The sequence below is a fragment of the Nyctereutes procyonoides genome, unplaced genomic scaffold (assembly GCF_905146905.1).
Source record: "Nyctereutes procyonoides isolate TBG_1078 unplaced genomic scaffold, NYPRO_anot_genome, whole genome shotgun sequence".
NCBI lineage: Eukaryota > Metazoa > Chordata > Mammalia > Carnivora > Canidae > Nyctereutes > Nyctereutes procyonoides.
The window spans coordinates 14426536-14497439 of NW_026575120.1; the positions used below are offsets into that span (position 1 = coordinate 14426536).

Genomic DNA, 70904 nt, shown 5'->3' on the forward strand with positions numbered 1-70904 from the left:
GAGGTTCCTGCCCCCTACACAGAGGTCCTTTCCCGTCTTCCCAAAAAAGCATCAGAGTGGTAGGAGGTTTGTCCTGGAGGTCTGGTGTCAGGACCTAAGGGGAAGAGGTTAGGAGGGCACTGCAGGGAGCCAGGGCACCCTCTGGACAGAAACAGCTCCAGGGGACCACCAGGCTTTTTCCTTCTCAGCTGACATTCTCTCCCTTGTCACACAGCCCATATAAAAATGAAGCAGCAGCAATTTTTATTGAGGGACCTAAACTGAAAATAGGTTTAGAACATAATTTAAAAAAATAAAACAGCAAAAGTAGCAAAAAATATATGACCTTTTTAAAAACATTTTCCTTTTTTTTTTTCTTTTTTCTTTGTTTTTAATATATAGCAACTGATGCCTCCCAGCCACCAGGAGCATCTTACCCAAGGGGTAAATCTCTGGTAACGACCCTTTTAAAAAGACATGTAAATATATACTCAGATTTATACACTTTGTGTTTTCTTCATAGCTATGTACAATGCCCCCCATTTGGGGCTGGGCCCCAGGGCCACGACACTGCTCCCTGCCTCTGCCTCCCCACCCTCTGGTACCAGGTATTTGGTCAGCAAAGCAAATTAGTATCGGAATTAATAAGCCACTGGCACCATCTATCTGGAGCAGAGGTTGCCTTCAGCTGAGGCCCGTCAGCCGAGGCCCGGAAGCACTGGCCTCCCCTCACTACTGCTTTGGCCCTGAGGACGAGGCCCCTTGCCATCAGAACTCAGGCTTACAGGTTACTGGAAGCAGACAAAACCAATGCAGGAAAGCTCAGTCAGCTCTCGCTTGCGTGCCTGCTTGGCTTGGCTCCCACTCCCTAGCCCTCTGGGCAGAGCCAGGTGGCGGGAGGGGTCTTGGTCCAACACGTGGGAGGGAACGAAGTGGCCATGAGCAAGTACCTGCCTCTCTGCTCTTCTCTCTCACAAGCAGGTTGAGAGGAGGAGGACGGAGAGGTGAACTCCATGGGGTGAAGGCCTCAGGTAGGTAGCTGGCTCCTGCCAGCAGGAAAGGGGCAGAGGGGAAGGCAGTGAGTCCCACAGGGAGGGGTGGGGGGTGAGGGTGACAGCTGATGAGGGGGTCTGGGCAGGAGGGACGGGGGTGCTAGTCAGCGTCGTTTGAGTCCGCCATTGGCAAGCTGGGCTGGGTGTCGGGGCAGACACGGCTCCTCAGGCAACGGCTCATGAGAGAAGACGGAATCCTCCCCCGAGGAGCAGGTGGAGCTTCGGGTGTCAGGGAAGCTCGGAGAGTATTGGTCCAGGGGCACTGACAGGTCCAGGTACTCCTGTGCAAGGAGAGACACAAGATCCGGCACCCTGCCCCCTGAGGCAGTGCTCACTCACAAGGCTGCACCTAACTGAAGGCCTAGGATAGGACAGCCTCACCTGGTTGGAGGTCAAGGCCACGATGCGATCCAGGTCTTCCACCAGCTGCTTGAAGGTAGGTCTTTGAGAGGGCACTGCATGCCAGCAATCCCGCATCATCATGTACCTGGGACAGGAGGACAGACACGGGCTCGTGCTGAGGAACGACTAGGAAGGGCTGCTTTCTCTAGCTAAGCCCCCTTCTGCCTCCACTCCTCCCCCAGGGCCTGACTTGGGACCTCAGGGGTCTGCCCATGCTTACAGCTCATTGGTGCAGTTACTGGGCTTGTCCATTCGATGACCCTCCTTCAGCAGCTTGAAAAGCTCCTCCACAGGCACACCAGGATACGGGGAGCCTCCCAGAGTGAAGATTTCCCAAAGGAGCACCCCAAAAGACCAGCTGTGGATGAGCAGCACAGAGCCACTGGGTCTTATGGGCACAGAACTAGGCCAGCCTCAAATCCTTCCCATCTCTCCCTGAGCACACCCTCCCGACCCTCCCCTCCCCCAGAGCCAGTGCTGGAGAACACACTGCCCTTTCAGCCTCCACTGAGCCAACAAAACACATGGACACGTAACAATGTTCTGTTCTCACGATGGAAGGAGACCCCCATATCAAGCCAGAGGGGAATGCAGGACTCTACTGTGCTGGAATTCTCTTTACCAAGGATCTCTGGTCATTGCTGCTGCTGCTTCTTTTTTTTTTTTTTTTTTTTTTAAAGATTTTATTTATTTATTCATGAGAGACACAGAGAGAGAGAGAGGCAGAGACACAGGCAGAGGGAGAAACAGGCTCCCTATTGGGAGCCCGATGCAGGACTCAATCCCAGGACCCCGGGATCATGACCTGAGCCAAAGGCAGAGGCTCAACTACTGAGCTACCCAGGCACCCCTCATTGCTTCTTTCAAACTCACACGTCACTCTGGTGGGTGTAGATCCGGTCAAACAAGGCCTCAGGTGCCATCCACTTCACAGGCAGCCGGCCCTGCAAGTGGCATGGGGGAGGTGAGGGGTAGCTTGGGACTGTGCAATGTGGTACCAAGCAGGGGCACACATGGGACAGGACGTGGGGAGGAGGACGCGTGCTCAGTTCATCCCATCAAGCAAGGCACCTGAGCTGGGTCTCAGCCTGGGGATTGAAAGGGGAGAGTGCCTAATGGACAGAGTCCCAGGAGAAGGACCCGGGCCCAGGTCTGGCCTCAGCACTTACGTTGGTTGTCTTTTTATAGTAGTCGATGTGGTGAATGTCCCGTGCAAGGCCAAAGTCTGCGATTTTCATCACGTTGTCCTCTGTCACCAGCACATTCCTGGCAGCCAGGTCTCGGTGTATGCACTGTGGAGAGAGGAGGCTGTCCCTCTGTGCCAGTGCCCAGACTCTATCAGCCTCTGCCCCAGCACTGATTGCTGCCACCCACCGTCGGGCCTTCCCCCTGCCCACACCACGATCCCTCGACCTAGGTCGAGGCTAGGAGGTCCCTCGCTTCCACTTCAAAGCCAGCCATGCCAACACTTCCAGCTCCAGGCACCTCAATCACATTAGCAAACCCTCAGCCTGGGTCTCCTGTGCCGCTCCTCCCAACTCTAAGCTCTGGATCTGCACCCAGGGAGGCTGAACCCAGATGCTTCTGTCCAGTCTGTGCAATGTGTGCTCTTATACCCCGGTTCCCCAGCTGCAATACATCCACAGTGGGCTGGGGCTCAGGCAAAGCGTCTGTTTACTGAGCACCAAAACCATACTCGATGCCGTCACACATGATGTCATTGCACCCCATAACCAACCCACAACACAGGAATTGTCATTCTTTCTTCCTCTTAAAGATTTTATTTATTTATTTATTTATTTATTTATTTATTTATTTATTTATTTGAGAAAGAGAGAGAGAGAGAACTCAAGCATAAGCAGTGGGGAGGAGCAGAGGGAGAAAGACAAGCAGGTTCCCCACTGAGCTCTGAGCCCAAAGAGGGGCTCGATCCCAGGACCCTGGGATCATGCCCCTGGGCTGAAGGCAGATGGTTAACTGAGCCACCCAGGAGCCCCTATTCTTTAGTTTAGAGATGTGTAAGTAGCTGCCTAGGCACAGACAGAAAGTGGCAATGCACAGATTAGAACCTTATCCAGTGTAAAAAAAAACAAAACAAACAAAAAAAAAACCTTAACCAGTTGGATCCGAAGGCCACAAGGCTACCTACACCAGCTATCCTGACTGATGTCCCTGAAAACCTAAGACAGCACAAGCAGGTGGTGCTACAGACGTCTACACCCCAGATTCAAAGTCATACCTTAGAGGACAAGGAAGGTTCAATTCCTACCCCAGCTTCACCCAAGGGAACCTTCAGGTACCATACCTTCTTTGAGGCAAGATATTCCATGCCTCGGGCCACCTGATAGGCGCAGGATACCAGGTCCTTGGAGGAGAGCTGCTCCTCTGGGTTGTGGCTGGGATTGTAACAGTACTCCAGCCCAGGAGGCCTCCGGGCCTGCAGGTACTCCCGTAAGTTGCCTTTGGAAGCATACTCCACGATGACGTACAAGGGACCTGGAAGCGTGAGGAAAGAAGGGCCATCAGGGCGGGTGGGCAGGTGCCCTGGGCCAGCCTTACAATGAGGAAGCCCCACCCCCAACCATACACCACGTGTTTGTTCCCCAATCCTAACCACCTTTAGGGAGCCTGGGTAGTTCATCCCCAGAAAGCCAAGGAAATGATTCTTCCCAGAATACTCCAGGAAGTTCCCCAGAAAAGCTCGGGGGGGGGGGGGCAGGAGGAAGAACCCTAATTTAGATCACACGTGGTTCTCCCCGCTCCACACCGTATGAATCTAGGTACTTGTATTCTCCGATGGGCGCCAATGGGCATCAGCTCAGACGCCAACTACTGCTAAACTGGCCTCTCCTCTTACCCTCCTTCTTCCTTCCCTAAGCATAGCCAAGATGCCTGGTCACTGATTATCACACCGCCCCAGCAGGCACTGCTATCTGAGTGGGAGGCCCAGGTTCTCAGCTGAGACCGTAGGCCAGCCGGGGTGGGAGAGCAGGCCTTGCTTGGTGCCTACCATCCTGCGTGCATGCCCCCAGCAGGTTGATGATGTTCTTGTGCTTTCCGATCATCTTCATCATCTCCATTTCTGAGATCAGGTCTGACAGGTCTTTCTCTGTAGCATCCGCTTTACACACAAACCAGGACACGAGACTCATTTACTTGGAAGGGAGGCCAAGGAGGGAAGCAAAGGAAGAGGGGATGGCATGTATGCTGGAGGAGGCCCTGTTCTCCCGGACTTGCTTCTCTCCTCCCCATTTCACACCCAAATCGACAGTCCCTTCCCCCTTATGTGAGCTACTGGCAATAGGTGCTCATGTGCAGGGTGGAAGACAGGATGAGAAAAAGCAGCTAACGATGGGGTCTGGAATAAACACCTGACTGCACCACAGCCCAGACTGATGCCAAGGGACAAAGTGAGATGGGTAAGAATGCCCTTCCCAGGCAAGGCTAAGCCAGCCATGTAGCGGGTGTGGACAGTGCCAGGGCACCGGAGAGAATGTTCTACATGGCCTAAGGCCCAGAGTTTGCTTGGGAAAGGAAGGGATCATTTTTGCAAGGAGAGAAACATCACTTACACTTCAACATCTTCACGGCCACTTTGGTCACACGGTTGGGTTTGTCCTTGTCCAGCCCAATGGCCTCTGCCAATACCACCTGCCCAAAGCAGCCCTCTCCCAGGGGTTTGCCTAAAACCAGCCTTTTGGGGAAATAAATGGTGGTGTGAGTTGGGGCTGGTACAGTTTCAACCTTAAGAGGACATCCCATCTCCACCCCTCCATATTCTATCCAATTGAGAGCAGAAAGCATCAATTGTTATTTCTGAATGCATCTGGTAACACCTTCGGGGGTGGGGGGACGGACTTCCTCAGAGGCTGACAAAGTATCACCTGTCTCGAGGCAGTTCCCAGCGAGGGTCTTCGGGAAGCTCATATTCAGAGACTCCAGCCAGCATGGGTGTTCCACTTGAGGAGAGACGTGAGGGCCGAACCAGCAGAACCCCAGAGTTCATGGATGCACTAGAATCAGCTGACACCTGCAGGGAAGTGTGGGGTCACCCTTCTAACGAGGATGGGGTTGGGGGTTGAGCAGCAGCAGAGTCCTGCCATTCCTAGTCAGGGCTTTCCACCAATGGCAGAGGTATGCATCTGTTATCTGATGTTCTCTCTCCAGTACAGAGTGGCAGGAAGACCACAAGAAATCTGAAGACCTAAGTTCTAAAGCTGACTTATTTTTGCCACCAGCTAGCCTTTTCACTTACCTTTAACACAAGCAGACCAAATCTTGCTCTTCCAGACCTACATATAACCTATCATCACAATCACAACTCTATCCTTGTCTCCATTCTTTGTGAAAATTCTGCCTCAGATTATGGATCCCCCCCTCCCTTTTATTTAAGATTGTATTTATTTGGGAGAGCGAGCAAATGAGAGCACCAGCAGGGGGGAGAGGGAGAAGCAGTACTCCTCGCTGAGCAGGGAGCCTGACACGGGGCTTGATCCCAGGACTCTGGGATCATGACCTGAAGTGAAGGCAGAGGTTTAACCTGAGCCACCCAGGCGCCCTGGATTATGGATTCCTAACTCCCAAAGCACCCTCCAGAATTAGCACAGCTCTGAATGAATGTCCCCTCCTTTCACACGCCTTCACCCTCTGTTCCATTTCCTTGGATGAGAGGAGGGTGGCATCCTGAAGAGGGAGAGGCCTCCTGGCACCTGACTCAGGTCCTCTTCTCCATCTTTGTACCTCTAACTGGCCCTCGGGGACTGTTCAAAAGTACAGGATGAGTTGCACATCAGGCCTGTCTAGGGCCTTCTCCTGATCCATGTGCCAGGTGAATAGGGGGCCTGCAGTTGGGGTACGATGGGCAGACTGAATTCATGGGCAAGCATAGCTTGGAACCCACCTTGGGAGCACCTAGGACATTCCACTGCCCCTGGCCCAGAAGCTAGAAAGCCAAGCTGGTTGGGCACAGAGGAGAGGACAGGGCATTCAATGGTCCCGGAGGAGCCCTGGGGGCCCAGGGAGAGAAGGTGGTGCAGTGTACAGACCCCCTATCTACTTTCTGTTACCTGTCTGCGCAGAGGGATGCTCTTGGCCAGCTTGTGCACAGCCATTTGGCTGTGGAAGTCGCTCTTTTTGGTGCCACTCTTCATCTTGTAGATGATGACAGAGCCCACCATGCAGGAGATGAGGAAGGCCCCTGTGCAGTAGATGATGATCTCCAGGTATAGGGGCGAGGTCATCGCTGCTGGCCTCTCTTCCAGGGCTGAGTCAGTGTGGACAGGATGTTAGCAGGCTCTGGGGGCCCAGCTTCATAGGAAAAACCACCCCCCTATCTCCTGTCCTCTGAGGATTTTCAGGGCAGACAGGAACCAAGTTAGGTCCCAGCTGGGACCGAGCTCTGGCACCGAACCTTTGAGTCTTCCTAATCCTGACTCAAATCCACCAAGAGGAATGGACTAGAACTATACCACTACCTGGGGTCCATGCTCACTCATTCAGGAGCCCACCTTGCTCAGGCGGAGGGCTCCTTACTCAGGAGCCCTCCCAGCTGGCCTACTGGGATCCATGGGTATCAGGTACCCATCAGGGCTTGCTCAGTCTCCTCATGGAAACCTGGGCCTTCTCCACAGAGTCCCAGCACCGAGTGTATTCACCTATCACATGGGACAGATGACCCACTTATGAGTCCTTGGTCCTTGACAGCCCGTGAGCATCCCTGAGGGCCAGACTGGCACCGTGCTCATTTCCACATGCTGCAGCGCCTCGCATATTGTGACACATAATTAAGACAAGGAGGAGAGGGAGGGAACCCAGTCTGCGTCCTGATGATATTTCACTTCCTGCCTATGCCATGTGGGTCGGGTCAGACATGTAAATATTTGCATCTAGCTACGTCACAGGCAAAACTAACTTCATTTCCAATCACGTCTGGACTGCTTGAGATGAGAACATAAGCTCCGCTGCACTTGAGAATTCTACTCAGGCCCTTACTCCTAAAACTGATTAAGGAAATTGGGGGAGGAGGCATCGTCTTATCCTTGTCCTCCACCTTCCATTTGGAATCTAGCCTGGTTCCACAGAAGCCCATCGAACTCAAACTACCCATCCCTTGCTCATGAGAAGCTGGGAGGCTTCCCAAAGGCTCCATCCCCACCAGTGTGAATGCCCCTCTTCCTTGCATGGCTTTCTCCCAAAGACACCAGCCAGCCAGCCAGCCAGGGGACAACCCCCACCCCCCCTACCCCCCGCCGACAGAGGTGCAAGGTGTGGCCCAAGATGGAACCCAACGCACTCCCCAGCCTGACAAGGAGACAGCAGAGCTAATAACAAGAGGAAGTGTTTCTGTTTTTTTCTCTCTCTGGTGGAGACACATGAAGACAACCACGTGGGAGCACACACAGGACAAAGACAGTGACAGGGTAAAAACAGAACGCTTCTCTGCCTCAAGCAGGGTTGTTCTCAGATCCCATGGGGCAGGCAGGGCAGAGGAAGAGAGAGGAAGAGGTCAGTATAATCAGCAGCAACAGGAGGAGCACAGCACCCAGACCCATTGCAGGACGCTCACAAGCAATGATGAACAACCCACCACCTCAGCAGGCTGCAGGCTCCTTCCTTCCTAACCCAACTCACAGACCTTCACTCTTAGGAGCCAGAGATGATAAATGGGCACCACTGAGTCCCATGTGGCCTCCCAAGTCAGGCCTTACTTGAATAAGACTCCAGCTCACTCTTCTGGGTGAAATCTCTCTTCTGAGATCAGAGGATGGCAGGGTGGGCTAGCACTGTTCCTTACAAGGAAAAAGCGCCCTCTCTACAGAACATGTCCAGCCTCTCAAGATCTCTGGGACCCACAAAAAAGGATCAGACAAGTCAGAGAAGGCTGCTGGACCCAAGGAGGGAAGGAGCCTGCCCTGCAGGAGAGCCCAGCTGCAGGTTAACCCCAGATTCCATGCATGCATCGCATGGGCCAAGGGGGAGATCCAGATGCAGGTACATAGGGGATAGGCCTCCGTGCTCCTGCAGAATGAGGACAGCTCCCACGAGAGCTGAGAGGACTTGACACTCAAGCTCAGACAAATTGCCAGGGCCACCCACGGGCCCCTGGAGCCCATTGCTCTACCTGTCCTGGCTCTGTGTTTCCCCCGGCCCCACGATGCATGCTCCCCCCGTGCCCATGGCGAGGGCAGGACATCGAGAGGAGAAGTGCAGTGTATACCTTCCAAAACGGTCAACCATGCAGAGTGATGGGAGAGTCCGATAGAGTTACCCGCCAAGCACGTATACTCCCCCGCGTCCTCAAAGGAGACATTCCTTAAGTGAAGCACTTCCATCTCTTTGTCGGTGGTATTAACTCCGGCAGTCTAGAAGAGACAACGGAAGCAAAATGGACAAGCACGGGACGTGAGACCTCTAAAAGACATGGAGGGACGGAGGGAGGAAGAGAAGGGGGAGAAACCGGAGGAAGAAATGCTCCCCAGCGTCTCCTTTGCAACAAGGAACACACAAAAACCACCAGGCAGTGAGACCTGTTAGAGGAAAGACAGTGAGACCCTGGGGGGGGGGGGCTCTGCAGACCTGAGACGCTGCTGGCTGGTTACGACCCTTCACCAGATGCTGGCAGCCCCGGGCCCGTCCAAGCATGCGGGCGGGTGGCGGGCAGCATGGAGAAATGGGGCCCGGCGGCGGGGGGCTGTTTGGTTTCAGGTTGACGAAATCAGAGGGCACACACAGAAGGGGTGGAAGGGTGCTGTGGACACGCGTACACGCACAAACATGCACACACATGTGCACACGGCCTGCTGGGTTTGCCAGGGGACTCTTGGCCCCTTCTCCTCTCCTGCCATTCAAACCTCGGCCTGCAGTGTCACAGTGTCATTCCGCACGCAGCCAGATGGTCCCCACGAGTACACACACAGCCAAGGGGCACACACAAGGGAGGCACAGAGGGAGCAGACACCAACAAGGTACCAAACCAAAGCAGCCTCCCAGGCCGGGTATTTTTCCATGGCTCTGGGCTCTAGAAAATACAGCAGAGTAACAGGGAGAGGTGGGTGCTGGCTTCCCCATCTGCCCCAGCAGCGTGGGGCTTGAATCGAACTCCCAGCACAGGGCCCCGTCCAGCTCCCCATTACCTTTTGCCACAGGTCTGGTGACAGTGAGCCACGCAGACTGGTTAGCTTCACCAATATAATTGGAAACCTTACACACATACTCCCCGCTCTGGGCCTCTGTCACATTGAATAAGGTCAGCACCTCCGCATCCGAGCTATTAATCCCCGAATGCTAGAATAAACCAACGACAAGCCAGTCAGGGGGGCAAATGCTCACACGTGGCCATGCTTTGCTCCCACGCGATGTGAAGGCAGGCCCAGGGCGCTAAGGCGAGGGAAACACCTGTGAGATCTGTCATCTTTCCCTTTTTACTAGGATCAAACAAGTGGCCTTCAAAGGCCCAAAGTGATCTGATTGAAAAATGAATTTAACAGGAAAATCGCGGCTCCCAGATGAACGTTGTGTCAGACCCTCTCCTCTGGGTCCAGGGCCAGGATTTCGAAGGGAGCCGGTGGCAAGGGCCCAGGCCATGGCCTCATTTTCTACACAGCAGTTTCAGCACCACAGTGAAGAGAAGGGATGGCCAGTAAAACTCCGGGACAGCCAAGCGGGAGGGGGGGGGGGGTTGGGGGGGTTGGGGGTGGCCTAACTTTGGCCAGGAGTTAAACACGTTCCCAGCCTCTGCTGACTTCTTATTGCAAGGTCCCTGGGGAATTAGGCAATTACCTTCCCTGGATTAGTGAGGCATTCAGGGGACAAGGGAAGTCTAGGAGTGAGAGGAAAAAGGAAGAAGAGGCCATTACTCCTGACGCTGTTTAGGATTTACCTGCAGCATCTGCTTTTCCAACTCTACCTAAAGAGTCGTGCCCTTATCATTCATCCACTTGTCTGCCAGAAAGGACATGACTGGGGAAAATAGGGCAGAATCTGAGAAACATTTGCTGGAAAGGCTTTGGAACCGGGCGATGGAAAGTCATGAGTCCAAATGCCTTCCCTGAGTAGCTGGCCCCAAAGCCTGAGCAAAGTCCCCCTCAAAGCTCTTTAGAAACTGGCAATGCCCACCCCATGCCCAGCCCTCTGTTTCCACTGCACTCCCACTCTGTGGCCTGTCACTGGCTCTGGGGAATGTGGCTAGGTCCCTATTTCAAATGGAACAGGTGTCTGAAGGGTAAGGGATGTGTCCCAGTTGCTGGCACTGAGCCTGACCACAGCTAGTTGGGCCCAGGGAGGTTCAGGTCTCCTTCCCAGCACCCAGCCCATGGAGACAGGTGCCAAGATTACCTTCAAGATCTGGACATAAGGCAGGTTGTCGGGACCAATCTTACTCCCATTCACCTCGATGTGCTTGAGCCACTGGATATGCGGCTGTGGGTCACTGTACACCTTACACATGAACTCCACATTGCTGCCCAGGGCCACTGTCTTGTTGGCAGGCAGCCCCGCCTGCAGGATGGGCCGGTGAGGGGACCGCTCTGTGGAGGAAAAGAGAGGAGAGGCTTGTCAGGCCCTGCCATCACCTGCTCCAGGCTGGGATGCTGACAGAGGGCATACCAAAGACCACCAAAGAGAAGAGTGCTCCCCCCTCAGCTTTTCCAGTGGGCAGAGCATTTCCAGTCTCTGCTGAGCCCTGGCCCCTCGACCCTGAGCGGAGGGGAAAAGGTCCCAGGCTCTGAGGAACTTCCTCCGCAAGGCAATGCATCCATTTTCATGGGCACCAGAAGTCTCTCCTGCCTTAATGGAGACTCCTATAACCTCAGTCACACCCCCCAGACCTCCCTAACTAAAATCACAGAGTCATTGCCTTAATCCGCTCTTCTGCAGAGTAGAAAGAACAGCGCTGGCTTTGCAGAGCCCATGAGAACTGCGGGGTGTAATGTGCCCAGCAGGCTACTGGCATCCAGAGAGCAGTAGCCACCAGGATGCTGTATGTGATGCCCTCTCCAGTCACCCCTTGCAGGAGACTGGCCACAGCACCTTTCACCTTTCATGAGTCCTAGTAGCATCCAATCCTCTTAACTAAATGCACAAAACAGACACGAGACCTGCTTCAGGTGACAGTCCCATTAAATGCCCCTGCCAGCCTGACTCGACCCCTAAGGAAACCTGGATCCTGTGGCTGTTTTCTTTGCTCTAAGTCCTGTTCTCTTTGCTCTAAGTCCTGTTCTCTTTGCTCTAAGCTCTTTTAACCCTGTTGCGCTGCCTTCTCACCCACGACATCGAGCTGGTAGGTGTGGTTAATGCTGCCATATTCGTTCTCCACAATGCAGGTGTAGTTGCCCTTATCAGAAGGCACCACGGAGTCCATTATGATGCTCCAGGTGGCGTAACGGACCTGAGGGGAAACATGCCAGAGAGCTCCAATGAGGGTCTGAAGTTAAATGGAAGCCGGAGCCATACAGAAGCATGGGTGCCCTGTGGCACTCACCCTCCAATCCCAGCCCAGAGCACATGGCCTGCATGGCACGGGAGCCAGGACTGGGCAGAGACCGCCACCCTGGTCCATGTTCACTGCAAGAACGCATCAGGCAGATTGGCAGATGGGGATAAAGCACTCTGGAGGTCTGCCTGCCATAGCCAGGGCCATCTGCGATCTGAACTATGTGACTCCTCCATTCTCCCAAATACACCGGGGCTTCCCCCTATTTGCATGTTCATATCCTGAGTTGCAAAAGCTCCCTGGAAAGACTTCAGCTCTGTCTACCCCTGACCTCTTCTTTTAGAAACCATTTCCTCTGGCCCAACCCTGGGTCAGAATGGCTCTCACTGTCCCTCTGTGCCCCTGTTGATGTACAGATCATGGCCAGCCCTTTTTTTTTTTTTTTTTAAAGATTTTATTTATTTATTGATGAGAGACACAGAGAGAGAGAGAGGCACAGACATAGGCAGAGGGAGAAGCAGGCTCCATGTGCAGGGAGCTCGATGTGGGACTCGATCCGGAGACTCCAGGATCACAGCCTGAGCCAAAGACAGACACTCAACCACTGAGCCACCCAGGCCTGCTTTTTATGACAAGGTTCAACGATGCCTCCCATCCTATTAGACTGGAAGTTCTTTGTGGGAAAGAACACTGCTTTGTACCACTCATGGCAGTGCCTTGCATACAGCAAGTGTTTGATCGTTAATTTATAATATTTCCCTATTTTTCCTGATCTCTGCTTTTCTTTCCTTTTAAAGATTTTATTCTTTTAAGCAAGCTCTACACCCAACCTGGGGCTTGAACTCAGAGCCCTCTGACCACAGAGTTGCACGCTCTACCAGCTGAGCCAGCCATGTGCCCTGATCTCTGCTTTCCTTATATCAGATTAATGGGAAAAGAGCAGCTAGGTGAGATGGGATAGCAGGATGATCAGAGTTTAAAGAAAGGATTAGGATGAAGAAGTTATTGCTAGAAACACAGATGGGCAAAGGACACAGACAATTCACATGGCCGGAAACAGAAGTTGCTTATTAACATATGAAAATTTGAAACCTGTTAGTTAAGTAGAACAATGCACAAGAGAAGAGTGAGTTACTTCTGTCATCTATCAGAGTTGTTGGCTCAGGTATGGTGAGCTTGTCATCCTCATACTCGAGCCATGGGAAGATGAATTAATTTTCTCTTTTTGGGAAAGGAACTGTTACCACAATAAAATTAAAAAAATAAAATCACACCTCAGCTCATTACATCATCCTCCATCAAAGTAAGTATCACAAAAAACATTACATCTTCCTGATGTACTTGGAACTCTACTGCCCAGTACGCTTTCTGGGAAGACGTGTTCAAGAAATGTTCATGTGGCCAGCCCGGTGGCTCAGCGGTTTAGCACTGCCTTCAGCCTAGGGCCTGATCCTGGAGACCCAGGCTCCCTGTGTGGAGCCTGCTTCTTCCTTTGCTGGTGTCTCTGCCTCTCTCTGTGTCTCTCATGAATAAATAAATAAAATCTTAAAAAAAAAATGTTCATGTAATAAAAAAATAAATGAATGAGTAAAATTACCTACTTACCAGGAGAGAGAAAGGTAAGTGGGAACTATGTATTAAGGGCCTAAAAAAGGGGCGCCTGGGTGGCTCTGTTGATTAAGCGTCTGCCTTCAGCTCAGGTCATAATCCTGGGGTCCTGGGATGGAGCTGAGTGTGGGGCTCAGAGGGCAGTGTGCTCCTCTCTCTCCCTCTCCCCTCCCCCACCATGCATGTTCTCACTCGCTCTGCTCTCTCTCTGAAATAAAGGAAAAATCTTTAAAAAGGGGAAGGTGCTTTAAAAAATGCTTATGCTTTGGTCTAGTAACTTTGCTTCAAGCCACCTGTCCTGGGAGAAGAACATTTAAAATCACCAGCAAAGATTTGTGTTCAAAGATATTCGCCACAGGGACGCCTGGGTGGCTTAGCGGTTGGGCGCCTGCCTTCAGCTCAGGTCATGATTCTGGGATCCGGGATCGAGTCCCACATCAGGCTCCCTGTGAGGAGCCTGCTTCTCCCTCTGCCTGTGTCTCTGCCTCTCTCTCTCTCAGTCTGTGTCTCTCAAGAATAAATAAATAAATCTTAAAAAAAAAATATTTGCCACAATAGTAATAGTCAAAAACCAGAAAATGCCAAATATCACAAACCAGGTCATTAAGTGAAACATTTTAATAATGAAATACTATATAGTCATGAAAAATTATCTCAAGCACATGGCAAAAGACTCATGTTATAATGTTAACAAGTGACAAATTATATACATTAATGTGATTACATAAGAACCACATACACAGAAAAAAGACTCTTTTTCTTGAGAGAGAACGTATAAACATGTGAGGTGGGAGGGCAGAGGGAGAAAGAGAGAATGTTAAGCAGGCTCCATGCCCAGTGCAGAGCCCAACGAGGGGCCTGATCTCACGACCTGAGCAGAAAGAGCTAGACGCTCAACTGACAGCCACCCAGATGCTCCAAGACCGAAAAGACCTGAAAATTTTATTTGCAGTTTTTTTGTATTTGAAGTTTTTCTAAAGCACACTGTGTCTTTTAATTTTATTTTTTTTAAAGATTTTATTTATTTAATCATGAGAGACACAAAGAGAAAGGCAGAGACACAGGCAGAGGGAGAAGCAGGCTCCTCGCGGGGACCCCAACATAGGACTCCATCCCAAGACCCCAGGATCACAACCTGAGCCGAAGGCAGATGCTCAACCCCTGAGCCAGCCAGGTGTCTCCAAAGTGCATTGCTTTTATAGTTAGAAAGTATTACTTCAAACAATTAACAACATATAATAAGGAATTTCTAAGTAGCTTCTCCCCTTTCTCTTATACTCACTTTCACATACATATACACACACATACCTTGTAGCCTCCAATCCTGTGGTCAGGTTTGAATTCTTTGCCATTTTTCAACCAGCGCAGCGTGGGGTTGGGAGTCCCACTGGAAGGGCATTTGAACTTCACGGTCTTGGCAGCCGGCACCGCGTGCAATTTCTTTTCCATCTTTTCTGGGGATGTCCAGTACGGAGCCACGGCTGCCCAGGGAAAGCCAAGAGAGACAGGCAGGGAGCCAGTAAGGCTCAGGAGCAGGGGCCAGGCCAGGACCTGGAGGTGCCCCTCCTCCCTGCCCCACACCTGTGAACAATGCCTGCTTTACTCAGGGCACCCCAGCGATCCCACGGCTAAGCATCATGACCTCATGTGCCCTCTCCTCCCTGTCTCCAAACAATCATCTGAGCCTCCCCCTTCCCACTCCCACCCAACACCAGGCCCCAAGAGCAGTAAGGTAGGAAACAGTGTCTCACGCATACGGTTTGGTTTGGTGTTATCTGTCTCTTTCTCCTCTGAAGAGGAGTCATCATCATCATCGTCATCCTCTGAAGAGGGGAGAGCATCTATGGGAAGGAGAAGGGGGCAATGAGATCCCTCCGGGGCAGTGGGCTTCCTATTCCTAGATTGCCATCCACACCCACAGTCAGCCATAAGCATATGGCCAGTCCTGTTACAGATGAATGCAGATGCCCATCCCCATACTGGACCCCCTGTCCCCTTCTGCCCTTAGTGACAGTCTCTCTGTGGGACTGAAATGGTTAAGAACTGCATACTCTGTGCCTGTCCCCTGCCTTCCCCATCCCAATGCAGTGCCCCTTTCGGTCCAGAAGCCTCGATATTGGCCAGTCCCATCAGGGACAGCAGGTCCTCTCGACTTTAATTCCACCTTGCATTCAGAGGTTCTCTCAAGTCAGCGCCACCCAGATACGCTGGGTCTCAGGACTAGCAGCCAGGGTATCTGTGTATCCTTCTTCAGAAACCCAGACACAGATCTAGGCACAGTATGGCCAGAAACTATTTCTAAAGCCACAGGCTGAACAATTTATAGTGGGAATTTTTCTACCATGCATCTGCTAAGGTTTGGGAGCTGCCCCTCACAACCAGAGCAGATAGGGAGCCCGCAAGTGCCAACACTTCTCTGCAAGTATCCACCCCTTTTTAAAAGGCCTGACATACACATGTGGCCACCGAAACAGCGTTCATGCCAGATCTTTCTCCAGTCCTTCCTAGTGCTTTTGGGAGTCTAGAGGGAAATAAAGGACGCAAGCCTGTCAACTGAGGGGCAGATTCTAAATGATGCCTGAAGGAAAGGAGAGGAGAGGGCCAGCCCTCACCTCACCCTAGGATGTAAAGAAAATTTCAGCTCTTCTTTCACCCTACAGTTGTGCAGACGTCGTGTTCTAAAAGTGGCAGATTCCCAAAGTCACCCAGAGCTCTGGGGTTCCCTGGCTGTCCTTAATACAGCTCTAGAAGCTGGAGGACAGATGTTTTCCATGAAGCCTGGGAGTATGGCGGTGCACTCGGATCCTTTCCCATCAGAGGAGGGACCTACCTCACCACCTATTCTGGGGCTCTAACCCCTAAGCAAAGTACCAAGTCCAAATGGCAAGGGAATGACAGAATGGAAGCTGGCTGAGTCCCAGGAAGCACCTGGAGATCTGGGCAAGCTATGGTGGAAAAATCAGTGTCTTACGGACCCAAGTATATCAGCAGTCCCTTCTGAGGCAGATCCTGAAAGCCTAGATCTCCGACCTGACGCCTGCACCACCTGGCCACCCCTCCGAGAGCTAAGCCACGCGGCGGGCGAGGAGCGATGTTAGTGGGCAGCAGTTTCTGAAGCAGAGTGGGGGCAGATCGTGGAAGGGGAGGAGGTTCACCTCCCCCCCAAACCAGCAGAGACGGTTGGAGGGGTGGATCCAGGGAGAGGGCGAGGGCAGGCTTTGCTACCAACCTGAGACATTGACGGAGAAGTAGGTGGTGTCACTGCCCGAGGGACTGCTGGTCACACAAGCGTAGAGGCCGGAGTCAGCAGGCACGGAATCCCGCACCTCCACCTCCTCCCCCGTGATGCGGGTACGGTTGCTCTCCACCAGCTGCACCCCGTCCCGCAGCCAGTTGATGCTCTGCACATCGTCCCGCAGCCGACAACGAAGCTGCAGCAGGTCACCAGGGTGGACCAGGAAGGACTCCACTTCCACAGGGGCTCCCCAGGACTGGGCTGCAGCCACCCACAGGGGCCAGGAAGAGGAACCAAGGGATGGGATGGGGAAGAGGGGGAAAGGAAACAGGGAGAGACACAAAGGGAATTATGCTAGCTGGCCGCACTGAGCTGCAATGCCCCAGGGGCTACAGAGCCAGGAGGCAGGGAGCTAGAATAGGTGTCAGTGGGAAACTGCTAGCTACCTGGAACCCTACTTCTTCTTCCCTACTCCACTCCCCCAAAGGTCAAAAGAAGAAAGAGGCAAAGCCAGGAAGCAGCCACAGCAGCATTAAGCATTTCATTTCTCTCCATCCAAGGTGGGGCCCGGAGGAGAAGGCCAGCCCTCCCCAAGGGCTTTTTTCTATCCAGATGGTCCCTCCCCCCACACTTGGTTCTTTGCCAAGAATGGCCACTTCCCAGAAGAACACCCCATTTCCTTTGGGCCAGGCCAGCCTCAGTGCTTTTGCTAGTAACAGCTGAGCAAACCCTAGTCCCTCAAAAATCCAGCAGCCCCTACCTAAGTCGAGAGAACGGGGGCTCTGGGGGTCAAGTGATTCAGCCGGGAGGTGTCTGGTGCCTCGGTGAGTCAGATGTATAAGATACATATGTGCGAGAGTCGGCCCAAGCAGAGGTCAGCTCAGGGGAACCTCTGGCTAACAGGTGTCAGGCCAGAGGATTTGGAGCTTTTGACCCTATTAGGAGCAGAGGCCTGCAGCTGCCACCAAGCCCACACTTGCTCTGGCTACAGTAGCCCTCGCACACAAAGCTCCTTTCTCCTCATCCCACTGCAGGGCTCCTCGCCTCAAGCTCCCGTTCCCCTCTCCCAATGTGCAATGCATTCCTCTTCACCTCTCTATCCCTGGTTTCGGGTGCTCCATGGCTCACAGGTCTGATGCCACCTGTTCACCCACCCATCCCCTTCCTGACGAGCAACCAGGCACTCGCACTAACAAAGAAGGCCCGGAGCCAGGCACACCCGGAGTCCACTGTCCCAGACTGTTACCTGCTTCCCTGCTCCTGAGTACCTGCAAGCACAGGGGAATGGAGTTTCTATTTCCATTCGGGACATTCCCATGTGTGCCTCCCAGCATCCTCTGCCAACTGTCGTCCGTCCCCCCTCCCCCCCGCCCCAGCCCCACAAAGGTGTGCTTGTTTCAGCTCACATCTCCACTGCCCTGGGAGCCTCAGGGAGACATGCTCTCTGATGTCTCTACCTCCCCACTGGCCACCCTTCAGGTACTGTGTCCTGCTGGCTCTTAGCTACCCTCCACTTCTCTGCCTGGCTTGGGATTCGGCCTCAAAGCCTCTTCCCACTCCCAGGCTAGGTCAGATGCCCTCCCATGGCACCTGCCACACTGAAGGAAAGTCCCTTTTCTTGACTGAGTTCTGAGAGTGGGGACGGGTCATTTTTGCCCTTAAATCCCCAGCACCCCGTATGGTGCTTGGCACATAAGAGTTACCCAATAAACACCTACTGAATAAGGCAAAAAGGACATATGCACTGTTTCCTCATGGTCTTCCTTTTTAAACTTTCTTTTCTCCTTTTCCACTCTCATTGGAACCAACTCTGCAAATGATGCAGATTGCTGCTGGAAACCTTACGAAGGAAGGAATGAGGCCTTGGGCACCAGGACAAACAGCTGTTTGCCTCAGAGAGGCCAAAGGCTGTAGGCTCCGACCCTTTTCACCTCCAGGGCTGTCTTACATACCGGGTCAACATGAGTCATCCAAAGTGGGAGTGCTGCTTCAAAAGGGTCTGGAAGCCACCACGCTAACAGTCATTTATATTTTTGTGAATTGGGTCAAGAGGAACACCACAAAGGTGAGCAGACCACATAAGTGATTAAAAATAAGCTTTTGTGGGTCTTAAAAAAATGGTTATTCTTTCCACTTTTAATGGTTTGTGGTTTTGCTAAAAGAAGGGAGAAGAAAAGCAGTTCAGATTTGACCCTTAAGGAAAAGGGACACTCCTACTGATCAAATAAATCTCCATTCCCTCCAATGACCTCACTGGTTAAATATTTTGCAGTTCCTGATCTGTATGAGCCATTGGTCAAACAGTAAACTCGGTAAATTCAAATTCTTAGCCTCTGGCATCACAGCCTATTTTGACAGGTCCCGGGACAAAGAGGTAGTGAGGAGAACACAGGCATTTCCCCAAGAGAAAGTAGCCAAGGAACGCTGGCCCCGTGGAGCCTAGCTCTGGCTGATGCTGGTGTGGATCCCTAATATCCCGCTCCCCCCACCTTGCAGGAGGATGTGCAAACACAACTCTTCTGCGGGATGTATAAAAGCCTGAAGGACCAGCTTGCTTTCCCCTGCCACTGGAGTTCAAATTCACTTTGATGCTCCAAGCCTTGGGGCGCACCTGCTCCTGAGCAAGACCCTGCCCCCCCCCCCCCCCCCCCCCCCGTGTGTAGGATAAAATCTGCTTGACATTCAAGGTTCCTTGAAATCTTCCCCATGGAGACACACAGCCTTCTTCTCTCTACCTTTCCCTTCAAGGCTGGCTGTCCTCCAGACCAAGTGCATTCTTTTCTCATAACAAAACTTCACTTCTGCTCAAGATTGTCAGAGTTGTGATGCTCTATTCTCCCCCACGTCCCGCGCTGGTGACAATGCCCAAAGTGCACCATCAAAGCTGGCCAAGAAGCTTGATGTCAATGTCGGCTCCAGTGTTCCTACCCTAACTACCTGTAACAGTTACTGTATGAACCACACAAACTCACACTCAATTACATGCCATCTTGTATTGTTTCTTTTAAAAATATCTTTATTGAGATATATCACACACCATAAAATTCACCCACTTAGAGTGTATCAATGTTTTGTTTTTTTAGTATATTCACAGACTTATGCAATCATCACCACAATCTAACTTTACAACATTTTTTATCACCCTCACAAGAAACCCCATACCCAGAGGCAGTGACATGCCATCCCTTTCCCTTCCCCGTGTCTGGACAGCCACTGCTGCTCTGTCTATACATTTGTTGATACTGGATTATTTCATCAGTGGAATCATATGCTATACAATTTTGCATGCACCTTCTTTCATTTAACATAATGCTTGAGGTTTTTCCATGCTGTGGTATGGCTCAGTACTTCATTTCTTTTATTTTTACTTTTTAAAAAAGATTTTATTTATTTATCCATGACAGAGAGTGAGAGGCAGAGACATAGGGAGAGGGAGAAGCTGGATGTGGGACTCAATCTCAGGACCCCAGGATCACACCCTAAGCCAAAGGCATATGTTCAACCACTGAGCCACCCAGGTGTCCCTACTTCATTCCTTTTAATGGACAAATAATATTCCATTGTATGGATATACCATATTTTATGTACCCATTCATTGGTTGATGGACACCTGGGTATCCCAAGTGCCCATGTCTTCCTCTTCCAAGAAACAGCAAGCATCTCAGAGCAGAACTGCCTGTTTCAATTTTTTTCAGTGCCTAACCATGTCAGGAACAGAAAACACCCAATATGTCTTGAACTGAATTTAGCATCTGGGAAAGGCTAATTTTTAGAGAAACCAAAAATCAACCCACAGCCCTTGGGTTATGGTAGACTTTTTTTTTTTCATGGCTAATAGTGCTCTTGGATGTATGTCAATGTCTCTACTTACAAAGCAGGGACAATGCCACTTTCTTCTAGGAGGTGATGGGAAGGTAAGCAAGCACTTGCTGGTTTCCTGGGCCCTGCCTGTCTGCATTGCTGTCCTGAAAAGCAGTCCTGGCCCGGAGGGAGTACAACGTATGGAGGCTGATGCCAAGTCCGTCACTGCTCACAGGCAGCCTACAATAATCAGTCACTACCCTCCATTCTCCTTTGGTCTTTCTAGTGTTCCCCATTTATGTCCCCCTTGGGAAAGGCCCTTGTATCTGTGGCTCCAGGTCCTCTGAGCTGGCCTCTCTCTGGTCAAGACCAATGGGCCAGGGCTATACCTGTTGTTAGGCATCAGGCGGACACCTTCCTTGGGCTGACCATAAAGGATGAAAAAAAGCCAGTTTATTGTGTGGCCATTTGAAACCACAGTTCTTCCAATCTTAAGAGAACCTGATTAATTGGAATGGAGATGCTGTAGGAAAAGTGGCAAACCAGAACACTCGCTTTTTTGTGTGTGTCTTGTTTCCTGACAGATGAGGTGGGAAATGGAGACTGAGGACATTTGGTATCTGGATTCTGTGATGACCCTACCCCAGGCTGAAAGCATTTGGCCATTGAGTTAGATTACAACATTGGCTCTTACAAGCTTGAGGCGCAATGTGTTCAAGGTGTGTTGTGTTCTGATGCCCACAGCACAGGGTTGCTGTTCTCATCACTGGAAGCAGGAAGGTTAAGGTTAGGAAGGATTAGGGCTTGACTTGAAGATCCCTAGAGATGAAGGCCGCCAATACCTTGGACAACTCTCCAGAAAACAGAGGTGAACCAAGGTTCCTGCTTGAGTACGTGAATCTGAGACTGAGGAGGCCTCTGGTCCCGAGGCAGGTTCCTGGGACAGGGCAGGTGGCTGGTAAAGGCTGTGTAGTAGGCTGGATCCAGGGACCCCTATTAGTGAGAGTGAAAAGGATCCACACATCAATCACCAATCCTCTCTTGCTTCTCTAACAGAGCCTCTCTATCCCCCAGGGAAAGCCAGGAGCAGATCAAGCACCCACACTTTTTAGTCATCCTCAGGGAAGCAGCTAGAAAGGGGGGGGGTGTTTCCCAGGCTGCTCTCAAGTCCAGGAACATGATCAATATGAATGGAGTCTCTCTTCCCTTCCTATACACCTCCAATACCAGCGCTTTGTAATCCCCAACAAGCCGATCAGAAGTAGCACTTGGCTTATGGCAGGACTGGCCAGAAATCTCCCACTGTCCTCTACCAGGATCAGATCCAAATGCTGGATTCTGTTATCTCTGAGGCTTCTGCCAGCCATGGGACATGGTGCAGGGCAGGGGAATGGAGCCTGTGGGGAGGCCCAAATCCACATGAGCCTTGTCATTCTTACGAGAAATGAGACCCTCGTTCCCAAAAATCCAAAGAGAAGATAAGAAGCTTTCTTCAAAATAGCTACCATTGGGTACTTCTGTGTGTCCTGGTCCATGCAAGGAGAAGAAATGGATTAAACGAAGGAGCAGGAGACCTGTGCCATGCTCTAACCTGGGTCATGGGGTTTATATAACACCTTGACCTATATGAAGCACTTTGTAGTGTAACACAAGACAAATGGAGAACAGGACAACCCAGTACAATCCAACACAGGCTCTGAACTTACAGAACTTTAATATAGCAGTGTTGAGTTGACAGCAAAAGTTGGACGTAATGGTAGCAAAAGAGGAAGAAGCAATTAGGAATTTAGATGGGGAGTGATAACTTTGGGGGGAGCAGAAAAGGATGGGTTGCTTACAAGCAGGGTTGTACCTGGGGATGCGGAAGTGTGGGAAGGGAGGCTAGAGGATGTCTTGCTTGGGACTGGAGGTTCATGGTAGAAGACAGCAAAAAATACTGATTTCAGCCTGTGAGGTACGGGAATAGATAGAACAGAACCATTCAAGAAGTTCCAGGGGGTACAATTTCTCTGCAGGCTATGCAAGCAGACTTTTCATCCCACATGGACAAATACACTTAAAATTTATTTTGAAATGCCACTTCTCTAGCCCTGGTCCCATAGCAGCCAACTTGGTTTGGAAGTTACCATCTCCAAACCCCACAAACTTAACCCAAACCCAGAGAAGAGTCCCAATATATGTGCACAGCACTTTGCAATTTACTACATGCTTTTCCCCCAGAGTATTTGGGATCCTACACAAAGCTGAAGATGGCAGTTCTAATACTGGCCAATATTTACAGCATGGTTCCCATATCCCATATACTGTGAAAGCTTCTAACAGACTATCATTCAGTCCCTTAGGAGGTAGATATTAACTGTTATTATCTCTACCCTATGGATGTGGAAGCTTCCTATGTGCCAAGCCAAGGTCTCATTTAATCCACACCACAATCCTGTGAAGTTTGTACTATTATTATCCTCATTTTACAAAGGGGACTCTGATGCACAAAGAAGTCACGTATTTGTCCAAGACGGCCCACCGGGTCAGTAACGGGCCAAGTTGAGATTCCAAAGCAGGTGGCCTGGCTCTCCAGAGTCCACACACATCCAGAGCCCAGGTTTACTTTGAAACATAGCTTCTACCTTCACTTTGCCTTTGTAATCCTTGACTTCCAAAAAGTGACTGATACCCTTTCCATTAGGCCCCCTGATCCTGGGCAAAAGCACCCTGGGTCTCCCACCTCCATGCATGAGATTGGAAGTTGGTTGCTTTGACCTTACCCTCTCTTCTCATTCCCTCAACCTTGCAACCTCTACCTTATACTCTAGGGCTTTTTAATTTATAAATGTACTTGCCCATCCTTGCTCACCTACCCTTGAAAGCTGAGCAAGTATGACTGTGACAGGTGAGGAAATGGGTGGGGTGGGTGGGGTGGGGGGGTGCAGGGCGACACTATGATAGTGGTAGACTCTGGGACTAAGAATAATGCCCTATTTTAGTATTGGCATTTGAGACTTCCAAAAGCATGGTTATTCACGTTCATTGCCCCTGAAATACAAATAAATGAAGATTGAGGAATTTCTCTCAAAGTCACAAAACAGGAGTCAGCATTAGGTTTAGATGCTGGGTCTGCCAGGGCCTGGGCCCCTCCACAGGGTCTCACTTTTCACTTAGCACTCAGGAGAGTGACAGGTGACCCACTTGAAGCACTTCATGTGGCTTTGGCCACAGGTAGACAGCACAACCCTTCCCTCCCTGTGTCCCTGACTCTAGTCTGGATCAGACACCTGACACCTTCTCTCAGCCCCAAGACCCTCACCTCTGAATACATAGTTCACAGCTGAGCTGATGACCTCCAACGACCCCTGACTGACTGGCTGAGAAGATTAAGAACATCAGGCAAAGGGGCTCGCCCTTCCCTTGGGAGGACTCTCTGGATCACAAATCTGAATGTCCCAGCCCTCAAGCCCTGACCTCTCTGCACTGGCACTCTGCATTCCATGCCCTCACCGTCCTGAGGACCTCGGTTTATTTCCTCCTCTGCCTCCAGAATCTGGAGCCCCTCAACCACACCGCCCAACTTCAGCTGTCCAGTCTCCTGGCCTCTTAGGCCAAGCCAACACCTATACTGCTCCTCTTACTTTGCTTTCTCCTAAAATGCCTCCTTCCTCTGCTCTCTCCATTACTTCCAGACATGAAAACTCACTCTTGTGAGACATGTCCAATCCTATTCTTAATGTGCCTCCCCAAGACATACAGATTTTCATGACTTTATTTGCACTTATTCATGTCACTTGGCTGTGGGTACATCCATAATTATGCATCTTCTCTACCCTCTGTGGTCAGGAGTACTGTCAGCTACATCCTCCCCTCCAAAGGATAACGGGCCCCCAACAAAGCCCGGACCTGTGGTCTCGGGTCACGATTTCTGTCATCCCTACGAAATCCTTTTGATTTTGGATTTCTGGGTTAAGAAAATGAGGGGAGAATGGCCATTCTCTTCAGTACCGTGGGGGGATTGGTGGTCCGGGAATGTTTACAGTCTTGGCACAAACTCCTCAGAGATAAATGAGAGGGCAATTGTGGGTGGGGGAGGAACTCAGGGTGGCTTTGAAGGCAACTTAAAAGGAGCACAGAACAGCACGGCAGGGCTCCGGGAGCCTTCTGCAGAGGTTTTTTATTACGTTATTTTGGCTTTGAAATGGAACTGAAAACTTACTTTAGCCTGGCAGCGCCCGGGCCTGAGTGGGGATCTCACCAAAATCCCAGGGAACCACTCTCCTCCCACAAGGGTTGGGGTGAAGAGGGAGCCCTAAAAATGTGGGACTCCCTGAACTCACAGCATTCCCAAAATCCAGGGAGAGCTACGGAGATGGGGAGCACAGGCATGTGTGAGAAGGGATACAGAACACCGAATCAATTAGCAGGGTCCGACACCCCAATCCAGCAGCATTCACACCAGTCCCCCGACTCAGGGGATTTGGAGTGTAGGGCTGTGGGTGTTTTTTTTTTTTTTTTTTTAATAGAAGAAGGGAAAGAAGTAAGAGGGAACATTTTGCATGCAAATGGGCCACTGCCAGAAGAACCCATTAAAATGTAAAAACTCCACATTCAGTCTGACAAAACGGTGCAAACTGCTGTGTTTGCTGGAGGGGCAGCAATACAGCTCCCCACAAAGGGGCCGGGGAACAATGGCGGGCTGAATGGCCTCTGTCAGCAGGTCCCCGCGCGCGTTGCCATGGGGACCCCACCGGGGCTTACTAAAGGTATTTCCTGAGGAGAAAGGCAGGCACACAGGCCCAGGCAGCCCGGCTAATCCTGACAGGAAGCCATCGCCATTCAGCAGCCCAGGGGCTGGGGCCGGAGTTTTGTTTTGTTTTTATTAAAAAAAGATTTCAGGCTTTTGTGTGTCTTACCTCGTCACTGTAATTTAGTGTTGAGCCGCCTGCACCGGCTAAAGCCTCGGCCAGGAACCTGCGCCTGCCCCGAGACCACCCCCCCCAAAACCCAGCTCCCCAGTAGCTGGGCTGGGGGAGGCCCAGGCACACAGAGCCCCACTCAGGAGACCCAAGTTAAAAGTACTCTGGGCCCAGTGAGGTCTATGCAAACTTTCTTTTTTCTTTTTTTAAAGATTTTATGTATTCATTCATGAGACACAGAGAAAGACAGAGACACAGGCAGAGGGAGAAGCAGGCTCCCTGGAGGGAGCCCAAGGTGAGACTGGAGCCCAGGCCCCAGGATCACGACCTGAGCTGAAGGCAGACACTCAACCACTGAGCCAGCCAGGCCTCCCAATGAAAACTGTCAAATAGATGTTGCGAGGCTAACAGTGTCACGAAGGAGTCCAGGGTTGGAGCTCGTGTGCAGGGTTCTATCTGATGCCTCCTTGTACCTGCGTTTTTTTCCCTCCTGGGGAAGGTGCCCCCCGCAAGCACCAGCCTCCCCCCTCATCCCTCCTACCTCGAGTGCTTCACTGTTGAGGAAAAGGACTGTAATTAAGTGATTAACAAAGGAATGAGCCCAAGAGTTGTTTTAAAAGAAATTTCCCTTCTTCCTCTCTCCCAGCTAAAGCTTTCAGGCCAAGTGTTTACTGACACTCTACGGATGGAGCCGAGGAGAAATCTCTTCCTAGACCCATTTCCCCAAGCGATTCTCAGTACGCTCTGCTTCTCCCCCGCCTACCTCACCAGGAAGAGCAAGCTGCTCTGGGAAGAGGAAAATTCACTTAAGTCACGCAGGAAGCAGAGAGCCCACTCACCCAAGAGCAAAGGGAGATGCCCTGCATCCATGGGGAAAGACGGCCTAAGCTTGCAGTTCCTAGAAGTTTGTGTCACCGTTTCACATTTGGCACCAGAGGAATCCAGCCTTGGCAGATTCAGGGAAGAAAGCCAACAACACAGCTGGCGGTGGAGACAGAAACTTCTGTATGACAACTGCCCCCCTAGGACACAGTTTAGGGTAAATTAACATTTCCTGAGCAAACTTGTATGTGGAAGGAGCCATCCCCCATGAAGATGGTCAGATGACAGAGGCTCTGTTTATTCGTTAAACAGATTCGAACCCCGATCCATGTGTTTGCAAAAGCTCAAGCTCTTGCAACCTGACCTCCCAAAAGAGATTCTGAACCTTGCATTTTGACAGAATCATAGAGGAAAATGGATCATTTCGGAGGTATTAGTACTATACCCAGTAAGTCCCCTGGACACCTGGGAAGCTTCTAAAGCCATGTTAGATGGGTCCTATTTCAGGAAAAGGAGCTAAAGAGACTCTGCTCAATGATGGAACACCCCCTCCAAAGAACCCCAAATCCAGTAAGGGCTACTCGTGTGGCCTGTAAGCTCAGGGGATCTGGACACTCAGGCAGAAGTCTTCTCCTGCCTTTATTAAAAATCACATTCTGAATTCAAAGCAAAGGTACAACCGGCCACCAACTGTTACAACACAGAACACCTTCCACTGAACTTGCTGGTGTGTGTTTGTGGGTGTGGGTGTGTGCGCGCGCGCGCACGCACAAGCACAGAGTCCCGCTGCTGGAAGGGGAGCTCAGACCCTCCCACCACTGGCCCGGAGCCCAGGCCTCCCAGCCATGTGTCTGCAGCTGCGACCTGTCATGCACTTCCTGGTCTGGGCTCTGTAATGGAAAGATCATTAAGGGTGGGGGAGGAGGCGAATGGGATGAATCAACGGGGAAGAGGTAACCCTGCAGCTCCCACTCTACTAGGCTCCGACCTTAAAGTCAGGTCAGGTTCCTTAAAGAAAAGAATGTACTGCCCTCCCCCCCAACCCACCCCCTACTAGGCCCCCTCAGAGGGCTTCCCCTCCCCCACGCTCAGCACAGCTTGTTTGGGGAAGGAAGCACCAGCAGCTGGGCAGGAAAAAGTTGCAGCTTCCTAAACTTGCTGAGGAATTGGTGGAGGACTCAGCTGTTCCAGAATCTGCCTTTTTCACCCCCTAAAACCTCAGTGGATGCTTGAGAGCATGCTTCACCAAAGCTCTTAAGCACCCCAGAGTATCTGCCATCTTCCCTCCCTGTCTGACCAGATCATGGCATCGTGGTCCAGGTTGCACAGTGTACAGGGGTCACCACCTGCTGCAGTGGGCAAAGGATGGGCTCTTCATATGTTAAAGAACTTCAATGTTAAAGAACACTTGCATTTTGACAGAATCATAGAGGAAAATGGATCATTTCGGAGATATTAGTAACCTCTTCAATGTTAAAGAAAGAAATGCCTCTTTGGCATTTCCAGGGATGCCTGGATGGCTCAGCGGTTGAGCCTCTGCCTTCAGCCCAGGTTGTGATCCTGGAGTCCCAGGATCAAGTCCCACGTCGGGCTCCCTGCATGCAGCCTGCTTCTCCCTCTGCCTGTGTCTCTGCCTCTCTCTCTCTCTCTCTCTCTCTGTGTCTCTCATGAATAAATGAATAAGCTTTAAAAAAATAAAAATAAAATTAAATGAAATGGTGTAGAAAGGTGGTTGCCAGGGCTGGGGGAGGAGGGAATGGGGATTTCATGTCTAATGGGAACAGAGAACATGAAAGACTCCTAACTCTGGGAAACAAACTAGGAGTGATGGAAGGGGAGGTGGGCGGGGGGTGGGGGTGACTGGGTGGTGGGCACTGAGGTGGGCACTTGACGGGATGAGCACTGGGTGTTACTCTGTAATATGTTGACAATTTGAACACCAATAAAAAATAAATTATTAAAAATAATAATAATAAAATAATGGGAACAGTTTCAATTGGAGAAGGTGCAAAAGTTCTAGAGACATACAGTGGTGATGGTGGCACAGCAATGTGAATGTACTTAATGCCGCAGGACTGCTCAAAACATGAAAACGGTCAATTTTATGTTATGCATATTTTTAAAAACGGTAATGGTAGTAAACAGTATTAGTTTTTTAAAATGGTCTTACGTGGTAAAACAAGTTGTTAATCCTATGCAGGTTCCCCAACACTGGGGGGAAATTGTACTCGTCCATGAAATCTAAAACTGGGGGACCACTGGTCTGTTCCAGATTTGCAGGACAGTGAGGACCCATGGACGTACTATGGATTCACTTTCTTCTCTCTTCTTCACACACACCATGAAAGTTGAGCATTTAGTGCTCTTTGTTTTAAAAAATTAAAAGAATGTGGTTCAGGGATTCTTCTGCCTGAGATGGTATGGCTGTCAGGTAGAGAGGAGATGGAAGAAACAGACCAGTGGCTTGGGCATGTAAGAGCCATGTCTACACCGAAAAATCCTTTGCTCAGGCAATCTGGGGGATCTCGAACAATGAGAACCCTGGGGGAGAGGAAACTATTCTGGGGCAATGCCAACGTTCCTGATGTCCTAAGGATGAGACCCTAGTCTGAAATTCTTATAAGAACCACTCAGTCCCAAACTCTATGTGAACCATGGGCGTCAACTGGCTGTGTCCAGTGGAAAGGACATCTAAGTAAAAACCTCTTAGAGGACTGGCCCTCCCTATCACTAACACAAGTCATCTCCCTTCCCCACCCCACCCCCCAGGCACTCAGTTTCCTCACCTGTGACATGGGAAAACTGACTGACCTGAAGAGCTCTGGGGACCCTCTGGCTCTTCCCAACATTCTGATTTTTCAACTGGGACTTAGGTGAGCGTCACTCACCACCACCTTCTCATGCCTCTGCCAGCACAGAGCTCCCTCTGGTGTGAGGGAAGGCAAGAGATCTAAAATTAATTTGCCTTAAGAAGAGGGGGATTCTGGTTTGGTCCTGGAGCTCCAGCCACCAGCACCTTCTATAAATGCTTCTCTTCATGCCTTCTCTCTGACCCACATTCTCATCAGGAGAAGCCTTAGAATAGAGGATGCAGAAAAGGCAAGAGGTCGTGACTGGCAGAAAACTGGAAGCCCAGGTATTTTAGAAGGATTTATTTCACTGTCCTTTTTGATTTATGACATATTATCCCATAAGAACTAGCTGGGCAAATCAATTTTAAAAAACGGAGTGGGAGCCAGAGGGTAGTAGAGAAGAGATAACATTATAAAATAAATGCTACGGCCAAATGCATCCTTCAGGCATTTTTATAGCCCTGATTGCTCAAATAGCATCGATAAAAGTTTTGAATGCCACAGGAAGAACTTCATTCAGGAGTTAGTTAAGGAATCCGACTCTTCTAAAGTTCAAGAGCTAATTCCTAAAACCTAAGGAAAATAAACCTTAATTCCCAAAGTAAATGCTAAAGTTTGACAATAAAGGAGCAGAGATTGCTGAATGCAAAAGAACTCTTCTAGGGCTGGAGAGCAGATCAGCATTCCAGAGGCGGTGATAATTGACTTAAAGCCCCCTGCATCAGGGAAACAGAGAAGAGAGTCTCCTTCCTTCCGAGGAGAGCTTTCAAACCAACCTATCTACCACCCCCCCACCCCCTCCCCCCCACCCCCCCACCCCACTTCTCTCTCCCCAACACCCCCAGGCAAACTGACTCAGCCAGCTTCTACCTCTTCCATCCGTCTGCCTACCAATCTTGGTCTTTCCAGCCTCCCTGATACTCCACCTTCTAGTACAGGCATTAGGGCTGTAGGCATTGATACCAGCCTGACTCAAGTCTCAAGCCTGCCACTTACTGGCTGTTTATTTTTTTTCTTAAGATTTTATTTATTTATTTGAGAGAGAGAGCATGAGAAAGCATGAGAGCGCTCAACAGTGAAGACAGAGCAGTTTTCCCATCGAGCAGGGAGCCCGATGTGGGGCTCAATCCCAGGACCCAGGATCATGACCATGACCGGAGCCAAGGGCAGACACTTGCATGACAACTGCATGAGCCATCCAGGCGCCCCCCTACTGGCTGCTGAATTTCTGCAAGATTTTGTTTGACATCTGAGTCAGTTGCCTAAACTGTGACATGGAAACATCTACTTTATAGACTTTTTTTGAAAAATTAACTGACATCAGATGTGCTCAAAGTGTGGTTCTCGAACTTGCAGGGAACCTGTTAGAACTACCCAGCTCCAAATTCGGGCCCTGCTTCAGAATCGGGAGCTCTGGGAAGGAAGCATGGTGAGGCAATGGGTTTAAACAAGCCAGCCAGGTGTGCTGTGCCTCAAACACCCAAGAATCACTACATTATCTGAAATAAAGTGCTCCAAATGTGGTAGTAGTAACCCTCAATTACTTTCCTTATCTTTCTGTTGAAAGGATTTTATTCCTGCTGTCCCTTTTTTAAAACTACAAATGTGTGGGCAGCCCCAGTGGCGCAGCGGTTTAGCGCCGCCTGCAGCCTGGGGTTTGATCCTGGGGACCCTGGATCGAGTCCCACATCAGGCTCTCTGCATGGAGCCTGCTTCTCCCTCTGCCTGTGCCTCTGCCTCTCTCTCTCTCTCTCTTTGTCTCTATGAATAAATAAATAAAATCTTTAAAAATAAATAAATAAATAAATAAAACTACAAATGTGGCCACCTGGGTGGCCCGCAGGGAGCCTGCTTCTCCCTCTGCCTCTGTGTCTCTCAAGAATAAAAAAAAATATTTATTTTCTCATTTTCTTAAAAAAAAAAAACTACAAATTTTAGGTATCTTTTTTTTAAAAAAAGAAAATGGATTGTTCCTCACCTGTTCATGGATATATTTATTTGTTCAGAAAGTACTGAGCACCTAATATGTAATTTGATGTTCGAAAGTACTGAAGTGAACAAAACACAAAACAAAATCTTTGCCTTCATGATGTATGTACACACACACACACACACACACACACACACACACACGTCACAGCCCACAAATGATGGATGGTGAATCTGTCTCTGTGCTTTAGGGAAGGGCTCCTGTCCTATGGTTTCAAATGTCCTCATGAGCTGGGTTTTATGTCCTTACTTGATGCAGTCTTGATGACATTTCTTAAATGAGTCATTTACTGTCTGCATATGTCTGCTAAGAATAATACTCGCCAGGGGGCGCCTGGGTGGCTCAATTGGTTAAGCAGCTGCCTTTGGCTCAGGCCATGATCTCAGGGTCCTAGGTTTGAGGCCCACATCCAGGTCCTTGCTCAGTGGGGAGCCTGCCTCCTCCCCCCATACCCCCTTCATTCCAGCTCTCTCTCAAATAAAAAAGTAAAATCTTAAAAGTAAATAAATAAATAAATAAAACAAGAATAACACTAGCCAGGGCTGGGCCTACCCACCTTGAGGTAGGAGGTAGGGAAGGCATATTGTTCTTGGGCTACCATTCAAGAGTGACCTCCAAGACTTTTGGTACTTTTTTTCCCAAAGATGTTACATGGGTAGTTAACAAAGACTGAAGAAAATATTTACTAAAGCGTTTTAATAATCTGGCCCTATTCCTGGGGGATACTGCATACTATATACTACAATACCTATTTTTAAAATCTATAATTATTTTGTGATAGTTCATCTATCATTATAAATTTTTTATTAAACCATTACTGTGTTGAAAATAAAAACACGTAAGATAAACTTTTTCGGGATTGTCTCTCCTCTCTTTTGTATTTCTTCAGGTCTTAAAAACTTATATACTGTATGCCTCAAAACATGTCATGCTTCTGCAAACTGACCCTTCTGACTTGTTTATTTCCACCCATTCAGACCATTGTTGGGTCCACAACCATTTGCAAGGAATGTAGGTGGTTTATGTGTCTGCGCGCACCACTAAATTCTGGAATGAATGTGACCTACAAAGAAAACTCCAGTGTGTCACTGACACTAGGAGGACTCTGATCCTTAGACCTATTCCAAGTAGGAGAGCTTAGCTCAGTGGAAACTGTGGCCTCCAATGGGGTTTTTTGTTTTATGATTATTCTAGGCTAGGGAACCTGCCTAGGGCAGCTCACAGACCTATGGACCCATGCAATACCTTGAGTGGAGCGGCAGAATTTCACACACGAAACAGCATAAGGCAAGCATCTCCAGCTGCCTTACTCAATCACCCATATGTTCATACACTCCCAGAAAGGGAGGTGGAGGGGGCATCTGGGGGGCTCAATCAGATAAGTGTTTGCTTCAGCTCAGGCGTGGAACGACCTTGGGGTCTGGGATAGAGTCCCTTGTAGGCTACTGCTTAGTGGGGAATCGGCTCTCCCTCTCTCTTTGTCTCCCTAGCTCATGGCTTTCTCTCTCTCAAAAATAAAATAAATAAAATCACAAAGAAGGAAGGAACGGAAGGAAGGAAGGAAAGGAAGGGAAGAAAGGAAGGAAGGAAGGAAGGAAGGAAGGAAGGAGACCTGTTCCTGTGAGATAAAAAGGAGCTGATGTGGACAAATTCAAATGTTGGTCCGCCTGAAGTTTGGGGGGAGAACCAATTTGACATAGGGGACACAGTGTAATCCACTGGAAAAAAAATACAATGTTAGATCTAGACTGCGTCTGAATCCAGTACCATTCACCTAAATATGACCTCAGACAAGTTACTTAACTCCTTAGATCCCGTTTCTATCTGTTATGGGAATAAACATTGGCATGAGTCGTGTAAAGACGTTAAAAAATGCAAAGGCATACAGAGTGTGAAGGTGTAATAAATAAATATTTACTAATTATTATTTTTAAAAGACCTATCCTTGCATACCTTTTCTGGGGCAATTGGCTGTATGCAATCAAAACTTTTCGAATGTAATATCCAGGGCCCTGGGTGGTATAGTCAGTTGAATGTTCTTCCTTGGTTCATCATGATCCTGGGATCAAGTCTGCCTTTCCCTCCTTTTGCCCCAGCGTTCAGGCTCTCTTCTGTGCGTGTGTTCTATTACAAATAAATAAAATCTTAAAAAAAAAAAAAAAAAGAATGTGAATATCCTTGACTACATAGACAAAGTTTAGATGTGAAAGTATGCTCATTTTAAGTGCGAACTATTGAAAATAATCTAATTGTCCAACAGTGGAGGACTGGGTAAATATATAAATTTTGCACACCCATACAATGGAATACTATGTAGTTATAAAGCACAATGAAAAATGTTCTTTGCATGGCAATAAATAGTACATGCTTGGGGCACCTAGCTGGCTTAGTCAGTAGAGCATGTGGCTCTTGATCACAGGGTCATGAGATCAAGCCCCATGTTGGGCACAGAGCTTACTTTAAAAAAAAATACTACATGATTAAGTTAAAAACCAGTATATACCATATAAATCCCATTTTTGGAAAGTCATGTTTGTATAAATGCAAAAAAAAACAGTCTAAAGAAATGGATTCACAGTAAACAGTGATTATTTTTATTTATTTATAGATTTCTTTATTTATTTTAGAGACAAAGAGAAAGAGTACATGGGTGCATGCTTGCAGAGAAGGGCGGGATGAGGGGTTGGGGGTGGGGTTGGCGTTGGAATCCCAAGCAGATTCCTCGCTTACTGAGTGTAGAGCAAGCAGGGCTTGATCTATGGACCCTGAGATCATGACCTGAGCCCAAATCAAGAGTCAGACGCTTACCTGACAGAGCCACCCACATGCCGCAGCAATAATTATTTTTAGATGCTGGTAATATAAGTTTTTCTTTTTCTTTTCACACATCTATATTTTCTAAACTTCCTATGATAAACCTCAGCAACATATCAAATATCCATTTTTAAAAATATTTTATTTATTTGAGAGAGTGCAAGAGTGCACAAGTGGAGGGAGGGGCAGCAGGAGAAGGAGAAGTAGATCTCCCGTTGAGCAGGGAACCTGTGGGGCTCATGGGACTTGATTTCAAAACCCTGGGGATCATGACCTGAGCTGAAGGCAGATGCTCAGATGCTTAACGGACTGAACTACCCAGGAGCCCCGAATATCCATGTTTTAAAAGGGCAATGACAACATTCTTTCTGACAGTACAGAACTTTGCTCTAAAGGAGGAAATAACCATGTTAAAAAAGAAACAAAAAACAAAACAGCTCTATATAATGTAAGGCCAAGTACTAGATTGAAAGTTCAACATAAAGGAGGAAAAAAAGAGTGATTAACTTGGAGATGCAGGAAGGCTTCAAGGGAGAGGTAGCCTTCAAGCGAGGCCTTAGGCTAAACACAAGCTAGACCCTCAACTAAGAGTAGGGAGGAGAAAAAGATAGGGACGAACATTTCCTGCTAAGGGGCCCAGATAAACAACAGTTATATATAAATGTTTATGTCATATAAAACAAAGGAAAAGAAAGAGTCTCGTTTGGCCGGATGGATGGATGGATGGATGGATGGATGGATGGATGGAAGAAAGAGGCAGAAAGGAAGGAAAGGAGGGAGAGAGAGAGGGAGAGTGTAAAATCTGTGAAGTCTGTGAATGAACCTTGAAGGGACCATTAGCCAGAGACTAGTTTTTAATTCTAGAGGAAACACAGAAGGACTAAGCTCTAAATTCAACTTTGTTGATTTCATATTTGGAAGTTCACTGTTGGTGGATTTTAACCTCTCTGCCTGCCTAAGCTCAGAAGCACTGAGGCACCCACTAGAGGCTCCATGGGCCTACGCATCCAGGGCCAGGGAGACACAGCCACGTTCACCCAAATGGCAGGGCCGGCTGCCCCAACATTCACCTTCTTTTACACAACCCATCCCAGGAGGCTCAGGGACACAACACTATGTGGGATGAGGAAGGAGCATTGAGTATCAAGCTCTGACACAGCCAGTCTTCTTCAGGGCTTGGCACTAGCTGGACAGACGCCTTACCCTTACCCTGCCCAGTGTGCACAGAACAGTCTTTAAATAAAGGCGGTGGGTGCCTAGATTGGCAAGGGGAAAGGGGAGAGTCCAAGCAAAGTGAGAACCAGGAAGGGGAACTCTGAGGACAGGAGCTACCATTTGGAAGCCAACAGTCTACCATGGGGGGCTTCAGGCAATTTGTCTCCTCCTACTTGGCTGCTGCCAGCTGGAAATCAGAGCAAACCCAGACTCCAGAAGGCTTCTCCTGAGAGGAAACAGTTTGGGCCCTCAAGGGCCCAGGTAGAGCACTTAGCTTTTGGCTAACCCCCTTGGGGCCTGAGGTGGCGGCAGGGTGGACGTAGAGAAGAGAATGTTTGCAGTAGGTTGTAAAAGAGCCATCTTTCCAGAATGAACGGGACGCCTGAACAGGGCTGCTGAACTCGGAACACCAGAGCAGCTGGACTTTCCCCGGTCAGCAGGGACACAGTTGTCTCGTTTCCAGGCTTCGGGGAAGGAAGGAAGAGGCAAAGGTGGGGTCTACAGGGTAAGCCGGAGCCCCCAGTGGCCCCAGAGGAACAGGCACTGTGAAAACAGGGCGCAGCTGCTGGTCAGGCTCTCTGACCCCTGGACCTCGCCCTCTTGGATAATGACTCCCCAGAACTCACTTCTTCCAAGGCCATCCATCATGGTCCCAGACACAAGCCATCACTCACTGCTTCTGCCTGACCAGGAGCAAGCACCCGGGCTGAGCCCTGCTGACCTAACTAACCTCCATGCTGGGGCCACAGACTCCAAAGGAATCCCTGGCACTCTCTCTGCAGTTCCTGCCCACCCCAGACTCCAGGTAGTCGAAGAAACCAGGTGACAAAATCCCAGACTGATCCTTTGTTTGGGCTCCCTCCCCTCCCCCACCCGCAGCAAGGGCTCTGGACAGCCATTTGTTCTTCCCTGAGAAATTCCTCCTCCCTAACTTCGGGGAGCTGGCTGGCAGAGCCAGAGTGGAAAATCAGTGAAGCTAATAGTGTAGCAATGCAGAAGCCAGAGCCAAGAACATAGCCCTGGAGTGGCTTTGCTGCACTTGCCCAGCGTGGTCAAGCGGGACACGTGAGTGCTCCTCCTTCACATTCTCTCACAAGCGGGCACTGGGTCCTCCCTACCCCCACCCTGCTCCGCTCAGCTCTGGGAACGCTCACAAACACACCCTTCCCAGGGCTCACCAGCCTCCACTCTCTGGGGAGGAGGGTGTGGGACAAAGCGGACCCTCTGGGGAAACCTGGTAGGTGAGCACTCTACAGATTTCTACCACCTAAATCCTCCACTCCTGTCCTCAAGTGGGTCACCCAATGTCTCCTTTTGCTCCATGTAATTCACTTGCCTTCTGGGCAGAGGGTGAAGAAACTCCACTGGAACATCCAGTGTGCATTCAAAGGAAGCAGGTTCTTTTCACAGGAAGAGATTATGTTGGGGGCAGATGGGACAGAGGAAGGCTCCTGGATGCTGTCCCAGGGCAGCCACCAGCCACGGGTCCCCTGGGTCCCCTGGCCACACCGATAGGCTGCAGCCTACCTGAGGCTGGTGGTGGGATACCCTCTGCTACCTATTTGCATCTCCCCCTAAGGCCATGCCCCTTGGGGGCCCTACCACCTGAAGCTGAGGCAATGTTTCTGGCACTGCTTGTAGCTTCTCCCCCATGGGCGCAGGTTTCTGTGGAACACAAAGACAAAGCCTTGCTTTGTGACTCCAGGCATCAGCATTGAAGGGGCTTACAGCCAGAAATGGAAACGTGCGGCTTTTCCATTAACTGTAACCTCTCCCCCTTCAACGGGCCACCAGACTCCTTCAAATCTGGGTAGGTGGGAGGAGCTGTAAAAGCCGGGCCCATTAAATCGCTTATTAGTTGCAGGTTTCTGGGTATGTAGACAAGTATTTGTGGAGACTGCAAGCCTCGTACTGTCCCCTGGGCCAAGGGGTCTGGGGTGTTTCACCCACGTTCAAGGACTCCCACCTCCAGCTGCAAGCAGCAGCCTCGTAAGCCGTGTTGGATTCACCCACTTGCTTCACCAAGTCTTATTCCAAAGGAGAGAAAAATACACAGACACAACCCTCCCCAAGTTCAAAATGTCTTTCAAGTTGGTGCTTATCTTTCTAAAGGGGCCTTCTGCCGCCTGCCCACAACCCAGGTTCGGTCCAGCCACACCACTGCCTCCTTCTTCAAGATGTGATCTGAAACAAGCTTAGCTTCTTTAAGATCCCAAACCAGAGAAAGGAAAGGAGAGGGAGGGACGGAGGGAGGTTGGTTTTCCTGGAACCCTTATTAAATCAACTTTCCAAGGACAGCCAGAAACTCTAGGCCCTCCCCACTCCCTTAGGAGCATTTGCAGACTGGGGGAAGGGCTCCCAACACACACACACACACACACACACACACACACACACACACACAATTACAGGAACGCCTTTCTAAAGGGGAAAAGCTCTCCGTGGGAGCAGAGTTTTGGGTTTAAACTCTTGGACAAACTCTTTATACACAGATTATAGTCTTTTCTGAGGACAATTGCAGCATTATTTTTTAATAATCAGCAAGGACAAGACTATCCGATGATACTTTATATTTGTGAGGTACCTTATGGTTTACGAAGCACAGAGACAGATTTTCCCTTACAATTTCCCAGCAGTTCTCTGAAGACTGTGGGACATGTGTTCTGCTATCACAAACTTAGGAGGGATAAGCTCTGTGAAAGGGCCACCCTGCACCAAGACGGGGGCGTGTCCTGAGTCCAGTGGATTTCCACATCTGTGTCCCAAGGTGTTCTATGCCACCCAGGAAACAACAAGCCCCTCACCATGTGGCGTCTTCTGTGGGGTCCCAGGAAAAAGGACCCACAACTGCCATTTACTGTTTAGGGACCATGTGCCAGGCCCTGTACTAAGAGCTTTGCATACACTCTTATTTGACAGACACAAGGACCTCAGGAGCAGATACTCATTATCTTTATTTATTTATTTTTTTTATAAGTTCTACACAGAGATGGGCAGCCCGGGTGGCTCAGTGGTTTGGCGCTGCCTTCAGCCCAGGACGTGATCCTTGGAGACCCGGGATCGAGTCCCGCGTTGGGCTCCCTGCATGGAGCCTGCTTCTCCCTCTGCCTGTGTCTCTGCCTTTTTCTCGCTCTCTCTCTCTGTGCCTCTCATGAATAAATAAATAAAATCTTAAAAAAAAAAAAAAAAGTTCTACACAGAGAAACTTTCCCAAGAGTCAAAGTAAGAAATGGTGCCCAAATCAAAACCAAGGCAACTGAGCAAAGCTTAAGCCCACAGAAGAACTGATACACAGATGTTCACAGGAGTTTTATTAATAATAACCCAAACTGGGCACCACCCAGGTTAGGCATCTGCCTTTGGCTCAGGTCATGATCTCAGGGTCCTGGGATCGAGTCCCATGTCAGGCTCCCTGCTCAGTGGGGAGTCTCCTCCCTCTGTCCCTCACCCTGTGCATGCTCTTTTGCTTGCTCATTCTGCTCCCTCATAAATAAATAAATAAATAAATAAATAAATAAATAAATAAATAAATAAATCTTAATATACTGCTAAGCCAAATGGCCATCAACAGGGGAATGGCTACACATTTGCCACATAATGCCATTTTATGAAATTCTACAAGAGGCAAAACTGGTCTATGGCAACCAAAACTAGATCCGTGATTGCTGGGGTCAGTGCTAAACCAGGCACTGAGTGCAGAGGGGCAAGAGAGAAGTTCTAGAGGTGATGAAAACGTTCCCTCTCTTGATTGGGGTAGTGGTTACATGGGACGTTACTTTTAGCAAAACACACTGAACTGTACCCTTAAAAATTGGTATATTTTCCAGAATGTAAGTTATACCTCAGCTAAGTTGATTCTTTTAAAAATGGTGGTCCAACTTCAGTCCTCACCACTAGAGAGCCTCCTCATACCCCCTCTACTTCCCCTGTTTCCTCCTGCTGCTTCTGGCCTGTGCTTCCTCTACCTCAAGACATCGCCCCCCCCTCCCCCCCCACCCCCAGCCCTACCCTGTTCCACCCTCCATCACTGCCTGGGCTTCCTTTCTCATTTGGATCCATGGCCAGTGGCTTCAGTGAACCTCACCCACCCCACCCTAAAGTTCTGAGGCTTGTACCCTTGGACATCCCCTTCCTGAGTACAAGTGCCCAGGCCTGAGACCCATACCATTCATTTTCTCCACCCTCCATTTCTCAGGCACAAAAGAGCTTGTTAGAGAAAGTAAAAACAACAACAACAACAACAACAAAAAGGTACTTTAGCGCCCATGATGAATTCATATTCTCAAACCTCATCCAAGCCCTCCTGGCTTTTTGGACTCCCTTGCTGCCATCTACACTGTGGCTGATCCAGATCTCTACTCCTCATAAACCTCCTGTCCTAATTCCTTCTGCTCTCATTTCATTTTGTCTCTATCTCTAGTCACCCAGAGTAGACAGCCAACCTACTGAAACCCATAGATTCGATTTCTATAGTGTCTGCTAGTTTTTCCTTCCTTTACAATCTCATGCCTCATATTCTGCTTTCTTCTCCTAGCTAGACACTTAAAACAAACATCTAATTCGTCTATCTGGCAACTGTGGTAGCAGCAGTCCTAACTTTACTGTAGGTGCTTTATCTGAATTATCTTATTCAATGCTTATTACCATCCTCATTTTAAAGATGAGCAAACTAAGGCTTAGTGTGCCTGAGTAATGTGCTGAAGCAAGTGATGCAGACATTAAAGGGCTGAGCATGATTCAAACATAGATGTCTTCTTCCCATCCATCCGAATTCAACTGCCAGGTTAATTTTCTGAAAGCTGGATCACATCACTACCTGCTCAGAATTTTTTGAGATTCCCACTAACTACCCCTTTAAGTATAGTTTCCTTAGCAGGGTGTTAAGGCCTTCCATATGTTAACTCAACCCAGTTTCTCTAGGTGTTACTTCCTACCACCACCTGCTCACCAGACCATATATTTGTTCTGTATATGTCTTATACATGCTGCCTGAGTAACCTTACTCCTGCTACTCTGCTTGGAATGCTCTTCATTCTCCTCTTCCAAACAAACCCCCACCCACACCTCTAGACCCCTGTCAGATGCTCTCTGCTCTCTTCTTCCTCTGCATTCCCACTGTGTTGTTATGACTCTACCATGTAGGCCGAACATGGTCTACCTGTATTTAGTTACTTGTCTCTTCCTGACAATAAATTCTCTATGGGCAGAGATGATCTCTCCAACTTTGGGTTGCTGGCATGTTCTAGCTCAAGTCTAACATTCTGTTCTGTTACTGAATGCCACATTAATCGGCCTGCTCCAGTCAGCTGCACCTTCCAGAAAGTCTTGTGTGCCCTTCTCTATCACCATGTGAGGGGACAAATATGCTAACTCATGATTTACCACTCAAAACAGGTCCTGACAGCTAAGACAGGTGCCCCCTTAAGCTCAGCCACATGTCAAATGTACCTGAGTCTCTCACCCACCACCCACCAACCTCTCTACTTATATGATCAGCCACTGAGTCACAAGCCATACTACCCTTTGGCAGCAGTACATTCTCACAGATCCTTCTAAGTGCGTTGTACCTGTAATCTCCATGAAGTATTTTCACAACTCCAGTAAAAATCCCATGGAACAAGTCCCTCCCGTTACTCATAATCTCTGAATTTCCAACAAGCCACAGATGTCCACCAGCACCCAGGTACCATAATGCTCCCTGGCTTTCCTTCTCTTTGAAATCCCCCCACTGGTGCATATCCAAAGCAAACTTCTCAGCAGGCCTCCAAACAGAGCCTGTCTGACATGGTCAAGGAAGGTAAAATGGCAGGCATGTGGCCATGAACACCAGCACTCACAGAAGATGGGTCTTTGGAATAATTTTCTAGAAGCCAGAGGTCTTTATCAAGCTCCCACATCCTTCAACATCTCCTGATCCCAGTTTCAAACGAACGAACGCATAGGTCACTTGGGCCCCATTTTATAGATCATCTAGTTTAGGGAGCCAACTCCTGGATCCCAATCAGTTGTTCTTTTTTCAGGAAGAGAAAAGCACAAACGCACCCTAGGCATGTCACCTTTGGCAGATGGATGTCACTAGCCTTTGTGACTTCTTTTTTTTTTTTTTTTTTTGCCTTTGTGACTTCTAATCTCTGCCGAAGCTGGGTGTATATAGAGCCAGACCCAAATCAGCCCAGGTATTGTGGAAGCCTCTGCCACAAAGAGGAGCCCTTTGCTCCACCTGGGTAGAACCTTCCCAGTCAACACATCACTGGTGTCCTAGTCTGCTATGTTTCTGAGGCCCAGGAGTCCAGACTGACCCCTCAGCCTATGGCTTACCTTGTTCAGGCAAGGTTGGGGCCGGCCTGGCAGTGCACAGTGTGGCTGTGACCAGCACAGCCCAGAAGAGGAGGCACTTCCAGCTCCACATCCCAGTTCTGCAGTTAGAGGTTGGTGACCAGGCTCCACACCTCCATGGAGACTCCGTCCTGAGCTTGATCTTCCTCTTCAAGCTGACTCTAGGGAAAGAAAAAACCCAGAAAGTTAGGAAGGCCTGCCTGGGAGGTGGGAAGGCAAGGAGAAAAAGAAGTTAAAGCATGTCACAGAGTCACCCTGTCCAGAAGGGTGCTTGAGGCAACAACTTACTCCTGAAAGCAGGAAGAAAGCTGTGGTCCTGCCCCAATACTGAATTCAAGCTTATAGACCTTAATTAGACAAAACAGCACTTTGGTTCAGCTCTACAACTACTTCCTGAGTGTGGGCTACGTGCAAGCCTTGCTGGGAAAATTGTCACAAAGTCCTTAGAGGCATAAGCCCCAAGATCATTTGTGCTGGGAAAAGGAAGAGGCTTGTGAAAGTCCCAAGGAGTCCTGCCACTTCATGGGCAAGGGCTCCAGAGCCGGCTGGAGCTGCAGGAGGCCTGAGTGTGCTGGTGACTCAGTACAGACCCCACTTCCTCTAGGACAAACCAGGTGAAGAATTCTGGAACAAACCAAGGACTAGGAAACTGGAGCCAAGGACCAGGCTGACCCTCTCTGGACCTACAGAGCCAGGAAGCTGAAATAAGTGATCACCTGGGTTCTGTCTTTTGATCTCTAAAACTACATGCACCATAGGGAACTCTGGTCCTAATAACTTCCTATATAGAGAGAACACAACTCTTACCAACTTATAAAGGACCTCAGAGCACAGAGCCAGAAGACAGATGCAGCATTCTTCCCCCACGCTGAAAGGTGACAGCTAACATCCAGCAGCAACGAACCCGGAAAGTAGGCCCAAAAAGGTCATACTGAGGAATCAGAGGTTGTTGCCAGGGCCCATTCACAAAAGCACAGATTGGGGCACATGGGTAGCTCAGTGGTTGAGCATCTATCTGCCTTCTGCTCAGGTCGTGATCCCAGGGTCCTGGGATTGAGTCGATTGAGTCTTGCATCGGGCTCCCCGATGAAGCCTGCTTCTCCCTCTGCCTAGGTCTCTGCCTCTCTGTGTATCTCTCATGAATAAATAAATAAAATATATATTTTTTTTAAAAAAAGCACAGACTGCAGCAGCCTTTATCCTTCTCAGATTGGGAGTGGAAAAATTGAAAACAACCCCCAAGGATCTTAAGGAACAGGACTCCTGCTCCTAAACATTTACCAAGTGATAAGACTTTCTGGGCCCTGTTTGGGCTAGGTAGGGGTGACATCTCCATCCACCAAGAGGCTTCTGTCCTACATGCTCCAGGGAGCCATCCCAGTTATTCGAGAAAATCCACTTCCCCGGAACATGCCCTAATGTGGTGCCTCAGCCCTGCCTCCCTGGAGCCAGACAGGGCCCCTCGTGAGGTGGTCACCGCAAGTGAGTCAGTCCCGGTTGGCAGAAAACTCCCCAGATTCTTGGCTTCGTTCACACATGCTTGCCAGCGGGTGGACACAAGTACTACCGCTAGCTCCCTCCCAAAGCTTTACTAATATTTTTTAATGATTTCAAATCACAGGAGAAATAAACATTTATCTTTCAAGTTTCTAAACTTAGGGAAGGGACTTGAAGGGACAGAACAGACCATCTCCTGAATACCTTCTATGTGTCAAGCATATTCTAGTGTAAAATTTCTACCTATGAAACTTCATTTCATCCTTGCTATATAAGCTTGCGGGGGTGGGTAGGAATTATTATTCCTCTTTAAGCAATGGAAAAACTGAGACCACAAGAGGTCAAGTACTTTGCTCAAGGACATGCAGCTGGTCAGTACCAGGACTCTCATCGCCCCTTTTCAATGCTAAAGGACAGGAGACAACAAAGCAAATGGAGGTTATCGAATCGGGCTCTATCTGGTGCAAGCCCGTTTTCTACAAAGAATGTCCCTGTGCCACAAAGAAACCACACAGACACGGAAAGATCCAAGGTAACTCTAGAGATAGGAGCACCTCAACTCCTCTGGCTGAGAGAAGATTCTTCGAAGCAGATTACAGATGTGCCATTTAGGACACAGGCCTGGGACAGAAGCGATGCTTCCTAGAGGACATCCTTAAACCATATCCTACATCTCACTATGTCCCCAAAATACACCAAACCAAGGATACAGGCCTGTCACCCAGAAAGGTACACTCAGCTGAGAACCCAAGTGCCACAGGAACCGCCAGGGTAATGAATGAATCTTCAGTATCAGATTGGGAAAGGTGGTATCATCCTGAGGCAAAGGAGCTTGCTTTCAATGTAGCAGATGGGCAGCTCCCACCACCACTCCGCCACTCTGTCCCCGAAAAACCTTCCCACTTCCTCAGAGTTGGGCTGGAGACAGAATGTCCTCTCTCAGCTCTGCTATCAGCGTACTTCAAAACTAATCTGGCTGCTTCTTTCCAGCTCAAACTCCCTCCAGAAGGTGCTAAAGTCTCTTTTTCTTCTTTCCTCTGGGCCTACAGGCCCACATTTGTAAAACAAAGGTTGCCAAGAAACCCAGCCTTGCAGCACCAGCTCCTGGAATGAGAAGGTCAGTGGGCAGAGGCCCAATTGCACAAACCTGCAGAAAACAGTGACCCAAACCACCAATCCACATGCTGTCTGGGACTCTGGAAGTGCCACCTTCTCCTTCACCACAACTTCTTCTCCTGCTACTAATTAATGAATTCTTGAAATCCCTGAGGGACAGTCTCCTTCCTTCACTGCTGGACAGATGTGACCTACAGCCTTGCAGGTGTCTGTGAGCTTCTTCAGAGCCTCTGCATCTGGCCCTACCCTCAGCCTCTCCATACCTGGGCAGGTCTCTGGGGAATTGAAGCCCCATTCCACCTGGGCACAGGGGTCCTCACTGAGGACTGGTGTCAGGGAGGACAAAAACACACTTTCTTACCAAAGGGGGTTATTTGCCCAGCCTCCATCACAGGTGGTTATGAGGATCAAGTAGATAGCATGGGTGAAAATGCCTGTCCTCTCCTAAGTACTAATACGTGTAAGAAGTATAAACATGGTGCTTAGTGCTCACTTCGGCAGGACATATATATAACCATGGTGCTTTGAGTCACTCCTTGACAGCACTCTCAGGACACTTTGGTAACTGATGGTAGGAGGACTCAAACTTCCTATCTTTACAAAGGTATTTTTTGCTATTCATCTTCAAACCCTATATTCTAGACCTAGGTGTCCCAGGCAGTGGTCACTCACTAGCCACTTGTTGGCTACTGAGCCCTTGGAATGTGGCTAATGTGAATCAGGATGTGCTAGATACAGGACAGACACCTCAGGCATCAAAAACTTGGTGCGGAAAAAAAGAAAAAGAAGGAGGGAAAGTATCTTATCAATAATTTTTTATATTGGTTACATGTTCAAATGATAGCATTTTGGATATATGGGGCTAAATCAAATAGATCATTAAAATCTCAACCAATTAATTAATAAAAGCAAGCTCCACCTCTTTCTATTTAATTTCAAACGTGGCTACTAGAAAATCTAAGACCACGCGTGACTTGTGTTCTATCTCTATGGGCCAGCATGACCCTACACAATCTCCATGCTCTGCCCTCTTCTTTGCTCGTCCACCATCTTTAATGGGGCGCTGCTTTCTTATTCTCTGAATCTCACCCTCCCCCAAAAAAGGAAGTTATCTCTTCCATAAGTCTTTGAGCCTTCTAGCTAAGGATCTCATTCCTTTGAATTTCACTAATACACTTAGTACCCAAGATGTACACGGCAGATGCTGACAGATTTGCTAAGTGAATGAGTAAGTGAATGAAAGAAAGGCCAATTGAAAAGAAACTCATACAGATACTCTTGCAAATGAGACATCTTCTATACATTTTGATTCTTCAGACTTAAGGAAGTTAACACCAAAACATTGATTTCTTTGAAGACTTATTAATTTGTTGAAAATAAAAAGTGTCCAAATGTCCTTGGGAATGAGATATACCAAAACTTAGTAAGTGAAACACTACCTACTCCACCATAATCCGGGAAACCTTGCATTTGAAGACAAGATGGACTGGTGGACCACCATCATATCCTTGGAGTTGTTCACTCAGGTAACAGCTATCTACTTGGTGGGGGAGAGGTGGTGGTGGTGGGGAGGACCAAATATATCTTCTTTAATTGCGAGTTGGAGAGGTAGTGAGGAGAGAATTTCTGCTTCAGGTAGATGCAACCTTAGGGGGAAAAGCAAATATCCTAGCCCAAGTGTGGTACTTAATCCTCTCTGGAAAAAAAAAAAATCCTCTCTGGAAACAGCAGAGTCTTCTCTAAAGCTCCACATCTGGACTCCCACCAGTCTCTGGTGCATTCAGACCTCTGACATAGCTCTTGGGAAGGCAAACGCAAGACAAATTTCCCAAGAGGAAATTAAACTCATCTCAAGGGATGAGGCTTTTTTCAGAACAAGACATTTGAATCAATTCTACCTCCCTTGCCTCTAGCAGCAACAGGCACAAACTTTACCAGGAAGCTCTTCCCTAAAAGACATTTAGATGAAAGATTTAAAAATGGAGGCAAGAAGAGTGCGTCTGTAGAAGCTGGCTGTTAGCGGCCCAAGCTCACAGGAGCAAATCTTCTATTTCAGGAGTCTATTTTTTCAGGACAACCGCCCAAGCACAAAGCACACAACTAAAAGCAAAAACCCATGAATTTTTCCTTGGGTCTCCATGGCTGGAGTCTGTCTACTCAATGTTCAGTGCGCTCTTCCTGCCCTCTGGAGTCCAACAAGGCTAAAGCCAGCTCACGCATAGGGATGCCTGGATGTATTCTAATCTCCCTAAAGACAGATGAACAATAACAGTATCTGCAATGCTCCTCCTCTACTTCTTCCTATGCTTTTGCTTCACTTGCTAGTCTATTGGAACTTTCTAACAACCTCCGTGGCCAGAGGCCAAAGGAAAAGAAACACCCAAGGCTGCCTACTTTGGAACCAAAATAAGTGGTGCCCACTCTGGGCCAAATCCCATTTTGTGAAGGTGCCCGCAAAACGGGCATTTGTACAGGCATAGTCAAAAGCAGGCGGCAAGGGCACCCATGTCCAAGCAGCTCTTCCACCGGATGGGCCCTCATTAAAAAGCTGACACTTAGTGATGACTAAGACTGAATGCAACAGATATTTCAAGGAGCTCGTCACTAATGCAGTACAGAACCATCCCAGCTGGAGCCAGGCCCCAGCAACCTCCCAGTCCCCAAACACCCTGTGTTCTTCCAGGGGTCAGTGGCAGCCCTGGAGCCTCTCCCCACCAACTGGGGGGAAATATGTAAACAAGTCATCAGAGAGGCAGGCCATCAGGGCAGGGCAGGCCAAAGGCAATGGGTCTCCCCTTTGGTCACTGAAAGGAAGGGAGATGACCCAGGCTTGGGGGTAATTAGCTAGACCGAGGCTCGTCCCCCGGGGGCCCTGCTACTTAGTTTTTAAAGCCTCAGAGATGGAACCGGGGACCTGGGCCAAGCAGGAAAAATGGCCACTTTCTGCTAAACAGTCTCAAGGCTAAGATTCTACAGTTTAGACGGTATTCCAAAAAAAGCTCTGGTCCGGAGGTGCAAAGGGCAGGGCACATCTGCGGAGGAAACAGTCACCTTAATTACCATGTCTAGAGAAAGTGCGATTTCATTACAGCCTCCAAAACTACCGCCCAAAGGAGGAAACCAGAGAAGTGTTTTCAATTTGAAAGAGACTGGTAAAGAGAGGGTGAGAGGGTGAGAGGGACCGGCTCTCCCCGCCCTCGCGCAACTTGGACCATAAGGTGCCTTCCTACCTCAAAGGATATAACCAAAACACAAAAACCGAAAACAAACCCACAAGAACCCCCAACGATGCAATGCCCGCTTTCAAACCTGGAGCCGTTAAGAAGCAGAATGTCCCACGTTAGCTTCCAGGGGCCGCGGCCCACTAACTCCCTTCAAACGCACAGGGAGAGCCCCCGGCGGCAAGAGCATCCGCGCCCCTCGCGCGTCCCCCGCAGCTGCGCCCGGGCTCGCTCGGGGAGGGTGGAAAGGGAGCAGGGGCCACCGGCGGGTGGCCAGAGACCCGACGGCGACTCCGGGCCGGGCCAGACGCTCCGGCGGCTACAGCGACAACCCACGGGGCGGAAAAAGCAATGCTCTGGTTCCAGAAACTTCCATCAGAGCCAGTTCTGGGTCAAATCACAACCCACGAGGCCACCTCCAGCACATGCCCCGTTCGCCAACTGCCACCACCACCACCACCACCCCCCCCCCCCCCCGAACCCTGGCCCCATCTCCTACGATGCCTTCTTCCGGCACTATCGAGAGAGCGCCGCCACCCTCAGATCCTAAATAACTTGGGACCCAGGGTAACTTTCTTTTCTCCGCAAATCCCAACGCCTCAACTTCAGTCTCAAAAAATGTTGAGGGAGGGAGGTGGTAAGGACAAGGGGAAGGATCCCAGTTTTAATGTGGGTGAGGGGGAAGGGAGGGAAATGTTAATGGGGCTGCGGTGTGGGGTGAAACGAAACCAGATGCGGCGGCTACATCTGGAAAATGGGGGGGGGGGAGTGTTAGGGGAGGAAGATACCGCAGAAATTTTTTTTCTGGGCCCAGAAAGGAGAAGGAAGCTTCACCACCACCCCCGCCGCCCCCGCCCGAGGGGGTCTGGCTGCCTTCATAGGTTATGTGCTCAACGAACTCCATCCATCCGCAATGTCAATAAATTTCTCTGCAAACGAGGATTCCTCTGTTCCCAACCCCACACATAACGGGAGGCGGGAGCGGGGTGGGCAGAGGGTCTGAGCCAGAGAAGCAACATGCAGCGCGGCCGAGTGCACCGCACCGGCCAAACCCTCATCCCTTCCCCCACCTCCTCGAACCAGCTTGGAACCGAACGTTCCCCTCCCCCACCCCACCCCCCGCGACCCCATAATGGGGCTTAACATCACTCGCTGGGCGCCCTCCCTTCCACAAACTTCCGACCCTTTCTGAGATCCACTGAGATAACCCCCTCTGGAAAAGGGAATTCCTTTCTCGCTCTCTGCAATAGCAGATTCAGCCATTTGGTGACGACACCTCCTTAAAACCTACTCCAGGAGAAGCTAACCTACCCCTCCTCTTCCTTCCCCCTTCTCGCCCCCCTCCGCCCACCCCCAAGCGCGACCCCAGACTTCCCTCGAGGTGGAGGAAGACTGAGAAAGACGCCGGGGTTTTAGCGTTCCACGCACAGCTACCTGCTGGACTGGGGTGAGTCCCCACTAGTGGACTAAAAGGAGATGGGCCGGAATGCAACACACACACACACACACGCACACACGCAGCGCCCCCATCGCTGCCCACTCCCGCCCTCCCCACCTCGGTCCGAGGACACCGAGGGCCGCCGCCGCCCTCGCCCTCGCCCTCGCCCTCGCCCGGGCCGGGTCCCTCCCAGGACTCGCCGCCGCCGCCGCCGCCGCCGCCTCGCCAGCTCCCCGGCGCGAGTTGGCGGAAAAGTTGGGCGGCAGGAGGAGCTGCGGGACGAGCGCGGGGAGGGGGCGCAGGCGGCGACGCGAGCGGGGAGGGGAGACAAAAGGGGGGCGCGGAGCGCCGGGGAGGGGTCGGGAGGTGCAGGGGAGCGGGGGACGATCGGAGGGAGGCGCCGCACTCGCCCGGGCTGCGGCGGGGAAGCAGGCAGCCGGGAGGCTCCAGCGCCGCGGGCCGCTCGGGACGCCAAGCCCGCCCCGGATCTGCGGGCGCCGCGGCTCTTACCTCACTCGGCGCTGCGGTTCCGCCTCTGGAGAGTCCGCCGTGGCTCGTGCGGGCGGGCGGGCGCCCGCGGCCCCGGCTCCGGCCCGCCGCCCCCGGGCTCCGCTCGGGTCCTGGCGGAGCCGCGAGAGCCCCGCGGCCGGCGCTCGACTCCCGGCGGCGGTCGGGGCTCAGCGCCTCCGGCCCGGGCGGGAACAATGGAGCCGAGGCTGGTGCCCCGGAGGCGGGGCGGGGGGAGGGCTCCCGTCCGCCGCCCGGGGTCTCCAGACCCTGCGGCCCCCCTCTCCGAACCGGGCGGCGGCGCCTCACGCTTCTCGCGGCCCGGGCTCCATCGCCCGGCGGGGGCCCCGGCCCCGCGGCGTGCCCGACTGCAGCCCCGGGACTGTGCGCCCCGCGGACCGGCGAAAAGTCCTCGGTTTCCGCGGCTTTTCCAGCTGCGGCGCGCGCTCGCGGCCGGGGAAGGCGAGGTCGCCGCAATGCGCTAAGCGGAGTCTCGGCCGGGTCGGGACGCCGCCGCCCGGCTTCGGGCACGGCCCGGGCTCCCCGGCCGCAGCGCGCCGGACCGGACCTCGGGCTCCCGCTCGCCGCCGCCCGCCGCCCGCCGCCCGCCGCCGCCGCCCAGGCCGCCGCACCAGTGCCCGCAGGAGCGCTCCGAGCGCTGTGCGCCGGCGAGGCGCGAGGACTCGCTCTCACTCCCACCCGCGCTAGTCCCACCCCCGCCTCCTCCCCCTGCTGCTGCCTGCTGGGCCTTGTAGTTCCCAGCCGCGGCCCCCGACCGCGGGGAGCGGGCAGAGCGGCGCGGCGCTCGGCGGCAGCTTCCCCGCAGTCTGAGTCCGGGGGCGCCCGGGCCTGGCCTCGGAGCCCCGCCCGCAGGGCGCCTGGGGTCCAGGCGGCGGACGCAGGAGCGGGGGGGGGGGGGGGGGAGGGGGGGCGACGCCGTGGTCCCGAGGGTGTCCCCGCCAGCACCGGCCCTGCAGTCGCACTGACTGCGTGCCTAGGGGAAATGACTCTTCTCGCTCCGAATCTCAGTTTTCTCGTCTCCTCTAAAAGGGGGGATAGTAGCGCTTTTCATATAGAGTTGAGGATGAAGAGAGGGCCTGCCACACAGTTAACAGTCCATAAATACAAGCTGTATTTTATCCGTGAGAAGGTCTACGCCCTCTTCGGACCCTTCCCTCCCATCTCACGGTTCCCCAGCCACAGAGTTTAGGTTTTTGTGGTCTACCGGGAAGCGGGGGTGGGGGTGGGGGGGTGGGGGGGTGCTATGATGCTGCAGCTCCATTCTGGGCCTCCAGAAGTCTTCGACCTGCAGTGAATTTTAGGAAGCAAAGAGTGAGTGGTGGGAATTGGGCATGTTATTGGTTTGGAAATTAATCAGAATCCATCCAGAGTACCTGAGGAAAAGGTTCTGTGGAACCCGAGGAAAAGTGACTAAAATGCCACCATAATCTATAATCTTGCGGCTCCCTAATCCAAATGCACATAAATTCTCTGGGGAAACTTATAAAAAATACAAATTCCTGGACCTACTCAGACCTAAGGAATCAAGATGTGCCAGAAAGGAGCCAAGAGTCTGTATTTTTTCTGAGGCTCCCAGGTTGCCAGGGTGGGGCCATTGGTAGGGTGAGAAGTATGTCACACTAGGTATGAAAGATGCCTCTATTCTGGTCCCCTACTTATGAACTGTTTGATTTTGGACAAGTCATACATGTGAAAAGAAATCAAGACTTGTTTAACTATTACATTGAGACTCTCTCAGAAGTTTGTCAAGAGAATCAACTAAAATAAGTGGCGCAGCGGTTTAGCGCCGACTGCAGCCCAGGGCATGATCCTGGAGACTCTGGATCGAGTCCCACGTCAGGCTCTCTGCATGGAGCCTGCTTCTCTCTCTGCCTGTGTCTCTGCCTCTCTCTCTCTCTCTCTCTCTGTGTGTGTCTCTATGAATAAATAAATAAAATCTTAAAAAAAAATAATGGATGTCAGCATGCTAAAGTATTACACAAATAGAAGTCACTACCTCAGTGTGCCTTGGTGGCTCAGTCAGTTAAGCATCTGACTTCTGGCTCAGGGGCTCAGGGTCAGGATCTTAGGGTCTGGGATCAAGCCCCACACTCAGGGGGGAGTCTACTTGGGATTCTCTCCCACTCCCGACTACTACCTCAGTGTGCCTTGGTGGCTCAGTCCATTAAGCATCTGACTTCTGGCTCAGAGGCTCAGGGTCAGGATCTCAGGGTCTGGGATCAAGCCCCGCACTCAGGGGGGAGTCTACTTGGGATTCTCTCCCACTCCCTCTGCCCCCTCCCACTCATGCGCATTCTCTCTCTCTCTCTCTCAAATAAATTTTTTAAATCTTTTTAAAAAAGTCAGTATGTAAGTGAAGGTAGGACGTATACTTCATTGCTACCCCACAAAACCCTCAATCTTATGGAAGCTGGAATACTGAATGAGATTAACCTCCTTCCAAATTTAAGGAAGTAGTCTAAGTTATTTCTCTATTTGACCAGCAAGTGAAAGAATAGTAACCATCACAGTGTCATTCCCATAGTAGGAGTTCAATAGCTATTTATTGGCTAACCAGAGTAAATATTCAATATATATTTATTGAATGGTTGAATAAATTAACAACCAAATAAAAAGCAGGAAGTCATGTATTTGCAGAATAAATGAACTTTAGCCATGGTTAAAGGGTTATTCCCCCTACAAGCCTATCCTTTCATCCTTATACCTTGTAGCTCCTGATTAAGATAGGTGTAAACCTCCCTTATAAGCTGCTCACCCATTGGGTCTTCCTCATTTTTTTTAGTAGGTTTCACATCCAGTGTGGAGCCCAGTGGGGGGGGGGGGTTTGAACTCACAACCCTGAGATTAAGACCTGAGATGAGATTAAGAGTCTGATGCTTAACCAACCACTCCAGGCCTTCCTCATTTTAAATGCTCATTCCAGCTGTGTTAGAAGGCCAAACTCATGCTCTCCCCCCTTAGATAGGCCTTCCCTACCACTCCCAGCCCTGACAGTCCCTGGAACTCTCTCTCTCTCTCTCTCTCTTTTTTTCCTGGAACTCTCTTGATCTGGTCTATCCCATTGATCTGAGACTTTACTTTGTTAGTCACTTTTTTTTTTTTTTTTTTTTTTTACTCTTTGTCTCTAACTAGTTTCCAAACTATACCAGGGCAAGGACCCCATCTCTGTGTCAGACAAGCTCAGGATGTTACTCAGAAGATGTTCCATATGTATTTGTTGGTGGTGCAATTAATGAGAGTAGCAAACCCGGGTTACCAGAGGAAGAAATGCAATTGGAGGGAACAGAGCTGGGAAGCCAAGCCATGGAGAATCCAGTGTTTATGTTGACATCCAACCACTATCTTTCCCACTCTATTACTGAAAAGGAATATACCCCCCTTCCTCTCTGTGAGTCTTCTAAAACAGGGGATCTCAATCCAGCCCTTTTATTCCTTTGATCTGGAAGCATTTGAAGAGTATCCTGAACCCAAAGAGGAGGCTGAAGGAAGTGTCCTTGGTTTAAATAGAAAGAGAATGATCTAAAAGCCTGTCTCTCGGCTGCTGAACAAATTCCTCTGTAGATTTAGCAAGAAACCAAAATGAAAGCAAGTGGCCAACTTGATAGCTGTCCTTCCTCCAGTTCTCAAGGAAACAGCCAAAGATAGCAGAATGGAGAAGGTGAGAAACCCAGAAAATGAATAGGCCATCCAAACCAGAGATATGGCTCCAGAATAACTGAGAGCTGGCTGCTTTTACCCTTCCAGCCCAACTCTCCTTCCATGCTGCTTCTCCCCCTTTCTGAAATGCAGACCCTTCATTTCAGGACAGGCCCCAGGCCATTGAAGGGAGAGCATCCCCAGGGCAGGCCTGAGCAGTTCCAGGCAAGGGGGGAGCCAGTGGGGTCAGCCAGCAGCTCTGCCTGCCTCTGTCCTGCTCTGAGGACTCCTGGCACCTTGCCTCCCCACACAGAAATGTAATCTTCCCTCTGAGATAACAAAGAGCTGGGAGGGTCAGGGAGGATTTGTAGGCCCCTTGCCCTGCCAGCTAGATGTCTGAGGGGGAGACAAAAGCTCTCATGCTCAAGGACCTGATAACCAGTTGGGGGCCTGTTGCCTCCTGGATCTGTGGGAGGAGAGAAACAGTGCTGAATGAAATGGAGGGAAACAGAGCTCTCCCCAAAGCCCCATCCGTTCTCTTTGTTTCGAAACACTGCAGAAAATCCCTTCCTTCTTCCTCCAGCTACTTGTGGCCTCAGAGTTCTTCCACAGAGAAGGGAACTCCTCTTCTCTCCCCAGCACTACCCTGCTCCATGTGAGTTTAGTTCTGGGGCTTGGCTGTTCCCAGGAGAGGTGAGTACCCAGATTACACTGTGCTGGTCCTGCAGAGTTAACACCTCCCCGCTGCAGAACAAGTTAGTGGAGGGAAGGCAACATCTGTACTGGGTCAGAGCTGGGCCAGGTTGCTGCTCAGACCAGAGGGAGCCAGCAGCGGCTCAGCCCCCAGGGACTGGATGCAGGATGGGATTCAGGAGGAGCGAACTGTCTGGGTTTTTGCCTACAGAGTGGATGTTCACAGGTTCCTGGGAGCAGGTGGGCGGCCAAGCCTTTTGCCCCAGGCCCCTGGAGTTAGGGAGCAGCAGTCAGTTACCATCTGGCTGCCATTTGGTGACCCCTGGCTGTCCTCAGCACAGCTCCAGCATATCAGGGAAGGGAGGGTCTTGTTTGGCTTGATGTTTTTGTAAATAACATTTCACTCTCTCCTACCAACTGGGAGTAGAAAAGGGAATCTGCAGTTAAGTGGCAGCTCAGCTTGTCTGGCCCTAATACCACATTTATTCACTGAGCATTGGGGTGGGGAGGGGGTCATGTCTCATGCATCAGGCACTGTGCTGGGCACACAGTTCATCCCAAAATGAGAGATGAGGGCACAGTCTCAGGGAGCACCCAGTCTTGTGGCCCAACATCACGAGCCATGCCACACCAATGGCACCTACAGGGTGTTTGGGATAGAGGGATAAGGAAAGGACACGAGGCAGGGGACGTGATGCCTGAATCTCAAAAGATGAGAAAGAGCATGTGAAAACACCAACTCGTCTGGGATCATTGAGGGGGACAAGACTGGAAAATATATACAGTTGAAGCTTCTACATTATCTCACCCTGATGAACTTGGTCTCTGGGATCAAACAGGTCTGAGTCTGGATACCAATTTTGTCACTCCTTTCTGACTGTATGCTCTTGGGCAAATGAGTTACTCACCTCTGTTCTGTTTCCTCAGTGGTGTAATGAGGGTAACAACCGGACCAGCTCTTCACAGAACTGTGGGAAGGATTAAATGAGATAGTAATGCATGTAATGCAACTGGCCCAATGCCTGGCATATTGTAAATGCTCAATATATGGTAGCCACTGTGACTATAGTTTAGCTCCAGAATGTTCCTGTGACTCAAGACATGTCTTTGGGATCCCATTTTCCAGGTATCTTTGTGGTCTTATTATCTGATCACCACCACCCTCAGATTCTCTGTCCCCCAAGATCAACTGCAAAAAAGGAAATATTTTCCCCACTAATCTTCCCCCTCCTTGTTGACTTCACAAGATAAGTAGCCTCTTTTGCTGTAGGTTTTACTGTGAAACAGGAAGATAACAGCAAGAACACATATGTTGAAGCTAACAAAACTTTAAAAATCTCAGCAATCCTAGGAGTCATGGTCTCTTGTCTAGCCCTCAGACTCCTTTCAGAATGTTCATGGAAAACCAGTTGGCCTTTTGTCCTCTGCTTTTCTTCTGAGCTCCCTAAACTCTTCCCTCTTTCCAACTCCAACTTACAAACCCCTCATCCAAAGCTCTGCACTGGGGGACTGGAGAGGTGACGGGGAGGCAGTAGCAGATCTGTGGCAATTTGCATTTCTGAGGACTCCCCTGGAGTAAGAGGAACGGGTTCCTCAGGCTTCTGCCCTGCCTAGGAACAAAGATCAAAGTTGCAGGTTTAGATGGGGATATTTGAGGATTCAACTTTGAAGTGGATTCCATCCAAGGATATGCTAACAAAGTTGCAGATGACTTCTCCTGGGTTGTTAAGAACTCTTGGTGATATTGAAATGGGTGGGGTCAAAGAGGAAGAGAATTTAAAAATAGACAGTGTTCCCCCAGACAGGTTAAAAAAGAGATATGCGGGATCCCTGGGTGGTGCAGTGGTTTAGCCGCCTGCCTTTGGCCCAGGGCACGATCCTGGAGACCCGGGATCGAATCCCACGTCGGGCTCTCAGTGCATGGAGCCTGCTTCTCCCTCTGCCTATGTCTCTGCCTCTCTCTCTCTCTGTGTGTGTGACTATCATAAATAAATAAAAATTTAAAAAAAGAGAGATATGCATTTTAAAAGACTAGAAGATAAAGGTGTTGTGAGGGTGTGGGAAATGGAGCACTTAAAACTATCATTGGTAGGAGCTGGAGCCCTGACTGATAGCCTCTTTGGGGGTCATTTGATAACATTTATCAACATTTTAATAGGTATACATTTTACATACTCTTTGACTTGGTAATTCTTCTGGGAATTGAATAGATAGATGTCATTGAATCTGTATAGAAAGATTGTATATATGACTTATATACAAAGATAATCATCGCAGTATTATTTGTGGCTGCAAAACACTGAAAACAATGTAGATGTCCACCATCTGTTCCATAAGGGACTTGGTGAAATAAATTATGGTGCATCTATAAATGCAAAATTGCACATGTGCCAAAAGGAATAAGATGGATCTGTATGTATTAATATGGTGGAGAAAGAGCAGGACACTCTGTATTGTGTATATGAGATCACTTATGGGGCACCTAGCTGGCTCAGTCGGTAGAGCTTGCATTTGCAGCTCTTGATCTCAGAGTTATGAGTTCAAGGCCCACTTTGAGTGTGGAGCCTACTTAAAATTAAAAAATAAAATATGTTTCTAAAAAAAAGAGATCACTTGGGAAAGAAAAAAATAACAGGAACACACACATATACTCACATATGCAGACACTTACACCCATATATGCTTATCTATATGTAGAATACCTAAAAGGAAACACACGTACAGAGCTGGTGAATTGAATGACTAGGAGTTCAAGGCATAGGAAATGGACTTTTAGGGACACCTGGGTGGCTCAGTGGTTGAGTGTCTGCCTTGAGCTCAGGGCCTGATCCTGGGGTCTTGGATCGAGTCCCACATTGAGCTCCTTGTGGGAAGCCTGCTTCTCCTTCTGCCTATGTCTCTGCCTCTCTCTCTGTGTCTCTCATGGATAAATAAATAAAAATTTATAAAAAAAAAACACAAAAAAAGGAAGTGAACTAAGCCCTTTGGCACTATTTAAGAATTCCATTATGTCCATATACTTTTCCTGCCTAATTGAATTTCATTACTCTGTTTTATTTTTTTAATTTTTAAAAAGATTTTATTTATTTGATATTTATAGAGAGAGCATAAGCGGGTGGGGGGGGGGAGCAGGAGAGGGAGAGGCAGGCTCTCCTCTGAGCAGGGAGCCAGATGTGGGGCTCCATCCCAGGACCCTGAGATCATGACCTGAGCTGAAGACCTGGGACCCTCTTTCCCAGGCAGACTGAGCCACCCAGGCACACCTCTTATTCTGTTTTATTTTATTTTTTTAAAAAAATTTTTTTTTAAATTTTTTTATTTAGTTATGATAGTCACAGAGAGAGAGAGAGGCAGAGACACAGGCAGAGGGAGAAGCAGGCTCCATGCACCGGAAGCCCGACGTGGGATTCGATCCCGGGTTTCCAGGATCGCACCCTGGGCCAAAGGCAGGCGCCAAACCGCTGCACCACCGAGGGATCCCTCTTATTCTGTTTTAAACAAAGCAAAGGTTTATTCACTAAACTGTTAATAGTGGTTTTCTTTTGCATGTAATTACAGGAGGCATATATATATATATATATATTTTAATTTCATTTATTTATTCCTGAGAGAGAGAGGCAGAGACACAGGCAGAGGGAGAAGCAGACTCCATGCAGGGTGCCCGATGTGGGACTCGATCCCGGGTCTCCAGGACCACAACCTGGGCCAAATGCGGCGCTAAACCGCTGAGCCACCCGGGCTGCCCAGGCTTTTATGTTTTTACAGACGTTTGTATCATTTGAATTTTTCACAGGTAGGTTGCTCACAGGGTTATTTGTATAGCTGAGTAGGCTGTGTCCTGGGTATGAGTATTTTAGGGCTGGCATTCTGTGTGCTGCTTTGGAGTTACATCTGCCCAAAGAAGTGGCATCTTCCTCCAATTTGCCCAAAGGAAAGGCATCCTGGCCCTGACCACGTACTACTTCTATGATCAGCAAAATAACAGAGACGTATTTAGAAAAAGCAAACATACATCTTATCTTTGTGATAAGAGTGATTGAGTGATACAATCTTATCTTTGACCAAGAAGAGGGATCATAGAGAACTGCTCTACTAGGTGCAAGTCCATTTGTACAACATTTTTTAAAAAAAGATTTATTTAGTTATTTGAAAGAGAATAAGTGAGAGCACTGGGGGTAAGGGCAGAGAGAGAGGGAAAGAGGGTCCCAAGCAGGCTCTGTGCTGAGCACAGAACCCAATATGAGGCTCAATCTCAGGAGCCTGAGATCACGACCTGAGCAGAAACCAAGAGTTGGATGCTTAACTGACTGTACCATCCAGTTGTCTATAGATGACATTTTTTTTAAAATTATTTTTCTTGGGGTACCTGGGTGGCTCGGTTGGTTAAGCAACTGCCGTCAGCTCAGGTCATGATCTCAGAGCCCTGGGATGGAGCCCTGTGTCAGGCTCCCTGCTTGGTGAGGAGTCTGCTTCTCCCTCTCCCTTTCTCTCTGCCCCTTGCTTGTGCTCTCTCTCAAATAAATAAATAAAATCTTTTTAAAAATTATTTTTCTTTTTTCTTTGTTTTTCTAAAAGTAATCTCTACACCCAAGGCAGGGCTCAAATTCATGACCCCATGATCAAGAGTCACATGCTCCACTGACTGAGCCAGTCAGGCGCCCTCCATTTGGACAACATGTAAATGGCCACTCTCAGATCTTCACAAGACAGAGAGGGAGACCAACCATAAGAGATTCTTAACTCTAGGAAACAAACTGAGGGTTGCTGCGGGGGAGGAGGGCAAGAGTGGGGAATAGGGAATGGGCATTCAGGAAGGCATGTGATGTAATGAGCACTGGGTGTTATAAGCAACTGATAAATCACTAAATTCAACCTCTGAAACTAATAATACACTATATGTTAATTAAATTGAATTTAAATTAAAAAAATAAAAATAAACAAAGCATCGCGAAGGCCATTAACAATAACAACAAAAAGACATTTCCTAATTCTCACTCATAGCGGCCACAAGCCCAACCACCCTGCAGAATGGTCCCTCATTTGAGGAGAGAGAAACATGGTAGCTGATCTTGGGAAACCTCAGACGATTGGCATATGCTTTGAGTTCAGGCTGGCGACTCCTCTGACCATTTAGTCTTTCTGAAAGCTGCTTCACTCCATGCCAGCCAGTGCAGAGCCTGTGCAAGACAGCTGTGTGAGGCCTACCTACATCAGAAGCCCAACCCTCTCCCAGAGTGCCCTGCAGCCCATATGTGGTTTTGGACAGCAGCTGAAGGGGGTGGTCAATAGGCATTTCCTTGCTAAGTCAGGTGGAGGGATTTCTTTTTTTCTTTTAAGGTTTTATTTTTTTATTTTTTCAAGATTTTATTTATTTAATTAAGACACATAGAGAGAGCACAAGGTAGGAGTGGTGGTACAGGGGGAGAAGCAGACTCCCTGCTGAGCAGGGAGCCTGATGTGGGGCTTGATCCCAGGACCCTGGGATCATGACCTGAGCTGAAGGCAGACACTTAACCTACTGAGCCACCCAGGTGTCCCTAAGGTTTTATTTTTAAGTAACTTCATCCAACCAGGGGCTCAAACTCACAACCCCAATGTCGAGTCACATGCTCCACATCCTAGCCAGGCATCCCACTTGGGGTGGATTCCTGATGCCTATCTAGAAAGCAATCTGAATGGGTGCTGGGTTGCTTGGGTCCTTCCAGGAAGCTTCTTGCTTAGGCTAGAGAGAGGCTTAAATAATTCACCGTTGTGTTCCTAAAGCCACTTGTTTGACTCTGATGGGTTTCCAAACATGTGAGCTTATTTTCTAAGAAGCATATAGAAAATACAATTAACTGTGTTAGATTTGATCTCTTTGCTTGAGGCTTTTTTTCTGTTTTCTGTTTTGTTTTGAGGTTACAATAGCTAATATTTAATGAATGTTGGCTGGGAGCAGGCACCTTGCTTTTACACAGCTCATCTCATTTAAGCCTCACAACAATGAGGTAGACACACTGTTAGGTCTCATTTCACAGGTGAGCAAATTGAGGCCTAGAGAGAGTAAACAGAGCCACAAGTGGTCAGGTAAGGAAGCAAGGCTGCAAATCCAGACAGTCTGATTCCAGAGCCTTCGTCACTGGTCATTTCACCTCAGTAGAAGAGGCTGTTCTTGATTAACAGTGTCTCCAGAAGGGAATTTAAAACTGTTCTTCCTTTAAAAATTCAATCATAAAAAAAATCTTTTTTAATTTTTTAAAAATTTTTTTCATTTATTAAAAAAAATCTTTAAACCGCACCAAACAGAATTGTAACCGTTTAAGCCTGTGTTTTATTTTTTTATTTTTTTTATTTTTTTTAAGCCTGTGTTTTAAAGAGAACTTGTTACTAATCTGCTTGAATCAATACTGGTGCCATTTTTCTAAAACAGTTCAGCCTTGTAGGATGTTGTGACTGTGTGTGTGTGTGTGTGTGTGTGTGTGTGTGTGTGTATAGGGGTGGTAGGAAAAAAGAGCTGCAATCTGATCCTGGTGTCTGTGTTACCATGTCTATGTCACCTAGGGATGTCACTAGGTTTCAGAATCACTCTGTTCAAGTTCAGCTGGTCCTGTGGAGGTGTTGTTCAGGAGTTAGAAGTTGAGGCTGGAGCAGGGGCTAGTGAAAGACGTGGAAGGCATTTTTAAGGAGACTCAACCAGCCAGTGCTGAGACTGTATTTTAAGTAACTATATCTCCATTATGAATAGGCCCACAGAGAACTGAGATGGAAAGACTCTTTCAAATTGAAAGAGTCTGCTAGATATGTTTCAAGTTTATTTTTTATTTTCATTTTTTTCCGTACCCAGTATCCCTGCCCACTTAAAATTCCATCTTCTTCTGCCTTCCAAAGTTTTGAGGAGCAAGGGACAGTATTCTGATGAGAGACTTGGTTTGATCTTTTACTTAACTGCCAGCTTAGCTTTACCAAGAAACTTATTTGACTGTAGTGTTCCCTCACCTCTATAAAAGATCTCAGAAGCAGCCCCCTGCTGCTGCCTCCTACCTTTCGGGGAGTATAATTCTGGTTTCTGGTTGTGCAAGTGAAAGCTGTGCGTCATATGATGACTCCAACCCAAGGTTTTAAATGAAGTAAGCATGGGGCACGTGGGTGGCTCAGTCAGCTACGAGTCCGAGTGTTTTTTTTTTTAATTATTTTTTTTATTTTGTAGACTTTTTAAAATTTAAATTCAATTAACAAATAGTGTATTATTGGTTTCAGAGGTAGAAGGTAGTGATTCATCCAACTTATATAAGATCCAGTGCTCATTACGTCACATGTTCTCCTTAATGTCCATCACCCAATTACCCCATCCCCCCCACCTCCCCTCCAGGGACCCTCAGTTTGTTTCCTAGAATTAAGAGTCTCTTATGGGGATCCCTGGGTGGCGCAGCGGTTTAGCGCCTGCCTTTGGCCCAGGGCGCGATCCTGGAGACCTGGGATCGAGTCCCACATCGGGCTCCCGGTGCATGGAGCCTGCTTCTCCCTCTGCCTGTGTCTCTGCCTCTCTCTGTCTCTCTCTCTCTCTGTGACTATCGTAAATAAATAATAAAAAAATAAAGATTAAGAGTCTCTTATGGTTTGCCTTCCTCTCTTGCCTTCATCTGGTTTTATTTTTCCCTTCTTTCCCTTATGCTCTTCTGTTTTGTTTCTTAAATTCCACATATCAATTATCACTTGATAATTGTCTTTCTCTGACTTATTTTGCTCAGCATCATAAGGGGTCCAACTCTTGATCTCAGCTCAGGTCTTGATCTCAGGGTCCTGAGTTCAAGCCCTGCTTGTTTAAAAAAAAATTCAGTAAGCATGATTAAAACAACTGGAGAGAATGTTAGTGGACTATGGAGGAGGAAGGAAGCAAATAATTCAGGGAGACGAGTGCTCAGCTCATACTTCATGTCCTTGTCTGTCATGAAGCTGGTCCCTCCACCAGGAGGGCTACCCCTCCACAGCAGCCTGGTGATCAGCACTGAGGCCACACAGTCCTCTCTTGCTGGCTCAGTCCTCAGTTCTGTGACTTCTTCCTTCCTGCTTTTATGTTGAAGCTCTGGGAAGGGAGCCAGGACATTTGATGGTGTTTGTTTCTGCAGATACTCCGCTCCCTTTTTTGCCTTCCAGATCAGATTATCATGTGTTGGTGGAAGCGAGAAACAGAGGATTGATGACGGGTAAGGAATTGGTGGGAACACACTGGGACAATGAATGCACGCCCGACTTTGTCTGGATGGTGGGTTGTGTTGACCCTGGTCCTGATCGAAGGCACTTTGTCCTGGGACTGCAGAGCAGTCATGCCCTCTTCCTGCCCTCCTTTTCCTGTTTCTGGTTCAGGTGGCCTTTTATTTAAGCTCTAAAGCCTGTTGGAGGATCTAAATGAGACTTTCTCTAGGCTTGATCAAAAATACAGAATAACCGGAAACCTCCTTAGCCTTTTGCTTCACTGACTCTCCAGTGTTACTCTGGGGCTAGGTAAGCACTGCTCTGTCTAGCCCGATGAATTTTTTCTTTTGTCCCCTTGGCAAGTTTAGTAGCCCCTCTGGGCCTCAACTTCCTTAACTGTAAAATGGATGTAGGGATCCCTGGGTGGCACAGCGGTTTGGTGCCTGCCTTTGGCCCAGGGCGCGATCCTGGAGACCTGGGATCGAATCCCACATCGGACTGCCCGTGCATGGAGCCTGCTTCTCCCTCTGCCTATGTCTCTGCCTCTCTCTCTCTCTCTATCATAAATAAATAAAAATTAAAAATAAATAAATAAATAAATAAAATGGATGTATAAGGTTGTGAGGATGTAAAACAAAAAACAAAAGACAAACAATCCATTTAAACCCCTGCATATGGCACCTGATGCAGGTACTTATTAGAAGTGAACTAATCTGGGCAGCCTGGGTGGCTCAGTGGTTTGGCACCTGCCTTTGGCCCAGGCCTTGATCCTGGAGACCCTGGATTGAGTCCCGTGTCGGGCTCCCTGCATGGAGCCTGCTTCTCCCTCTGCCTGTGTCTCTGTTTTTCTCTGTGTCTTTCATGAATAAATAAATAATAATCTCTTAAAAAAAAAGAAGTGGTCTAATCTTTACCATGAGCTACTGTATCATGTACCAGGGGTCACCAAGGGGCAAGAGGAGCTGTATGCTCTAGCTTAAAACCTAGACGTTTGGGAGGTGCATATCAGGCTTGCCACCCCACTAAGCAATTGTAAGGCAATCACACAGATTTATCCCAGTTTTGGTTTGAAGAAGCGGGTGTGGGGTGGAGGGTGGGTCCTGCTTCCTTTACCTTCCTTTCGCTCAGTTGCCACCCTCAGGGGTCTTCACCTGCCTCCATACCCACTCAGTATTTCATCCTGAAATACACCCATGCACCCAGGCCTTATAAAGATAGGTATCAAAGAAAAAGTCATTGAGACAGAGAAAAAATGATGAGCAAATCAGAGGTTGGGAAACAGATTGGTGATTCCCAAATTCCTTTTTCTCAATAAACTCCTTGGCAGTCTCTCTCTCACACACACACACTCTCTCTGTCTCTCTCTCTGGCTTCAGATTGTTCTTTTTGTGCCTCACAGCCAGGTTTTAAAGGAATGATGTAAAGCGAAAGATTTATGGAGTGTCCACAATGCTCCTGCCCCTGGCTGCTGTCCTCTGCCTCACCTCTCTCCTCATGGCCAGAACCTGCTGCTCTTCTTCTTTCAGAAGACCCCTTTCAATCCCTCCTCAATTGCATTATCCTCCTCTAGGGAATCTACCAGTGAACTAAGGAGGACCCTCAGTATTTCCTGACCACATTTTGTAAAACACAGAGCCGGGTAATCCCCATTCATCAGGGCTGATTTCACCCTGAATCACCCCACAGCTAGGTGGGGTGGGGGTGGGGAGTGCAGGCAGAGGGGTGAGTGGTGGAGAGGAGGCAGCGGTGACAGAGGCTGACCCTTCCCAGCAGTGGGGCTTCTTACAGACCCATTGGCAGCCCCCAGCCAGCCAGCAGGGCTGCCTTCCCCTAGGAGATGCCTTCCCCTAGGAGATGCCCTACATGTGACCTCAGGCCCATGGTTGGGTCAGCCACTGCTGCAAATTGAGGGACTGAGAGCAGGAAGGTACCCCCTGTGCAGCTTCTGGATCAGACTTCTCCAATTCTTAATGGCAGAGACAGGCCATGTTGCTGGTGCCTGGGAACTTTATTTATTTATTTAATTTTATTCATTTATTCGTGAGAGATGCAGAGAGAGAGAGGCAGAGACATGGGCAGTCGGAGAAGCAGGCTCCCTATGTAGGACTTGATCCCAGGATCTTGCAAGCCGAACGAAGACAGATAGATGCTCAACCACCCAGGCGCCCCCTGAGAACTTTAAAATAACTTGGGGGAACAGCAGTACTTATAATGAACCTACAAGATAGATACTTTTTGTTATCAATCCCTAAACCTTGGCTGTCTCCCCGCACACTCCCAGCAGCAAGGAAAGCATGCTTTAAGAGCAGTCTCCTGGGCAGCCTGGGTGGCTCAACAGTTTAGCACCGCCTTTGGCCCAGGGCATGATCCTGTAGTCCCAGGATCAAGTCCCACGTTGGGCTCCCTGTGTGGAGCCTGCTTCTCTCTGCCTGTGTCTCTGCCTCTCTCTTTCTCTGTGTCTCTCATGAATAAATAATTTTTTTTTTTAAGGAGCAGTCTTCTTGGGGCTGGGGTGGCAGGGAAGGGGGAGGTGGTGTGTGCTTAGAGGAATAACTGTTGGTTCAGCTATGAGATCTAGGAGTAGGGGAGCCACCTGGCATAGGGAAGGGTGGTTTTGTGTCTAAGAAGGCGTGACAGAGAGGACAGAGTGCTGAGAGGTGAGGAGAAAGAAGAGGTCAAAAGGGAAGCAAAGGGGAACAGGAGAATTAAAGTAGCTAAGAGACAAAGATGACAAGAAAGAAAGGAAGAGAGGGACGAGAAAGGCAGGAGGAGAATGAGAGAGGAGGTTGCCACCCTGACACCAAAGAGCGAGACCTATTCAGGGAGCCTCTGCCACTTGGCCATTGTGGGATTCCAGAAGAAACTCATTAGGGCCTGTCACATGGGCTGCATTGTCTCCAGACAACAGTTCCGCCAGACAATCCCAATGCGGTCTGTGCAACCACGGCAGCTGTCCATCTACTGGGCTCAGACTCCTGGGGCTGTGTGGGGGAGCTGCTCCCCAAATTGTCTTAGTTACCAAATGACAGCCCCAGAGCCCCTGGCTGATGGAACACTAAATTCCAGTCCCTGTAGCCTCCTTAGGGTGGGGGGTGCCTATTAAAACTGTGCATGTAGAACTGATTGCTTTTGTGTAGACCTTAGAATCTCTGGACCTCAGGGTACAGAAAGTAAACCCAGTGCCTACCAGTGGAAAGACTTTATGCACACTTGCTGCAAAGGTGTCCAAGGAGTGAGATGCAAATCTCCCCGAGTAACTTACTGTCTCCAGGGGAGGAAAGGAGTCACCTCTCGGATTGTTGCCTACAGCACCCCATCAGGACCCGTCACAGTGACAGAACCTCCAAAGGAAACTTCCTTGGCGCCTTAGAACTAATGGCTAAAGGAGAATGAGAACTTGCAGTCCATGCATCAGGGATGGGGGACACCTGCTCAGAGAGTGGCAGGCATCACTCCCAAACATCATTAAGTGCAGGCTGTGGAGAACACAGGGATCAAAGGGAGGGTAGGCAATTTGCCCCTTTGGGGTTCCAATTGTGGACTTTTAGAACCTAGGAAGCCCCTCTAGAGTCACCTATTAGCTTCCAAATTCTGGAACTGGTTTCCCTCAGTGATGAAGCTTTCAATAGTCTGCAATGAAATGAGAACAGTAAGACTGTGTAGTGGATTTTTCCATATTTCTCTAAAGGACCCTCCTTTGTATTCTCAGATTGTGTCTCTACACCTTTTTTAGTACTGGAATGTGCTTGCTTGCTTGCTTTCTCTCTTTGCAATGTGCTTTCTTTTTAAGGTGAGAATAGATGGTGCTGTTTAAAGAATATTCGCATTGAGCGATATAAGGAGGTTTTTTGTTTGTTTGTTTGTTTGTTTTTTTATATATAAGGAGTTTTTAGGAAACTTAGTAAATTCTTGTCCAAAGTTTAAGAATCATTCAGGTGAGTAAGAAAACTGAGGTCCTACAAGCTTTGAAGGACTTCTCCAAGGTCCAAGGTCATGTGGCAGGTAAGCAGCCTCTGCCCTGCTTGGGCCTGTTTTTATCACATTCCCCATTGTAGGGATTATGTGTGGTGGGGCCTGTGGCACAGCACTGCGTGGTCCCTGGAAGTGCCATGGCCTCCTTTTGTCAATTCTCTACTCTCTCTTTGGATCTGGTACAGGAGCCCAGTACTTCTCTCTTAACTGGCTGCCACCGGTTCTGGCTCTCCTTCGCATGGTGGCCCTCGCCTCCTGTACAAACAGGACTGCAGCCTGGCCGTCCCCTTCGTGACTGCTGAGAGCTAGCCTTATCCACAAAGTCACCCCTGAGAAGAGAGAAATGAACCTCGTACTGGGCAATGCTCCCAGGTCCGACCTGCATTAAGATGATGTGCTTTGTGCCATGCTCACTGGCTCATAAATTCTGTATTTATCCGGCTTAGCTTTGTGTTCACCTGATTGAAATTAAACTTCCTGCGGGGGGACCATTTCTTCTCTTTGTTCTAACCCTCCACCCCCTTGGCCTATTATCTCTAACAAAGCAACACACTTTGTCCTGACTTCCATAAAGGGCAGAGGGACTGAAGAATATGGTAGACTTTAACAGGGAGAAGTGGATGGTGGAGGGAGGGATGCTGGAAGCAAAGCTGAAGGTGAAACCTTAGTCTGAGCAACCCCCAGAGCTTAATGAGGCCCTGCGTGCTGTCCTAGGACAGGGTTGCATTGGAAAGGACCTACGTTCTGACCCTAGTGAATGTGCAGTAGGGAGTCTAAAGCCCCCAGAAGTCAGAGAAAGGCTGGTTGAGAGGGGGGCAGCCTCCTTCGTCTTCTGGAACCTGCCCAGCTTTCTCTCTCTGGCAGGCTACTGAATTGGGGAGTGAATTCATCCCACCCTCCAGCTCCTAAGCAAAAACAACTGATCCCGTTCCTCCCCCTTGGCATTATTCTGTCTGGGGGAACCAAGGCCAGCTTTGTGTTTACCAAAAGGAGGGTGGGGCTCAGACTAAAACAGAAGTTACATTTTGCCTTGGGGCAAAAAAACAAAAGTAAAAAAAGAAGAGCATAGAGCACTCCCCACTCAGAGGCCTCCTTCCCTGGCCAGCTTAAAGGGCTCTCAGCCCAGTTTGCAGATCAATGAGGACTGAATAGATCATTCAGCTTGAAATGGGGCCCATTCAGGCCTTTGTCCTGTGGCCAGGGGTACCGCCCTTCTCTGCTGACAGATTCTGCTAGAAGTGGGCCATACTATCTTCTGAGATAAAGTGTTCAGAGAGAGAAGGGGGAGAGAAGAGCACTTACCGCATAAGGAAGTGTTAGTTATATTAGTGGAGAATTTCATTATGGAGGAGCTTAAGGGCAGCAACTTGGTTGGGTTTGAAGGATGGTACTTTACCTGAGTCTCAGAAAGTGTCAATTGTCCAAATTAAATATGAAAGAAGTCCCCCCCCCCCCCCCCCCCGCCTGTAAGTCCTATTCAGAACAACTTATTTACCCTGGGTTTCGTACTAAAGGACAGTTGTCTGGGTTTACAGAAATAAAAACCCAAATTTTTTACATTCCAATACCCATTAGGTAACAAGATCTGATGGGTTTTGGAATGGGGCAGCCTTGGCTCAGATACTGAGGTTAGGGAATTTGGTCAAGGTCACTGCTGCAATTTAGCTTCGTAAGCTTGGACAGTTGCCTGGCCTCTTTGAGATTCAGCTTCCACATCTGCGGAGTGGAGATGAAGAATAATATCACAGCTGGAGTTAATGCAGAGCATTGCATAATGTGGAGGCAGGTGAAAGATCTGGCACTTAGTAGGTTCTCAAATTGCTTGTTCCTTCCTGTTTTCTGCTATCTACCTGGTTATAATCAGACTTCTAAAAGGGGCATTGGAAGAAGTAGTCAATTCTCTCATTTCAGAAGCTGTATACTTCCTTTCATTGTGTCTTGTGGATGCTGTCATTGTTAGAACTTATTTGTCCAGCCACTAATCTGTTTAGAGGTAGCTTGACATTGTGGAAAAAGAATCAGAATCCAGAAAACAGGCTCTGTTCTTGGCCTACTGCTTACTAGTCACGTGGTCTCAGGGACATCACTGACTCTCTGGATAGGAAAGGCCCTTCAGGGTCATCCCTCCCACCACACCTCTGAAGCTTGACCCTCACTCCCTATAACCTCCCCCCCCACCCCCCCCACCCACACCATCCCTCATGGAATGGTTGTCTGGCTTCCTCAGGGACAACTCACAACACTCAAACCAGCTACCTATATCTTTAGACAATTCCAGTGACAAACTGACAAAACCCACAACGTTTTTCTCTCTGTTCAAGTGAAATTTGACTTCTTGGTGTTTTTTCCTATTCATCATAGTTTTATCCCCCAGGACCATAAAGGAACAGTGACTCACTCTCCCCCATGCCAATCTTCTTATATTAAAGATAATGATCACGTCCACCTGAGTTTTCTCATCTCTGGCCCCACATGCAGTTTCTTGGCCATTCCTGTTAATTCCCCCACATACAAATTCCCTTAAGTCAGAGATAGTTGGGATGCCTGGGTTGTTCAGTGGTTAGGCATCTGCCTTCAGCTCAGGTCATGATCCCGGGGTCCTGGGATCGAGTCCCATGTTGTGCTCCCTGCATGGAGCCTGCTTCTCCCTCTTCCTGTGTCTCTGCCTGTCTCTCATGAAGAAATAAATAAAACCTTTTTTTAAGAAAAAAGTCAGAGATAGTTGCTCCTGACTTAAAAGTTAACAGTGACAGGGTCCCGGGTGGCTCAGACGGTTAAGCGTCTGACTCTTGTTTTCTTTCAGCTCCGTGGATAGGTTGGGTAGGTCTTGATCTCAGGGTCAAGAGATTGAGCCTCATGACGGGCTCTGCACTCAGCATGGAATCTGGTTGTCTCTCTCCCTCCCCCTCTGCTGCTTCCCATGGGCCCCCTGTGTACCTCCCCTCTCTCAAATAAATAAAATCTTTTTTTTAAAAAAGGTTTTGTTTTGTTTTTTATTATTCATGAGAGACACAGAAAGAGAGGCAGAGACACAGGTAGAGGGAGGAGAAGCAGGCTCCATGCAAGGAGCGCAATTTGGGACTCGATCCGGGAATACAGAATCACGCCCTAAGCCAAAGGCAGACACTCAACCCCTGAGCCACCCAGGCATCCCAAATAAATAAAATATTAAAAAAAAAAAAGTTTGCAGTGAGGATTTAGCAATGAACTGTGCCCTTAGACTCAGGATGTGCTCAGTTAATATTTGGCGATGAATGAGTAGATGAAATAAATATGGGGAAGCACTGTGAAACAGTAATGAGCTCATAGTACAAGTCTGCTTGGGCTACCATAACAAAGTATCACAGACTAGGTGGCTTAAACAACAGAAATTAATTTGCTCACGCTCTGGAGACTGGAATTCCAAGGTCAAGGTGTTGGCAGGTCTGGTTTCTTCTGAGGCCTCTCTCCTTGGCTTGCAGATGGCCGTCTTCTTGCCATGTCCTCACATGGTCACCTGTTGGTCCGTGTTGTCTGTGTCCTAATCTCTCCTTGTAAGGACACCAGTCGGGCAGCCCTGGTGGCTCAGAGGTTTAGCGCCGCCTTCAGCCCTGACCCTGGAGACCCGGGATCAAGTCCCACGTCGGGCTCCCTGCATGGAGCCTGCTTCTCCCTCTGCCTGTGTCTCTGCCTCTCTCTGTGTGTCTCTCATGAATAAATAAATAAAAATCTTTAAAATAAAAAAAAAAGGACACCAGTCATGTCAGATAAGAGCCCACCTTACAGAGTTCATTTTAACTAAATTACCTCTCTAATGACCTTATCGCAAAAAAAAAAAAAAAAAAAAAAAGACCTTATCTCCCAATATGATTGCATTCTGAGGTATTGGGAGCTAAGGCTTTGACCTATGAGTTTTGGGGGAACACAATTCAGCCCATGACACTCACTGATCTATTGTTAGCAATTTTATTTGTTGTGACACTACCCAGGAATTGTATTTGTGTGCTTTGGGGGAAAGTGGTGGGACCCTTTGCATATGAGAAATGAGATACTGCAGGCCAATTTTAATAACTATATATATTTGAACAAGTAGTGTATTCACATGTTTCAAAATTCAAAAAGTCCTAGGAGAAGAAACACAAATGGATGATAAACATTAAAATGTTCTTGATGTCACCAGTAACCAGAGAAATGCAGACTAAGGGCAGCCTTGGTGGCTCAGCTGTTTAGAGCTGCCTTCAGCCTGGGGCATGATCCTGGAGACCTGGGATTGATTCCCACATAGGGCTGCCTGCATGGAGCCTGCTTCTCCCTCTGCCTGTGTCTCTGCTTCTTTCTCTCTGTGTGTGTCTCTCATGAATAAATGGGTGGAATCTTAAAAAAAAAAAAAAAAGAAAGAAAGAAATGTAGATTAAGCTCATAATGTCACAACATTTTGTACCCACTAGATTGGCAACAAAATTCAGTCTATTAATATCAAGTGTTGGTGAAAAGGCAGAAAAACAAAATCCCTCATGCAGCTGATGGGAATGTAAATTGGTACAACTACTTTGGAAACCATTTGGCAAATGGTCATCAAACAGAAGGCGTACCTCCCTACTGGCCCAGGAATACCAGGGATCAAACCCAAGAGAACCTTGCACATGTGCACCAAGAGACCAGCCTAAGATGGTGCATAGCAGCAAACATGGAAAATAACCTGATGTCTCATGCCAGGAGAATGGATAAATAAGGTGGATATATTCACTCCATGGAATGTTAAGTAACAATGAAAATGAACTAATGTTGTAAGCATCAGCATGGATGAACTTTGACCATGGTGAGAGAATTAGCTAGTTACAGAAAAATACACACAGTGTGACCCTATTTTATAAAGTTCAAAACAAGTAAAATGAAATAATGTATTACTTTGGGATACATGCATGTGGGATAGCACCTACAGGACAACAGGACTGAGGTAAGAGGATGGTGGCTCCTTCCCATTGACTCAGGGAGGAGGTGTAGAGTTCTCAACAATATTGTAACGTTGCATTTCCTATGATGGATGGTGGATCCCCAGGGCAGAATTATTTATTATTCTCTCTCAATAGATACATTCGTTTCAGATATTTTTTGTATGTGTGAAATAATTCGCTATAAAAAATGTTTTCCAAGTTCAAAAGCTGGAAAAAAGGTATATAATGAGAACTTTTCTTCAAGGCAACTAATATTTTCAG

At 49.0% G+C, this 70904-nt stretch overlaps 1 protein-coding gene across 4 annotated transcripts; it reads right to left on the bottom strand.

Moving 5' to 3' along the window:
* Nucleotides 1–220: 220 nt before the first annotated feature.
* On the bottom strand, nucleotides 221–49817 carry FGFR1 (fibroblast growth factor receptor 1). 4 transcript variants are annotated; one of them, XM_055334642.1, is made up of 18 exons: nucleotides 49219–49817; nucleotides 41419–41597; nucleotides 16700–16966; nucleotides 15228–15311; nucleotides 14779–14951; nucleotides 11694–11817; nucleotides 10767–10957; nucleotides 8650–8794; nucleotides 6500–6696; nucleotides 5318–5463; nucleotides 5006–5127; nucleotides 4444–4554; nucleotides 3739–3929; nucleotides 2603–2725; nucleotides 2307–2377; nucleotides 1654–1791; nucleotides 1413–1518; nucleotides 221–1312 (listed from the first exon to the last, which is right to left on the bottom strand). In XM_055334642.1, the coding sequence occupies exons 2-18, from the start codon at nucleotides 41507–41509 to the stop codon at nucleotides 1136–1138; spliced, it is 2457 nt and encodes an 818-aa protein (XP_055190617.1). In that variant the 5' UTR covers nucleotides 41510–41597; nucleotides 49219–49817; the 3' UTR covers nucleotides 221–1135. The 4 variants fall into 4 exon arrangements, with proteins under 4 accessions (XP_055190617.1, XP_055190616.1, XP_055190615.1 ...); XM_055334641.1 differs by having other exon boundaries at nucleotides 15222–15311; XM_055334640.1 differs by lacking the exon at nucleotides 8650–8794 and adding an exon at nucleotides 9566–9716 and having other exon boundaries at nucleotides 15222–15311.
* Between the last annotated feature and the right edge of the window lie 21087 nt (nucleotides 49818–70904).

What these genes read in the sequence shown, in the direction of transcription:
- FGFR1 (XM_055334640.1), bottom strand. Translation starts at nt 41,509, where the DNA reads ATGTGGAGCTGGAAGTGCCTCCTCTTCTGGGCTGTGCTGGTCACAGCC. An exon ending in GGGGGCATGCACGCAGGATG is followed by an intron (nt 3,930 to 4,443) that starts GTAGGCACCAAG and finishes TCACGCTTCCAG; the next exon opens with GTCCCTTGTACGTCATCGTG. An exon ending in AGTAACTGCACCAATGAGCT is followed by an intron (nt 1,519 to 1,653) that starts GTAAGCATGGGC and finishes CTCCTGTCCCAG; the next exon opens with GTACATGATGATGCGGGATT.